Source organism: Nuphar pumila, chromosome 2 (assembly GCF_984573655.1).
Source record: "Nuphar pumila chromosome 2, dmNupPumi1.hap1.1, whole genome shotgun sequence".
NCBI classification, from domain to species: Eukaryota; Viridiplantae; Streptophyta; class Magnoliopsida; order Nymphaeales; family Nymphaeaceae; genus Nuphar; species Nuphar pumila.
The window spans coordinates 125,290,325-125,362,413 of NC_143250.1; the positions used below are offsets into that span (position 1 = coordinate 125,290,325).

At 36.8% G+C, this 72,089-nt stretch overlaps 2 protein-coding genes across 2 annotated transcripts; one reads left to right on the forward strand and one right to left on the reverse strand.

The window, feature by feature from the left end:
• Positions 1 to 1,783: 1,783 nt before the first annotated feature.
• LOC149847020 (transcription factor PRE6-like) lies at positions 1,784 to 2,159 on the forward strand. The gene is made up of 2 exons (XM_089998262.1): positions 1,784 to 1,909; positions 2,010 to 2,159. Exons 1-2 carry the CDS (start codon positions 1,784 to 1,786, stop codon positions 2,157 to 2,159), a joined length of 276 nt encoding a protein of 91 aa, XP_089854388.1.
• Positions 2,160 to 10,049: 7,890 nt separating this feature from the next.
• LOC149847021 (L10-interacting MYB domain-containing protein-like) lies at positions 10,050 to 50,764 on the reverse strand. Its single transcript, XM_089998263.1, has 5 exons — positions 50,612 to 50,764; positions 39,997 to 40,360; positions 39,675 to 39,918; positions 10,937 to 11,283; positions 10,050 to 10,854 (listed from the first exon to the last, which is right to left on the reverse strand). Exons 2-5 carry the CDS (start codon positions 40,354 to 40,356, stop codon positions 10,270 to 10,272), a joined length of 1,536 nt encoding a protein of 511 aa, XP_089854389.1. The 5' UTR covers positions 40,357 to 40,360; positions 50,612 to 50,764; the 3' UTR covers positions 10,050 to 10,269.
• Positions 50,765 to 72,089: the final 21,325 nt, after the last annotated feature.

The window sequence follows — 72,089 nt, forward strand, 5'->3', positions numbered from 1 at the left end:
AGGAGAACAACCTAAGCTTTGATACCAAATTTGATGTAGTGAACAGGAGGATCGCTCCTGAACCCTGCAAGAATCGACACTCTAGTGTAGCTATGAAAACTAAGAAACTAATAAAATATGAAAAATCAAAAAATATCTAAAATCCCTCTTAATTCATTCATCTCTCTTTCGGTCACTCTACATTAAATATTTATAATAAAGAGAGGAAAACCCTAAAAACCCTAATCTTAATTTGGATTTAAGATAGATCCAGTCTTAAACTATGATTCAAACATGACTTAAGAACTAATATTGATTTGAGATAGATCCGATATAAAATAAGATCATATCTTAGATCCAAACTAAATAATTACAAAAACACCAAATAATGAAAATGGATATGAATGGACCCGGTAGTGTCCTGCTCCCACTCCTGCATCAATATCCCAATTCTAGACTCCCAAACAGCAGCAGGGATGGGGGATTCAATAAGTTCCCATTTTCCGTCCCGTCTTCCTCTGAAATCTTGCTCTCAACCCTTCTAGAGAATGTGTCTTTTGAACAACGCCCAAATCAATTCCGACCAAGCTTCAGGCAAGCCCACTTGGTCCTTAATTGATCAGTTTGAACCCTCAATACTTGTTCCAAAACATCACATTCATATGCTATATACGCTTTGATCAATCGAACAAAGGTAAAACATGAAAATTGTCCTTTTTCTCAAATTAATTATAAACATTTTTATCGGCAACCCTAACTATTATTACTCTATTCACGTATATCACAACTACCAAGCAAGGAGGATTTGCCATTTTAATCATTTGGGCACCATCAATTCGGATGTGCAATATTAATTGGGGTGGGCTCCATGGTTATGCTCAATAATGTGACTTGTCAAGAGGGAACAAGAGAGAATGGCATGCTAGAAAAGTTGCTAGCATACACCCTTGAAGAACAGTGAAAAGCAACAACTAAACAAGTAGCAAGTACTAGGGTTTCATCTGCTTGGTCACTTCTCAAAAAGCAGAGATCCGGTGGCTACGCCAATTGTGGCCTTGACAAGGGATAACAAAAGGATCACATGATCTTATTCAATCTGTAGATGGCCAACAGGTCAAGTGAAAAGCAAACGAAATGTTGAGGCCCACAAGAGAAACATGTCACGAGGAAGCAGCAAGACAACATAGGGATGGGGATTGATGGTTATATATATGAAGAGGCCAGAGAAGCCCTAGGCTAGGGCACACCATTTTAGTTGGGGAGGCCCTACAACTTCTGAAGAGAGAGAGGTAGAGAGAGGTGGGGGAAGGGGATGGTGTCTGTTGGTGGGAGTGAGGGGTTAGGACCGGGCAGGGGGAATAGGCGTGTCGTTTGAGGCTTTGACCACCCTCGTGCAGGTGTGTGAAGGGTGTGTGAGCGTGTCCGAGGGTGAGGGGTGTGGTGGTGGTCACCCTCCCCTTTTGTCTTTATTATAAAGGTGGCCTGCGTGTTATGTCTGACACAAAACTCCATAGTCATGGTCTCCCAACAAACCACTCTCTCTCTCTGTAAAATATCGACCAACTTGGGGGCACAGAAAGTTAGGACAGTATGGCGTATCTGTAAAAATTGATTCTCTTTCCACATCCTTATTTAATGCCAACCCCAGGCCATTTCTCCTTCCCATGCACATTGTCTTCCTTGCGTTTCTCTCTCTCTCTCTCATCTTCCCTTTCATCCTCAGTTGCTTGACTTTGGTTACCTTAGAAAGTGAAGAAACGCAATACATTTTCCCCATTGTCCTCTCTCTCTCTAGAGAATAAAGATGTCTAGCAGGAGATCAGGATCACGACAATCTAGTTCACCGAGGATCACTGATGAGCAGATCAACGATCTGATAGCCAAGTTGCAGGCATTCTTACCAGAGATTCGCAACAGGAGCTCAGACAAGGTTGGTGTTGTTCTGCAAGCACTTTGGAAGATGGTGTTCCAAACAATGGTTTGATTTCTAACAAGCTTGTGTGTTTTCTCTCATCTTGATTGATATGCAGGTGTCAGCATCCAAGGTGCTGCAGGAGACGTGCAACTACATCAGGAGCTTGCACAGAGATGTTGATGACCTCAGCGAGCGGCTCTCCGAGCTGTTGGCCTCCACCGACAGTGCCCAAGCAGCAGTCATTAGGAGCCTCCTTACTCAGTAGAGACTTCTTGGCCCTCTCTCTCTCTCTCTCTCTGTACTTTGCCTGCCTCTTCTTTCTTTGTTGACAATAGACTGACCATGGGTTTACATGAGCTCAATTTGGTTGGAGAATCTCCTCTACTTTTGCCATGTCCATGAGGATGTTGTATTATAATAAAATCAGTAGAACTTCACGTAGTACTAGAAAGTTTTGCCGACACTTGTTACTCTCTCTCTCTCTCTCTCTCTCTCTCTCTCTCTCTCTCTCTCTCTCATAAAGTTGCTCTTGTGACATGGTTGCATTGATCTTTCAACTCGAGAGCATGTAATGAATGTCTCTATCCCGTGGATAAGCAATGAAAATATGAAAAGAAGCCTTCTTTATTGTAGGATATCAACCTTGTACCATGGTATTCAAATACCATGTCCTTGTTGCAAGAACTGGGACAATTAGAACCATGAATTTGGGGAATGTTGACCATCCGTTTTGCTCTTACCAATGTTCGACAATAATTTTCCCAAAATTGTATAATTCCCAACTGCCGTTGGAAATGGAGATAAACCCATGAAAAAATTGGGCTCTAAGCATACTTGGTCGCCACTAGATCTTCATCACTCCTACCAGCTGTAGGAACGGAAAAACCCAACTGATTTTTTGTTTTTTTTTATCTTTACCTTCATCCTGTTATTTAATCATTTTACTTGAAACCCAACTGACCATGCATGCCCTCTTCACCCTTATTCTTCATGACACTAAATGGTGGTGAATGGTGACCTAGGTCGTGATAATGACACCCTTGGATTCTCAAGGGAGCCAAAATTTCCATAAAGTGCGCTTGAAATCTCAAAAGACGAAATCCCTCTCAAAATCCAAAATAGGATCCCTAGCCAAGTAGTGTGTAAAGATGTTTCCCTATTAATCTAGAAGCACATGGAAAAAGTTTAGCATGCTAATTAACCATCTTCTATAATTGACAGACAAACTCTTCTTTTCATTCTTGGGAAAGCAGGCGAAGCGTGATAACCAAAGCTAGCTATGGCCTCATTCTCTCTCTAGGAAACTTAGAAAGTCCGTGCAGGATTGGGACATCTTGTTGGTTACTAAGATAACCTAAATTTTTATCCAGTTAGTTGGTTTTCTGCGAGATAACACACGAGGGATTAAGCTTAAGCCTTTGTGTTATCGTTATAAGGTCGAAAAGTAAAAGTATCATGATAGTCGGATGTATGGTGGAACTAAACTCAACTTGCTGTGCACGTATACATCAAATACTTTAATGGATAAATATAAGCTTTTCACTCGAGCTTTTCAATGAGATGTCACTATCTTCAGGTGTGTCAAACCGAATGGGTATGATTGTTTTAGAATATTTATTTATTTATTTATTTATTTATTTAATTATTTATTTATTTATTTATTTACTATAAAAGTGGGATCGGTGTAAAATATTAAATGCTTTATAACTTTTTATTAATTGACATTCTTGTCATGTGAGTTGAGAATATAATTAAAAATTTGTATGGGGATTTGTATAGAGTTTTCATAAAAAAAAAAGTGTTCCTTATATGGCACATTGTAATTTTTACAAAAATTAATTACTATTTATAATTGGCCTCTCTCTCCAAAACATCTTTCACCTCATTAATAGCTATAAAATGAAAATATTTTATATCGTTTTAAATTTATCAATATATTTATGATTCCCACTATATTCCTTTCAATCTTGATAAATGTATATGATATAACTTGTTTTTACCATTTAAATTATCTTATAGGGCCCGGTCATATGGACTGATCGATTATATATATATATATATATATATATATATATATATATATATATATATATATATATATATATATATATATATATATATATATATATATAGCGAGAGAGAGGAACTGACAGCTAGGTGCTAGTAGGGCCATGAACGGGTCAGGTATACCCTGACCTAACCCAGACCAAACCCTATAGGGTCCAGGTATGGTGATAAATAATAAGACCTGATTAAGACCTGGGTCCGGACGCAAAGGTTAGATTAATACATAGATCTGGGTATAGTTTGTGAAATTTTATACCAGACCTAGGTTCGACCCGAGATCTGATTAAGACCCACAATTTTTCAATGTAAAAATGATAAAAATATTATTTTACTAGGTATGGTCCGGGTCTGGTTCATGTATTTCATATCGAGTTTGGGTCTGGTGTCTCTTATAGTAGAACTGATTAGACCCAGGTCCGGACCCAATACCATAGCCAAAAATCGAGCCCAAGTCTGGTTCTACCTGAGTCTGAACCAAACCCAACCCATTGACACCCCTAGGTGCTAGCCAATTTAATCTTTATGCCATTCTAACTAGGGGTGTCAATGGGTCCGTTTACCCAGACCCGACCCGGACCAAACCCTATAGGGTCCGGGTATGGTGACAAATAAGAAGACCTGATTAAGATGTAGGTCCGGACCCGAAGGTCCGATTAATACATGGACCTCGGTATAGTTTGTGAAATTTTATACCAGACCCAGGCCCAACACGAGTTTCAATTGAGACCAGCAATTTTTTAATGTAAAATTGATAAAAAAAAATATTATTTTACCGGGTATGGTCAGTTCTGGGTTATGTAGTTCTTATCGGATCCGGGTATGGTTTCTCTTATAGTAGACCCGATTAGACCCGGGTCCGAACCCAATACCATACCTAAAATCTGGTCCAAGTCTGTTTCCACCTGGGTCCGAACCAAACCCCACTCATTGACACCCCTAATCCTAACCGTCTTCAAAGTATAGTTGTAGCTGTTGGCTTAATCTGAACTTGCAAATGCATTATATATAGCTTACTTAGCCAAAAATATGGACCAGATTAGGTACTTTTCATGCTTAGATGTATTTAAAAAAAATTGCCAGCAGCTCATATTGCACATATACTTTATGAAAAAGTTGATTCTATAAACTAATTTGAATGCATGTTTCCATTAAGTAAACAATGATATGCACACCTACAAATTCATATTAACTAAAAACCAATTGCAACTGTGCTTTTTTGAATTGGTTACAGTAAGAGATTAATGAACTTGTTAGAACCTCTCTCTCTCTCTCTCTCTCTCTCTCTCTCTCTCTCTCTCTCTCTCTTTCTCTCGTAATTTTATTGGAAAGAAAGTCCTTAGCTTTTCTGTTCCTTCATAGAAAACCATATGATAATTCGATTATGGTTAAGCTTCTAGAATAAATATTGGATCATGGGCAGCTCAGCCCAGTGCCCAGACCAACATGTTACGATGCCTTTTCTTTGGGAAAAACAATAGCTACTATCTCTCATTATATTGCAATCTCCAGTAGAAGCCACCTGTTTTTTAACATTTTCTTAATTTTTTATTGATCAATCCCTACAAATCACTACATGATTTATTTAGTAATATAACTTTATTTTTAGTATCTCCTTGTGTTGTAAGCGCATCTTAATGGCTTCAAAACAACAGTCCACAATGTACCCAAATTCCACCATCGAGATACTCTTGCCTTTACATGGAAACAACTTAATCCAATCTCACACCTATGACTTTGTGCTAAGGAGTACGGTACAGTCAAGTGTACCAAGTCTAATCCCATTTTATTCTTCTAAATATATGTAAAACTTTTATCATATAGTTTCATTTTTAAACAAAACTGTATGTCTTTAGTTGCCTCACAAATAAAAATTGGAGAATGGTGGCACTATTTATTTCTTTCAAATGCATGTCGTAATTGTTTCTCTTTATGAATTTAAAAATTTGTGGTTTATATTTGGGTAAATATTTGGCATTAATGAATTTAAAAATTTGTCATTTATATTTGGGTAAATTTTGGCAATAATGAAGGTACGAAACTATTGAGTAGAAATCACCTTTATTTCATATTTTTTATTTTTTTTGCAGATTGGACCTTATTGATATAATCTAGAATGTTTGTTTAGTAGGAAATGGGTTTTGAATTATGTGATTATGATATGTACGCAAGTTTTTAAGGGCTTTAAAAATCAACAGCTCACAATGTACCAAGATTTCATAACTCAAAAAATCATATTTTTATATGGAGAAAACATGATTCAATGTCCAATTCTTAGTGAACAAACCATGTTGAACGCATCTATGTGCCCAGATTGAATCAATACAACATGCATCTATGACTTCAAGCTCAATAGTTCCATACCTTCATTAGAACCAAATATATACCCTTTATATTTTGTCTAGTAGGTTTTCATGATCCATGTGTGAAAACTAAGGCTGCCTACAAGGGCTCCGCTCATCTGGTAGGGGCGACTTGTGAATGTCACAAGTTTAAACCCATGGATAGCGATCCTTGCAGCAAGATCAACGCCGGGTGTACTTTGGCCATCCAATGTGTCGTCGGTGATGGGTTTTTTTTCCTTGAATTATCCAAAAAAAAAAAAATAAGGCTTGGTTCATCATTTCCTGATGACCAAGGTGGGGGGTTAAAAAATGAGGCCCCTTGGTTAAATATGGTACATCCAGCTTTAAAAATGAGAAACCTCTGAATTGGTTGATTTCCATTGAGAAATAACAGATGCCAAAAAGGTTACAACAGAATCGTTCCATGATCTTAGGAACAAAAAAAGGAAAGGATAACAACAAGAAAATTACAGCAAGAACACAATGAACAATGAGCAGGAAAGTAGTCAGGTGCAAAATGTTATCTTCCTTGAATAGAATTAAAAAAAACAACTATCATACTTAAGACGCACCGACTTATCTTTATTTTGAAACGTTACATCCTTAATGTGCCCCCTCATAAGAGCAGCAACTTAACTCTCAGCTTTTGATTGGTCAAGTTGGCAGCAGATATAGGGCCGACCCAGGTTAATCCTTGGACCATCCTAAATGATGGCAGAGAGAGGCCATTTTTTTAATGAGGCCTAGATGAGATAGTTTCCATCTTTCATTTTTTACATCTTGTAAAGTACAATGATTGAAGTATAAGCCAAACCATAATGAATTATTAAAGTCCCTCTATGTTTTTCCATGTTGGATCAACATAGACATTAGGGGTATATCAACAATCTAATGAAAGAATACAACACTAGTTCTAAGCACATAATATCAATCTCAATTCCCTAAGATAAACCGTGATCGTGAACTGTGCACATTGATGATCATTTACACTAGGGCTGGCAACTGGTCAGGTATGACCAGATCCAAACCTGGATTGGATCCAATAGGACCCAGGTTTGGGCTAATGTAATGGGTGCAATTGGCCCACACAAGGTCGACACATCTGGCTGGAGGGCGGTTCGATTTGCCCTGAGATGAAGGGACATCCCAAGTTTGAAACCCAAGGGTCCGTTCATTGAGACCGCACGCTAGCTGGCCTCTGGTTGGCAAAATCCTTGGGTCGACCCACCGAGAAATAGAATCATTTCGACCTTGGATGCCACCTGTGAGTTTCGAACTTGTGACGTCCCGTCAACTTGGTGACATTAATTCCCAAGGGTACATTCCATGTGCAAGCTGATGCATAACAGAAAACTTTCCCAATGAGCAGGGAAAATACTACACCGAATGCACCGGAACAGTGCTTGGTCAATTGTGTACCTCTCACTGGCCCAAAAAATTGGTGGTTTTTCGTATTAAAAAAAAGAGTAATGAGTTTAATTAGTTAATCAACTCAGACCCACAGGATAAGAGTAGCATATTTACCCATTATATCGTTCAAACCAGACTCGAGTCCGACCTAGATTTTGGTTAATATCCATTAATTTTGCAATATAAAGATACAAAATATTAAGATTCGATGGGGCTTGGATTACACTCTCTATCTGGACCTGGTAGATTCTACTTGAGTCATGTTCGTTCAAACCTGAAACAGGGACAACTGCTTCAAAGTTGGACTTGGGGCTGGACTCAGACAGACCGCCCTCAGGTTCATACAGAAATCAAAATGACTGAGCTGTTAGGTTGCATATAATAGTGTCAGCTTACAAATATTTTCACCGAACTAGCCAAGCCACTTGTAAACTTGGCTTAGTTCAGCTGGAACATGGGCTCATTCAGGCTCATAAAAAAGCTGGACTGAAGAAGCTAGAACCAAGCTTGAACAAGCGCTATCATCTTAATTGAACCACGTTAATGGAATGTAAGTAAGACTAAGTCCCTCTTTGTCTATTTTCCAACAAACAATCATGAAGTAAACTTTGCCGAAAAGTATGCCTTCTTTCTGATATGAAGGGTAATAGTCAATAGACGTGTATAAAAACTTTTTTATTTGAGAACCAAACGAATGATTAATGGTGGTAATCCGTCGTAGAATTTTCGGAGTTCAGGTAAAAAGAAAACCATTTTACCTTTTACTAATAGATTAAAAAGCCATATTTTCTCCTAGGGCAGTATGAAAATGAATTTTCAAGTAAATTTATTATAGGAAACTAAAGGTTAAATTTAAAATATGCATGAATAAATGAAGCTATCCTACGTAATTATCCAAAAAATATAAATGCAGTGAGAGTATCAAAGAATAAGATACAAATTTCAAAAATATAATACAAAATAAATTAACAGTATTTAAATAATACTAACATATGAACATTTATGTACCTGTTTCATAATGCCAAATCATTTTCCTCGCATTTTTCTGTTACAGATAATGTTCCAACAAATATGGAAAGTGGTTCTTGTGAATCCTGTTCCTATGAATGATAGGACGAAACCCTTGTCTACAAACAATTTTCCTACGATTGAACACATCCTAAGAGGGGGGGAGACAAGAAAAGGAAAAAAAGATTATAATCAAGAAACTATGCAGATAATTTGCTGCAAACCTTGATCTTTTTTTCTTTTTTTTCAATAAGCAAGCTGGGGTTAAGCATACCCCTACCAGTTGTACAATAAATTATATACCCACAGGTATAGAAGCAACGATGTCCTAGCACTTTGTAATGTTCACAAGCCCCTCCGACTATATGAGCAAGCCCTCATGAGTCTTAATCAAAATCAAGGTTGCCAGACTAGGAAGCAAAAACGGGAAACGATACAGGTAGCCAAAGCGAGAAGCGATGCATTTTAAAATGTATAGAAAGCGGGAAGTGAGGAATAAAAAAAACAATATAAGAATTGAATTGGAATCAAAATGGAACGCAAATAAAAACTAAAATAAAAGTGACTATTCTTAAATTTCATGATTTTTTAGTGTAAGAATTAAACTTTTAGCAAAATCTAAAAATAATGCCTCTCAATTTAGAGAAAGCACATGGTGAGTGAGAAGCATGAGAAGAAACACATAAAAAACATGAAAAATTGAGTGAGAGAACATATAAGAAAAATAGATGAAGTGTGAAAAGCATAAGAGAAGCGTGGGAGAATCAAGATTCTCATAAAGTTTCGAAAGCGAGTATCACGCTTCCAAAGCGAGTTACCAGCAGGCTTCCCACCTATCTAAGAAGCTTCCAGTAACTCTGATCAAAACTATTGGTTACCTTAGTACAGTTAGAATGCACGATCATAAGTTTTCTAGAGAAGCCATAAAATGAAGTGAAAAAAATAGTATCCAAAGCCATATGTACGAGTACTTGCCGTTGCCACAGATCACTCAGAATTGGAGTTAAAAAGCGGCTATTACTAGATCTAAATTTTCATTACACAAATAAACACATACAGGTTTTCATTGCACAAACAAACATATAAAGTGAAGGCGACAGCAATTTTGACTTCTTTTGAACTTACCACTTGCTATTTTCTGCACATCACATGGCTGTGGACCACTATCTCTAAACCATACAACAAGACCAAAAATAAGATGCAACATCATCTCAGAATCAATGTAGCAACACATGATTTTATAACTTACAAGGAGACTTCTAATCGACAAAGTGAGTCAAAAATACCCACGAGATAGTGCATGATACTTTCCTCAAACTAAATTTAGCTTTATAGGAAGGAACATGCAGCTAATATAACCCCAAAAGCATATGGAATTCACATAATTGCACCTCTGCAACATGCAGAAGTGCATCTGTCGATTAATACAACCCATACCATGTGCAGAAGTGGATCAAAGCAATCCAAGACTACTGTAAGATACAGCTATTAGAATTACATGTCGTCCAAGAAAGATAAAAAAAAAAAGATAAGCGATCACGACTATGATTAGAATGGACGAAGCTTTTTCATCAACCATCTCTTCCTTAGCTCCACATTCAGTGCCAGAAAAGTTTTAGCTTTCTTTTCATCCTCCAGAAGATCACAAGCAGCTAAAAAGAGATCAGGATCCATGCCTGGTATGTCACTGAGAGCAGACATGTACTTTTCTACCATTTGAGGGTTCTTGACTTCTCTAAAAGCACTTGCTAAGTTATTAACTGCAGTTGCCATCTGACGAAGAGCTTTTACCACGTCATCTCCAGCAAGTGCTTGGGATTTTCTAGAATGATCGAGGCTGTGTGGTGTCACAGATCGACGTTTCCTTCGCTTGTTCAGTATATCTTTATCCTCACCTGAGTCAGATGAGTCCTGCACACCGTTAGCTTGATGTTCATGGCCAGTAGATATAGGTGAAGATAATGGATCTACTGCAGCTACCATAGCTTCCATTGATGGGGTGATATCTTTATTGCGAAGATTAGCCCCTGCTATGCTGTATCTTCCATCAGCAACTGTGCGAGAAAATACAGCACATAGATCTTCAAAATATGGCAAAGGTTTATCTTTGTATTGACGTGCTTCAGGGTGTTCCTGTATGTATCATGTATCAGCTACTAGTAATCCTATTGTCCTATATCATTACTAATTTATGGAATATGAAGAAACAACACACCTTGGTGTACTCATCCCACAAGCTCTCATCAGTAGCTGTAATCATTTGGGTCTCACGGTTCCAACCAAATCCTCTTTGGTCACACACAGACTTTATGACATTATATTGTTTTCGTAAAGTTTTTAGCCGATTTCTCAAATACTCCCTATGAATGTGAGTGCCAAATCTTTGTTGAAATGCCCTCTCCATTCGGTTCCAACCATGTTTGTTAAATGTGTTGTCAACCTTGGTCCCTTTACGGACTTCTTCTACCATGAGGCTTATGAAATAGTGATCCATAAGGGGTGTCCAGTACATTTTCTTTCGGTCATGACCGATCATGACTGGGCTTTCTGTTCCTTCACTGCCTGAAAACTCAGTTTGCTTGTTCATAAGAAAGTCAAAGTCACAGAAATTGAATTACATTAACAGAATGGATTGGGCCTCATGGCATTAGAACAACAAAGAGATCTTCAAGGAACTACAATGACCTATTGGAGGTTGTCAGAAGAGAATAGCATAATTGGATTGCATTACAAAAGATACTCCTCTACACTAAACACCTACAGGTAAGAGGAAATAGGCAACCTATACCCAATAAAGCACTGGTACTAAAGATGCAAAAATACGATCACAGAATTCAAAGCTGATAAAATGAGACACTAAGGGTAAGTTTGGTTTGCTGGGCCACATGTAACTCCAAATCAAATTTGATATTGGAGTCATGAATCAGAATCACAAGTCCCTTGTGATTCTGATTCTCATGCAAATGAGAAAATGAATCTCATTAGCCTTTGCAAATGAGAGTTGGCTTCTCACCACTCATTTTCTGATGTTGGGTTAGCCAATGTCGATGAGATTCATCTCAAATTCGCATGAGTCTGAATCTCATCAGATGTTATCAAACATGACCTAAGACTGAATATAGCTCACATGGTATTCAAGTAATGCAACTAAATGAGGCATGCAGCATCTAAGATGCATCTTTGACTCATGCCCTTTTATTGTTTCATTAATAGTGGAAATATTGTAATGTTATGTTGTGTATGTGTATTGTTTACATTCAACATAGCCTAGAAATAAAAGGATTCAATAAAGGGTCATTTCCTCTAAGACTGGATGACCTTGTTGTGTTGGCTACCTAGCCTTCTCCTCCAATGCTTTTCTCGTTAGACTTCTGCTATGGTATTAAAGCTGGTCCTTCCTCCAGTAGGTCTAGTCATGTTCTTCCATTTATTGTTCTTATCTCCTTTATTCTATTTCTTATTGCTGCTTTCTTTTTTCTTGGGAAGCAGAAGAAAGAATGGACATAGAAAGCAAAAGCAAGAGAAAAGGCATTTCAAAATTGTGTCCAAGAGTCCAAGTTAGTAATGTCGAGTCATTTGGGAGTATTGAAGGGTCAAAGTTAGTAATGTCGAGTCATGTTTTGAATTGTCCGTGTGACATAGGTTGCGGGTGCGGTGCCCTATTAGAAGAGTCCGTGTGACATAGGTTGCGGCATCTTCTCTAGGATGTGAAGCCAATCACTACCAAATTGATTTGAAATCCTTTCAGCAGGTGAAGCAGCTGGTTAGGCACCACTAGCAACAATAGTGTCCTTGGGCTTGGCACTCTCACCATTTGATGACATAGAAAAAGTTCCACCCTTTTTTCTCAAGAGTAGACACGAAGACTTCATGTGGCGTTATCCCTTACAATAGTGACACTCGATAAAGCTCAAGTCACCTCTACTTCCTGATCTACTACCTCCTCTACCACTCAATCTACCACAAAACTATCTAGGGATTGCCATAACTGTATCACCAGATGGATAGGTTGTAATATCGCGTATTTTTCACACTTAGTTAAATTTGAGATTTTCAAAAATTTGGCCAAGTCTGAGAGAAAAATCGTTTGAGGCTTGATTTTTAGACTGAAGTCTTTGAGTCTGAACTTGACCCAAGTCTCATCGACAAGGTCGAGGCAAGCCAAACGAAGCGTGAGCAAGAGTATTAATTTTTACTTTTAAATTCAAGCGAAATTCAGGTTATTTTTGGGCAAAATTCGGAATTTTATATGTGTGTAATATATCGTTGGATGCGTCTCGAAATTCTATGCGCAACGGTGTTTTACTTTTCTAAATTCGGGCTACGGTTGGCCCAAAAATCGTATTTTTCTAAAAATTAAGCAGTTTGTCGAAACGGATCCAGAGTTGGATCAGATTGGATCCAAGGCCTAAGATCCAAACTAATATGGATTTGGGTCTTATTTAAGTCCTACTTTAATCGGGATTTAATCTAGATCTTGATCCTTTTTCGTTTTGGGTATGGGTTTGGATCTTGGACTCAGATCCAGATCCAAGCCCAACGTTTTTTCAGCTTTAAATTCACTATAAAGCCTTAATTTGAAGTCTAATAAGGTTAAGAAGCCTTTTGGGTTAATTTGGTAACTTTTGGAAGTTTTTAGATAATTTTAATTAATTAATACTAATTTCGAATTTTTATTTTTGGGGCTGAGTAGGACTCTTTAAAAGAGACCTTATTCCAGCTTAAGAGAGGTTAGGAAAGTGTTTTAAAAGAATTGAAAGTTTTTGTTTTGAAAAGTCAACATTTGGTAGTATTTCCAAAAAATTAGGAAACTAGAGGGAGGAGAGAGAGTTTCTATCCCTTTGGAAACCCTCTTAGAGAGGGCTGGAGAAGGAGGGGCGACCTCCCCTATGAGGGCCTATAAAAACACTTCAAAAAGAGAGAGAAAAGAGAAAGAGAAGGAAAAAAGGAGGAGAGAGAAAGTAAGGAAAAGAGAGGTAAAAGGAGGAAGAAGAGGAGGATAGTTGATCTTTTTCAGCCATCCAACCCTTGATCCACCATTATTTTCCTTCGATTCACGCAAAGGTACGGGTTTCTCTCTTGTTTCGGATGAGAAAAAGAACATGGATTGAATTTTCATGTGATGCTTTTGAGAAGAATCCATGGGAAAAGAGTAAATCTAGATATTTACTCTAAAATACATGGATGAGGTTTTGTAAATCCTCTTTCATGGAGGTATTTTCGATTTTATACACGTAGCAACAAAAAAATTCTGTACATGTGTATTTTTTATGCCAAAAACGCATGGGTTTGACGGTACAAATAAATTGTTAAGGGTTGATATTATGGTATGATCGATCTCCATGGATGATCCATGTTTTTGGATCGTTGGATGCACCAAAAACCCATGTTATAATATTTTATCTTCATGCGTGTTCATGAAAAGAAAAAAAATCTGTGTTGGTGGCCTATTGGTTCATGGTGTTATAGAAAAAAAAAGGTTTCTATGTTTTCAAAAAAAAAAATAATAATATAAGTATATTTTTTTTAGACCCTTGGTGGGCTGGCGGTCAGGCCAGCCGACTCTGGCCTGACGTGCCAGGTCCTGCCAGGTGTGGCTGGGTCTGGTCGGGCTGAACCAGACCCATCAGGGTGCTGGCTGGGCACCTGGCAGCCCAGCCGAGTGGCTCGGCTGGGCATGCCAGGCCGTGCCGGGCCTGGAACAGCCTGCGGCTGGACTTGGCAGACCTGGTAGTCCCCTGCCAGATCTGTCCAGATCGGACCCAGCTGGTTGGGTCCAGCTGGGCCTGAGCCGAACCCCAGCCGACTGGATCGGCTGGGTGTAGTTGGTTCTTCTCAGGAAATATATATATATATATATATGCGAAATGTTGAACATAGGAAAGCAAGCATGAAAATATTTAAGGGATGATGGGTAGCTTTCGAAACAAAGCCCAGTATGTTACTTCATCAACAACAAGCAATGATCATGTAAGTGTTGAAAGTTGAAAGTTGAAACATTCTGGTGCACATGATAGCAGGAGTCTGAAATCTTCCATGATTTTATAAGAGAGGAATTTGACTGGTTAATAGCTTCAATATATAAATTTCCTTAAGTGGTACTAGTAGGATATCTGACAAGATATTGATTCTGGATGGAGGAAAGTTCTAGAATTGATAAATGACTATCCAAAACTTACATTTAGTTCTCATCCATGCCAATGGCGAATAGTGTCTGGTGGTTCTCTGCACTTGCATTTGGTGTGATAGTCCAACTCTTTGGTACTCAATGCTTTTAAAAGGATAGAATCAGAATATATGATTCTACAACAACGTAAGAAGCAAGAAAGGCTTGATGTTTTGGAGAAGGTCTATCATATCTGATAGCCACAACTCTGGAACTGATGACTTAGAACTGCGGAGAAGAACTGGAATCTAAATCAATGTCAATGACAACATCTTGATCTGCTAGTCATTACAATCTTGTACATTCTAGTGCTTGGTGGTCATAAATCTGTATGAGATGTTTATAGCCTTCATAGGGTACAAAGGGCTTTTAGGAAAATAATCTGCAGAAGTTTGAACTGAGAACTTTTAGAGGGTTGTATGGATTTGTAATATGGATAACCTTTTTGAGACGTTGAATATCTTAGTAGAGCATTTTACCACCTAGGCTAGCTATTTGTCAAGATCTAAATTTTTGAGTAAAGCAAGGTATGTATTCCTGAAACAGAGAATAATCTGGTAGACAGAAGAAATAAGATATTTAGTCTGGCTTTACAGGCAGTGCAACAGAAAGCATTTCAAAGAATCCACATTTCGTATTGCTTTAACCCAGAATTCATATGGTTAGAACTGGCCAGACAAAAGCCATGTCAGCTTTAAGCATATGCTACTCTTTCTCTTATCTATACCCATCCGTTCTTGGGCATAATGACACAAAACATGCTATAAGCCATTTACATATCTTGTTGTAGGAGATTGCTGGTTTTGCCCACTCCAACAATTGGCTAAGAGACTGCATGTTTTTGTATTATAGCTTATGTAAAAGAAAAATGTGCTGAATATATATAGTTAACCCGGTACATATCTGCTATTTGCATAGGCAGGCATCAATAGTTTTCTCTAAAGAGATTGTTGAAAGAATACCAAAACTTGTAGGGTTTAGAAGATGCTTTTGACATTACTGATTTAAGTTCTCCTATGTATATATACTCATGTTTAATAACCCAATCGATTTTTTTTTTACAGCAGATTTGCTTAATGTTAGGCATCCTGTCATACCTGTTTATAAGGTGATAAAACACATATGGTCATGCAAAGCTTATTAGGTATACCCCTACGTAATTAGTGGAACAGAAACGTTTATGGGTGCTGCCATGATTTAGTTAGTTATGTAACTGTTTTCTGTTGCCATGGTATAAGTTGTTTCCAATGTTTTAACTGAATGTTTCATGTTAAGTTAAAGTTTTAATATAAGATTGGCTTCTTAAGCATGAGTTTGCATGGAATTAATGTGTTTGTATGTATTGCTTTTCTCGTTGTTCCTTGGCTTTGGTGGTACCTTGCACCATCAAAAACTCGTTTTCCATTTTAGGAGTATGAGAAGAGGTAAGAGCACCGGATACGCAAAGAACCAAATCGACCAAGCCGAGGTCCTGTTGGAGTTGATCCCTCACCATTTGGGGAGGAAGGTGATCAACTTGTAGGTCGGATACCCACATGTTTTCATTTGTCTTGTTAAATCTTGTTTATCTCTTCAAACCTATCTGGAGCAATGCAATTTCTGCACCTACATTACCACACCAGAATTTGTTTTTTGGTAAGACTTGGGATGTTATCAACTATCTACTTCCATAATGAAAATCACTTTCTTCCAAGGAATAAACACCAACAGCACATTTTCAAAGCACACGAAATGCCTATACCTTCATTCTATTGTAAACTATAGAATTTCTCAGAAAGAAGTCTAAAAACAATAACAATCATATATATTATAGACCCATACTCCAATGTACAAAAAAACAAGCAATCACTTGCACATCTACAGAATAATACATTCCCCTTAAAAGTTGATCAACTGTAGCCTCAAGAACACTTTATGTTGGTGCAAAGGTTCTTGAGGAAAAAATGTGTTTCCCACGTCTGTAATCTATGATCCACTTCTCTGAGACACCAAATACATGATTGTGTCTACAAAACATAAATTCATAACCTACTTATATAGATGGGTGTCTACAAAACAGTTTTGGTGATTAAGATTTAAGAATAGTTCTGGAGATGTAGGAGAGGAAGAAGAGGTTGAAAGGAAGATACATATAAATAGGGCCACTACAATATGAAAACTGGAAATATGAGAACTAGAGTGTGAACTAAGCATTCTAATACTTTTTTCGCAAATCCTACCCTGCAGATGTGTAATGCAATATTTGAGTTTTTTTGTTTTTTTATGTTTAGAGCTTGTTTGTATTTTTATTTAAACTATTATATTTTTTGTGGGTCTCTAGGCATGTCTAGCACTTGTTGGGGGGAGGGGGGTTGTTGACTATTAAGTTAATGACAAGACTACCTTACATCCACATCCTATCTCCTATTGTCTCCCTCTCCCCCCTACCCCCAACCCGCCAAAAGAAAAGGACAAAAAAAAGCCCACATACACCACCAGATCCTGCATGACAAGCCTAATGGAACCATCCTATTTTAGGTTGACACTAGGCCATGTTCTTATCCGCTTGCAAATTTGCTGGTCTCGACCTAACCTCATGCCTATAGTTGGGATAAGGCTTGATGATGAAGATGATTTATATTTATGCCTATTTACAATTTGAAGTTCACTCAGAATGAAGCTATGATAAATCTTAGCTCCTGTAAAAGCTATTCTTAGGGTCAGTGTGACCACAACCCATGACAAACTGTAATCCACAAGCTATGTCACACGGACTCGGCTAGGGAGGCGACGCACCCACGTTGACACGCCCCGACACGGGTGCGGCTTCGGACACGGGGCGGACTCGGTCAACAGGTGTCGAACTCGGTCAACAGGTGTCGGACTCGGTCAACGCACCTGGGCCGAGTCCGTCCACTTTATAGACTCGATCAACTTTGACCGAGTCTATAAAGGTCCATTTTCAAACTCGGTTTGGATCTGGCTCGGGTTCGGATCCGGACCCTGTTAAAATATGTAATCTCATATAATATCTCATATGTAATCTCATAGACATGTAATGTTTTATCTCCTTTCTAGTTAGGATTTTTTGTTTAATTAATTCTAGTTAAAATACAACTAGAATTAGCCAAACCAGTCCATCATTGGACTGATTTGGCCTTTACCTTTTTGACTAGTCAAAAAGGTACCTTTTTGACCAAGTCAAAAAGGTAAATCCAAAAAGAGCTGTTGGACTCCCCAACAGCTCTATTAGAGCCGTTGGAGAGTCCAACAGCTCTCTTAAGGCTTCTCTCTACCTCTCTATAAATATGGGGTTATTCCCCTTGTAAAGACTTACTCTTGTTTTGGGTTTTTATCTCAAATCAATAAAATTGTTTATTTTTCATTTTTATACCCGTTTCGGGTTGTGTGTATTCTTAAGTTCTCTTTATGAACCTTTGTGGTTCTTATGATGTATTTGTGAGAACTTGTTGAGAGACATTTGTTGTAGCGTATTTTTCACTTTCTTACATGGTATCAGAGCAAGGTCGGTGGACGTGTATTGGGAAGCGTGCCATGCAACTACTCTTCAAGAAAGTGAAGTCTCTTTGAAGGAGTGCTCGTGTGTAGCCTTGAAGGGCGTGGAAGGCTACTTATTTTCGATCTTTGTGGTTAAAATATTCCTCTTCCCACTTGCTTTTCTTCTTCCCCTCTCATTCCAAAGCTTGTAAAATGGATGACAATGATAATGTCACCATTAAGTCCATAAAACTCAACGATTCAAACTATGTAACATGGGCTTCAATCATGAAGCATCTTATTTGGGGAAAGGGTCTATGGGGCTTAGTTGATGGAACCGATAAGGAACCTAAACTAACGCTCACTAAAGAAGAAGGTGGAAGAGAAGTACCTCTTTTGGAGGTGGAAAAAACTAAGGCCATCTCCACATATGAAAAGGAATGGAAAGAATGGAGAATGGGTCACGCCAAGATCATGTCTTTGCTAATTTCTAGTGTAGACATAAAGAAGTGTTCAAGTCTCGCAAAATTTGAACATGCTAATGATGCGTGGGAATATCTTAAGAGAATGTATTCTCTTAAAGATATTGCTCATATATGTAACTTACAAGAAAAGGTTCGGAATATGGTTCAAGGAGAGAGAAGTATTAGAGAATACTACAATAGCTTATCTGAATTATGGGAATAGTTGGCTCTTCTTGAACCAAAGTGGCATTGTCCACAAGACATTGAGCTTCGCCAAAATCAAGTAAATGCGGAGCATTTTTTTCAATTTATAAATGGGTTGAGACCCGAATTTGAATCAACCAAGTCCGCTCTTCTACATCGGAGAAATGTTCCCTCTATTGAAGATACCATTGAAGAGCTAAGTATGGAAGAAAATAGACTCAAGAAACGAGTCGACAAAAGCGATGATGATACAGTTTTAGCTGTATCTAGACCAGGTAATTACATTCGCACATACAAACCTCCACATATTGGGAGAATAAACAATGAAAGGCAAGGAGGCGATTTTGAAAGGAGAAAAGTTATTTGTTATTACTGTCATGTACCCGGACATGTTAAAACTTACTGTCCAAAGTTGAAAAAATCTTATAAGAAGAAGGTAGCTGTTGTTGAATCAAAAGAATCCAATGAGACATCCATTGGAAACATGTCCCTGTCTCAGCTGGTGGAGGCTCTACAACCTCTTCTTAAAGGAACTTCTCCCTCAGCTGGAGTTGCGATCTCTTCTGTTGGCACCTCCGATCCAGGTAAACCCCTATGGCTTCTTGACTCTGGCGCTTCTTTTTACATGACACCAAATTTAAAATTACTGTCGCATTGTTATGACTTAAGTGGATCGAGTGTTTTTACTGCGGATGGAACATCCCTTGAGATAAAAGGAATAGGAAATTTCGAAAATAACTCTCAAAACTCAAAAGGATTTTGTGTTCCAAAGATTAAATATATCCCCAAACTTAATCTAAATCTCTTATCTGTTTCTCAATTAACTGATCATGGGTGTAATGTTTCCTTCTCTTCTCATGATTGTCAAGTACAGGATCACCAGTCAGGGAAGCTGATTGGGGAAGGCCATAGAGAAGGAGGCTTATATTACATGGATTTTTTGGAATTACCCAAGAAAACATTATGCTGCAATGTTCAAAAAGTAGGCTTAGATCTTTTACACCAAAGATTTGGTTACCCTTGTATATCCAAGCTTCAGTACTTTCCAAACATGGAAAAAAATTGTAATTTTGAAACTTTCACTTGTGAAAAATGTATTCTTGGAAAAATGAAACGACTAGCATTTCAAGAAAGAACTTTTGTCTCCACTCGACCACTTGAATTAATTCACTCTGATGTTTGGGGTCCTGCACCAGTTACATCAGAAGGTGGGTTTTTATACTATGTAATTTTCGTGGATGACTTTACACGATATACCTGGATTTACTTTCTCAAACACAAATTTGAAGTGTTCTCTTTTTTTCAAATATTTCATAATATGGTCAAAAATCAATTTAAGAATGATATTTCAATATTTCGCACTGATTCAGGGGGAGAATTTTTATCAACTGAATTTAAAGAATATTTGAACTCACATGGAATTTCACACCAAAAATCTTGTCCCTATACCCCTCAACAAAATGGGTTAGCTGAGAGAAAACACAGACACATTATAGAAACAACTAGAACACTACTTATCACACATCAAGTTCCTAAAGTTTTTTGGGCCGAAGCTATTTTAATTGTTGTGTATCTTATTAATAGGATGCCCTCATCCTCAATAAAAAATATTTCTCCTACTAAAAAGCTTTATAAACAAAAACCTGATTATTCTAGACTAAGGGTGTTTGGGTGCAAGTGCTTTGTTTTTACAGATAAGAATGATAAATTCTCTCCCCGTGCTATACCCTGTACTTTTTTAGGATATGCAAATAATCAAAAAGGATACAGATGTTTTGACCCTAAAAACAACAAGTTATACGTTTCAAGGAATGTATCCTTTTTAGAAAATGAAAGTTTTTTTGAAAACAAAAATTCTACTGAAATAGATGAGTATTCCTTCTTGTTGGATCTAGTTCCAAAGGATAGTGAAAGAGAAATTGATCTAGATGATCAGATGGATGTGATTGATTCTGATCCTCATAGAAATAGTCAAGATTGTATTTGTAGAAGATGAACCGAACCCTAGAGAGAGAGAGAGACGGCTGAACTTGAAAACAGAAAAACTTAATTCATCATTAGGGCTTCTCTATATATTAAATAGAGAGAGGCAAAACAAAGAAATTACATCTAAGTCCTTATGAAAATAATATTTCAGAAAACCTCTAATAAAGAACAACTTAACCTAAAAACCTCCTATTCTCAACACTCCCCCTCAAGCTGGAGCATAGATATCTATCATGCTCAGCTTGTCACAGCATCTGGAGAAATTTGGCCTAGCAAGAGGCTTTGTAAACATATCTGCAACTTGGTCTTCAGACTTTAGGTATTTTGTAGTGATATGACCAGCTTGAATCATATCTCTTACATAGTGGCAATCAACCTCAATGTGCTTTGTTCTCTCATGCAAGACAGGATTGTTTGCTATATATGTTGCCGCTTTGTTATCACACATCATGGTCATTGGAGAGGAAACCTTCACCTGGAGATCATTAAGAACAGTACGAACCCATATCAATTCAGCAGCTGTTTGGGCCATAGCCCGATATTCTGATTCTGCACTCGACCTGGAAACCACATTTTGTTTCTTACTTCTCCATGAAATCAAGTTGTCTCCTAGAAACACACAGAATCCTGTGGTAGACTTTCTATCTACTGCAGATCCAGCATAGTCAGCATCAGAATAGGCTACTATCTCCAGAGTTCCACCTTTCTTGAACAGTAACCCCTTTCCAGGAGAGGATTTTAGATATCTGAGAATCATTATGGCTGCATTCCAGTGTACCTCAGTTGGTTTGTCCATGAACTGGCTAACTTTGCTTACTGCTAAAGCAATATCTGGTCTGGTCACAGTTACATATAGTAACTTCCCTACTAGGGAGCGATAGCGTTTGCTATCAATAGGTTTTGACCCTTCTTCAACCAACTGAACTTTATGGTCCATGGGAATATTTGCTGGTTTAGCTTCCAACATGCCTGTTTCCTTTAATAAGTCAAGAACATACTTCCGTTGAGACAAAACCATCCCTTCACGGCTTCTAGCAACTTCTATACCCAGAAAATACCTGAGTGAACCAAGGTCTTTTGTAACAAAGTGTTTGTGAAGATGAGCCTTTGTGGCTTCAATAGCTTTCACATCATCTCCTGTAAGAATGATGTCATCCACATATACTACCATAACAACTATGCCAGAGCTAGTTTTCTTTATAAAAAGTGTATGATCTGCTGCTGATCTGTTAAAACCAAAGCTTGACATCACTTCAAACAACTTTTGAAACCATGCACGAGGACTTTGTTTCAAGCCATAAATCGTCTTTCTCAATTTCCACACCTTCTGACACTCCCCCTCAACCTCAAAACCTGGAGGTTGTTGCATGTAAACGGTCTCAGAGAGATCCCTATAAAGAAATACATTTTTCACATCTAATTGACACAAGTTTCAGCCATGCTGAACAGCTACTGAGAGAACAAGACGGATGGTACCCATCCGTGCAACAGGAGAAAAAGTTTCAAAGAAGTCAATTCCATATGTCTGGGTATACCCTTTCGCGACTAATCTGGCCTTGTACCTTTCAATAGAACCATCAGATTTGTACTTTATTGTATATACCCATTTGCAACCAACAATGTCAGCATCTGTTGGGGAATCAACTAGATCCCAGGTATGTTGAGATACCAAAGCTGTCATTTCTTCTTGCATAGTCATTTTCCAGCGATTATCAAGTGTTGTCTGCTGATAGTTCAGAGGAATGGTTTCAGCAGACAAGGCTGAAATAAAAGACTTCATCTGATGTCCAACTCTGGCATGGGAGACAAAATGAGATATGGGATATAAGGTGCATTGTCTTGTCCCTTTTCGTAGAGCAATAGGCCTGTTATCATCATCCTGAAGATCACTATTGTCAGTAGAACTTACCTCAGGAGAAGAAGAAGATGAAGGCTCTTGCGGAAGTGGACCTCTACGCACATATACCAATGGAGGATTATTAAATCTGGAAGAGGATGAAGTTTGGTTCGGTAAGGAGGGCACAGATTCCAAAGGAAAAGGAGGTATAGGCAATGGAAAAGACTCAGCTGGATCAACCTACAGCGGAGAACCGGAACTGGAGTAATATGGAGAGGATTCCAGGAAAGATACGTCCGCACTGACATACTCTGGGCGAGAAATAGGATCATAACATCGATAGCCCTTTTGATTTTTTGGATAACCAATAAATATGCATTTTGTAGCTTGGGCAGCTAATTTATCACGATCAGGGCCAAGTTTGTGGACAAAACAAACACATCCAAATATTTTTGGTGAGAAAGAAAAAAGTGGGGCATTAGGTTTTAGGATATGTAATGGAATTTGATCACCCACAGAAGACGAAGGCATGCGGTTGATCAGATAGCAAGCAGTGGTAATCGCATCACCCCAGTATAACGCAGGAACATTGGATTGAATCATAATGGTCCTGGCAACATCAAGGAGGTGCCGATGTTTTCGCTCAGCCACCCCATTTTGTTGAGATGAATAGGCACAGGAAGTTTGGGGTTGAATGCCATGATCTTGGTAAAATTGTAACAGACTTTTTGATTTAAACTCGAGAGCATTATCAGTGCGAACAATCTTGACAATAGATTCAAACTGAGTTTTTATTTCAAGAATTAGGGATTTGATAAGACTTGGAACTTCAGATCGTTCTTTTATTAAAAATACCCATGATAACTTAGAGAAATCATCAACAATAACAAGATAATACCGACACTGAGTCCTAGTAGGAATCTTACTAGGACCCCATACATCTGCATGAAGAAGTTCAAAAACTTTATTACTAGACTGACTCTGACTCAAAGGAAACGAACTTCGATGATGCTTGCCCAACTGACATGCTTCACACTGAAATGATGTGGTGGACGGAATCTGAGGAAAGACTGACCGAAGCTTTGACAATGAAGGATGACCAAGACGACGATGCCACTGAACAGGACTGAATGAATGTTCCACTGCAGCATGAACAGAACCCATTGGATGATGTAGGTAGTAAATTCCATTTTCTTCATAGCCTCCACCAATCTTCTTCCCCGTCAGCAAATCCTGAAAATGACAACCCATTGGATCAAATATTACTCTACAATTTTGTTCTTTTATAAGGCAACTAACAGAAAGTAAACTTTAAGGAAAGTTTGGAGCATGAAGAGCATTTTTCAACTGTAATGAGGAGGATATAGAAATATTTCCCTGACCAACTACCGGGGAGGAGCTCCCATCGGCTAATGAGACTCCAAGTTGAGCCTTAATGACCTTTAGATCTGAAAAAACACGTGAATTTCCACACAAATGTCTGGATGCACCAAAGTCAATAACCCACTTACTATCATTCGGATGGAGATGATTCCTGGTTGAATAGGCAATACCAGCTACAGGAGAAGTGGAACTCAAAGGTCGAAGAGCAATCAACTCATCATATTCCGCACGACTAAGGGTGATACTACTTTCATTTGCAGTGATATTCTCTTGTGCATTTGTTGTCTCAATAGTAGTGACATGAGCTTTAGGGTTATATGACTTTGATGCAGAAGAGATTGGCCGACCATGCTTATCCCAACAACGATCTTCTAAATGTCCAGATTTTCCACAGAATGTACATTGAAGCTTTCCTCTGCCTCCCATACCACGTCCACGTCCTCGTCCTCTGATATTCTGAATATTTCCACGGCCATAACTAGATGGGACAACAAGAGCAGATGTCTGAGTCACAGGTTGAGATTGTGGCAGAGATATCGCAAGTCTACTCAGACGATTGTAAGCGTCAGCAAGAGTGAGAACATCTGAACCAGTCAACATTTGAACTTTTGCAACAGAAAAATCTGAAGAGAGACCTGTAAGAAAACGAGCAACCATGGTTTGTTCTTGATGGTCCTTTTGCTTCGAGCAACACAGAGGCCGGTGAGCATTAAGTCTTTCAAACGCAGCTTTGACAGAGGCATAGTACTGGGCCAATGTCTGATCTCCCTGTTGTAAGTTATATATTTCCTGTTCGACTTGTAGGATACGACTCACATTCGTTTCTTGTGAGTATGTATCACGAAGATTGTCCCACATTAGTTTGGCTGTATTATAGTAGATCAATCCATCTGCAATATGGGGTTCGACACTGTTCATGATCCATGACATAACTATATCATTATCTTCATCCCAAGTAACATATTTTCCCAATTTCTCAATGGGTTCGCCTTCCAACAAAATATGTTTTCGACGATGTCCAGATACCGACATCATAAAAGTTCTGGACCACCTGGCGTAGTTGGTTTCATTCAACCTAACAGAAGAGCCATACGAGAAGGGGTTGGCAAACGCCTTATACTCCCCAATATGTTCCATTTTGGAATCACCTTTCGACGTTTCAGCCATACAAAAAAAAACTCACTTGAACAACAAGTGTTCAAGAAGAAAAAATTTTCTTCAACTCAGCAGGAAACCACACCTGCTGTTCCACAAAATAAAGTTCAATCCAGCAGGAAATCACACCTGCTATTTTCCATGACAGAGGAGTACCTTCAGCTTCCGTGCTTCCTTAAAAACAACACTCGACACAACAGGGAGTCACCAAAAAAAAACACATTCTGAAATAAACCAACTAAATTTCAGTTGCTGTAGATACCACAAAAAACCCGAACATTGCTGCACCCAAACACATCACCACACATGATAGAATGCAGTTGCAAAATACAATGTTCACTAAACCTGTTGTTCTCCAACATATAAGGCATGTCATCCAGTAAATATCACACGCAATCAGCTTCTGCAAGAACTCAACACTTACGGCCACACAGAAAAAAAAATTTCTGTTGCTCCCAAACAGCAGGAACACACCTCGACAAGAATTCAGCACTCACGACAACAGAAAAAAAATTATGTTACTTCCAACCATCAGGAATACCCTTCGACAACTCATGAACCAAAAACAAAACTCGTCATAGCAGCAACAAGACTCGGCACCACCAGGTCGCAACAGGAAATCCAGATGAGGAGAACTGATTTAGATTTTCTCCTAAGATCTGAACCGCAATCAAACTCCCAACAGCGTAGGTAGTCACGAGGAGAGAAAACAAAAAGAAAGACGAGGAGATACGACACCCACAGCAGGCATCCACGACCAGCAAATGATACGACACCCACAGCAGGCATCCACGACCAGCAGCATGCCCAGAAAAAAAATTTAAATAGTTGTCCTGATTAGAAACATTACTCAGCGTGATCGAAGTTTGATCATGAAAGCCTCCACGATCGACTATGTTCTGGTAAAACACGATCACGCTCCCACGTCACAGTCGATATCTCGATCACGCTCCCACGTCACAGTCGATCACGTTCCCACGATCGGCTGAGCTTTGATACCATGTAGAAGATGAACCGAACCCTAGAGAGAGAGAGAGAGAGAGAGACGGCTGAACTTGAAAACAGAAAAACTTAATTCATCATTAGGGCTTCTCTCTATATTAAATAGAGAGAGGCAAAACAAAGAAATTACATCTAAGTCCTTATGAAAATAATATTTCAGAAAACCTCTAATAAAGAACAACTTAACCTAAAAACCTCCTATTCTCAACAGTATTCAATACTCTAGACAAGGAAATTTAGAAAGACAGTGTGCCCTGGATAAATACACAAGGGAACATGAATCTGCCTCTTTATCTAGAAAATCCACTAGGATCTCGAGGGTTCCTGCAAAGTTTGTGTCATATCAGTCTTTTTCACCAAAACATCAAGCCTTTATTGCTCTAATTCATTCCTATGAAAAACCTCCCAGTTATGATATAGCCAAGGATCAACCAGAATGGGTCAAGGCTATGAAAGTCGAATTAGAAGCCTTAGAAAAAGCAAATACTTGGACCATTCAAGACCGTCCTCCAAACAACAAGAAACCTATTGGTTGTCGTTGGGTGTACAAGGTGAAAACCAAGAGTGATGGCACTCTTGAAAGATTCAAGGCCCGGTTGGTGGCAAAAGGCTATTCTCAAGAATATGGAATAGACTATGAAGAGACCTTTGCCCCAGTAGCTAGAATGACCACTGTTAGAATCCTAATAGCTCTTGCATCAATAAAGGGATGGCATATCTTTCAAATGGATGTTAAAAATGTTTTTCTAAATGGATCTTTAGCTGAAGAAGTATACATGGACCCACCACCAGGAATGAATATACCTAAAGGGAAAACACTTCGCCTAAACAAGGCTTTATATGGTCTCAAGCAAGCTCCAAAAGCTTGGTATGATAAGTTTAGTAAGGTTATGCTTGATTTTGGTTTTCGATTTTGTCTTACTGACACAGCTTTGTTTGTTAAGAATTCTGATGCAGGTATTATCATCCTTCTACTCTATGTTGACGACATGATCATCACTGGAAGTGATAAACAGGGAGTTTATGATATTAAAAAATTTCTCAAAACACATTTTGAAATGAGTGATTTGGGTTTTTTGAAATATTTTCTTGGTATAGAAGTTGCCTACTCACCTAGAGGTTACTTGTTAACTCAATCTAAGTTTGCATTAGATATTGTTGCCAGGTCAGGTATTTCAGATGAAAGACATGTTGATACTCCTGAGATTGTGAATGTCAAAATGAAGATTGATGATGGAGAGCCACTCAAGAATTCGACTCCGTATAGGCAACTTGTTGGGGCTCTATCGTATCTATCTATCACAAGACCTGACATTACACATGCGGTCCATACAGCCAGTCAATTTCAACATGCTCCAACTTCTATTCATATGGGAGCAGTTTTGCGTATTATTAGATATATCAAAAATTCTATTTTTCGAGGATTATTTTTATCCGCTTCCTCTAACTTAGAATTGCTTGCTTATACTGATGCAGATTGGGGTGGTGATCCAAATGACCGTCACTCAACTACAAGTTTTTGTGTCTTTTTAGGAGAATCCTTGGTGTCTTGGCGATGTAAGAAGCAACAAAAAGTCTCTCTCTCATCAACTGAAGCTGAATATAGGGCAATGGCTACAACTACTATGGAATTAGTCTGGCTTCGACGTCTACTTTCCGATATGGGAGTTGAAAGTCCAAAAGCATCAAATCTGTGTTGTGACAACAAGAGCTCTATCTATATTGCAAGCAATCGGACATTTCATGAACGCACCAAGCATATAGAAATGGATTGCCATTATGTTCGAGAGGAATTTTTGCGTGGCACCATCAATCTTCCCTATGTTGCTTCAGAATATCAGCTGGCCGATTTCTTCACCAAGCCTCTCACTGCTCCTAGGTTTCACTTTCTCTTAGGCAAACTTTCGGTTATCCAACCGTAAGTTTGAGGGAGAGTGTTAAAATATGTAATCTCATATAATATCTCATATGTAATCTCATAGACATGTAATGTTTTATCTCCTTTCTAGTTAGGATTTTTTGTTTAATTAATTCTAATTAAAATACAACTAGAATTAGCCAAACCAGTCCATCATTGGACTGATTTGGCCTTTACCTTTTTGACTAGTCAAAAAGGTACCTTTTTGACCAAGTCAAAAAGGTAAATCCAAAAAGAGCTGTTGGACTCCCCAACAGCTCTATTAGAGCCGTTGGAGAGTCCAACAGCTCTCTTAAGGCTTCTCTCTACCTCTCTATAAATATGGGGTTATTCCCCTTGTAAAGACTTACTCTTGTTTTGGGTTTTTATCTCAAATCAATAAAATTGTTTATTTTTCATTTTTATACCCGTTTCGGGTTGTGTGTATTCTTAAGTTCTCTTTGTGAACCTTTGTGGTTCTTATGATGTATTTGTGAGAACTTGTTGAGATACATTTGTTGTAGCGTATTTTTCACTTTCTTACAGACCCGACCCAGATCCAAAATGTTACATGCGTCGAGGTTGAACCCTAAAGAGGGGTTTACAACAAGGGGAGGGGCTTACCCTGTCGATCTTTGCCTCCCCACCAGCCGTCCGATCTTCATCCCCTGCAGTCACGTCGGCGACCCAGACCCCGACGACCATAGCTGCATGCGACGCCAGCCACCCTCTTCCCGAGTCACCGGTCTCAGGTATGCCTCCTCCCTCTTCTGTTCTTCTTCCTCTTCGTCTGACAGGGGGCTCCCCCTTCCCCCTTGTTTTTCGGCAGGGGGATGCCCCTTGCCGAGTTCTTATTTTTCAGCAGGGGGCTCCGCCCCCTTCCTCGTTCTTTTTTTCGGCAGAGGGCGGATGTAATGAAATGGTAGGCTCCACGAATGCACTTGAATCTACTTAAAAGGAAGTATCTAAAGGATACTTTAGACAAGACCCATAAAAGGGTATAAATGAAAATGCATAAAAATAAATAGCACTTTATTTATGAGAGCAAAATGCTTAAAAAGCATTTAGAGGAATAATTTACACAAGGGGATGCACCCCTATTTATACAAGAGTATTAAGGAGAGTTCATAAGGAGCTCTCCCTTTCTAGCTGTTGGAACTTCCAACAACTAGAATTCTAGCCGTTGGACTAGTTCCAACAGCTAGAAAGTTGGTCAAGTTCCAACCGGAACTTGACCGAACTAGATGTATCTAATTCTAATGGAACTAGATACCAAAAACAAAAAAGAAAATTACAAAAAAATAAAAAAGAATAAATACAAAAATATATAATAATATTATTATATTATTATTATTATATATGTGCTATTTACATTTTAACACTTCCCCTCAAACTTACGGTACAATGAGCGAAAGTTTGTCTAAGAGGAAGTGAAATCTAGGAACCGCGAGAGGCTTGGTGAAGAAGTATGTTAATTGGTATTCTGACGTCACATATGGCAGATCAATGGTTCCATGCAAGTGTTTGGTGCGCTCATAGAAAGTCTTGTTGCTTGCGATGTAGATTGCACTCTTGTTGTCACAACACATTCATAAGGCCTGTGTTGCTTCAGCTCCCATATCAGTGAGCAGTCGCATGAGCCAAACAACTTTCATTGTGGTGGTTGTCATGGCTCTATATTCAGCTTCAGTGGAGGAAAGAGAAACCTTCTGCTGCTTCTTGCACCTATATGATATTAGAGATTCGCCTAAAAATACACATAAACCATTAGTTGAGTGCCTATTATTAGGATCACCTCCCCAGTCAGCATCAGTATAAGCAATTAAATCTAATGGTGACGATGCAGACAAGAAGAGTCCTCGTGAGAGAGAACTCTTTAAATATCTAATAATACCTAAAATCGCTCCCATGTAAACAGAAGTAGGAGCATGTTGAAATTGGCTAGCTGTGTGTACAGCATGTACTATGTCTGGCCGAGTGATGGAGAGATAGAAAAGTGCTCCAACAAGTTGACTGAACGGAGTGAGATCATCACGACGCTCTCCATCATCAAATTTCATTTTAACATTGACCACTTCTGGAGTGTCCACCTTCTTATCATCTGTAATGTCAGACCTAGAAACAATATCAAAAGCAAATTTAGATTGAGATATCAAATACCCACGAGGAGAATAAGCAACTTCTATTCATACTCAATAATCTTAAATCAGACATTTCAAAATGAGTTTTAAGAAGAGTTTTGATATTGGGAACTCCCTGTTTGTCGCCTCTAGTGATGATCATATCATCCACATAAAGAAGAAGGATGATGATACCTGTATCAGATTGTTTAATAAACAAGACAGTGTCAGTCAAACAAGAATGAAATCCAATATCAGTCATAACATGACTAAATCTGTCATACCAGGCTTTTGGTGTTTGTTTGAGGTCATAAAGGGCCTTCTCAAGACGAAGTGTTTTACCCTTGGGAATAGTAATACCAGGCGGAGCTTTCATGTAGACTTTTTCAACAAGACTCCCATTTAAGAAAGCATTTTTAACATCCATTTGAAATATAGGCCATTTTTTTATAGAAGCCAAAGGAATTAAAGTTCTAACAGTGGTCATACGGGCCACAGGTGCAAAGGTTTCTTTATAGTCAATGTCATACTCTTTAGCATAACCTTTGGCTACAAGTTGTGTCTTATATCTTTCTAGGGTCCCATCACTTTTGGTTTTGACTTTATAGACCCATCTACAACCTATAGGTTTCTTTCCCAAATGAAGGTCTTGAATGGACCAAGTGTTGGCCTTCTCTAATGCATCCAATTCTGTTTTCATAGCTTCAACCCATTCTTTATGGTTTTTTGCTTCAGAATATGAAGAAGGTTCAACATAGAATTGGATTAATGCACGAGCTGCCCTATACATGGGTGAAAAAGATTCGTAAGAGACAAAATTTTTGGGAGGTCGAGAAATTCTAGAAGTCCTACGAGGGGGAACTTTAGAAAACCTTTCTAATGCACATGGTGGGTGTTGCTCTCCAACTCTTCGTCTTGAATATTGCAGACCAACATCTATATTGGTTTGGTCTTCGCTATCATTTTCAAAAATAATAGGACTTTGATCATTGTCAAAGTTATATTCAAAATCTTTTTTATTGAATTTTGAAGTTAAATCGATTAAAAAGGAATATTCAGTAATAGCTTTGGATTTTTCACTTTTAAAAGAACTTTCTTTTTCTAAAAAATACACATTTCTTGATACATATAATTTATCATTTTGAATATCATAGCACCTGTAGCCTTTTTTATTTTCAGCACATCTTAAAAGGGCACATGAGGTTGCACGAGGGGAGAATTTATCATTTTTGTTTGTAAATACAAAACATTTGCAACCAAAAACTCTTAATCTAGAGTAGTCTAGAGCTAAATCATAAAGTTTTTCAATTGGAGATATATTTTTTAACGAAGAAAATGGCATTCTATTGATGAGATAGGTGGCAGTTAGAGCGGCTTCAGCCCAAAAACCTTTTGGAACTTGACTTACAATTAGCAAAGTCTGAGTGGTTTCCATAATGTGGCGATGCTTGCGTTCCGCAAGACCATTTTGTTGAAGGGTGTGTGGGCATGATCGTTGATGAGTAATGCCATATAGATTAAGATAGTTTTTAAATTCTCCAAGCATAAATTCTCCCCCTGAATCGGTGCGAAAAATGGAAATATTACTTTGAAATTTGTTTGTGACCATTTTATGAAATATTTGAAAGTGAGCAAAAACTTCGGATTTATGTTTAAGAAAACAAATTCAAGTGTTTCTAGAAAAGTCATCAACAAAGATGACATAATATGCATAACCACCTTTAGAGATAACTGGTGCAGGTCCCCAAACATCCGAATGTATTAACTCAAGAGGTTTTGTAGAGACAAAGGTTCTACTAGAAAAAGATAATCTTTTCATTTTACCAAGAATGCAGTCTTTATAAGCAAAATTTTCATATTTACAAAATTTTCCCAAACTTGGGAAGTATTGGATTTTTGACATATGAGGATGGCCAAGTCTTTTGTGCCATAATTCTGTTTCTAATTTCTGAACATTTAAACAAAATACATTCTTTGGTAGCTCCAAAAAGTCCATATAATATAGTCCTTCTTCTCTATGGCCTTCCCCAATCAGCTTCCTTGACTGGCGATCCTGTATCCAGCAACCATCAGAAGAGAAGGATATATTACATCCATAATCAGAAATTTGTAAAACAGATAAAAGATTCAAATTTAATTTTGGGATATATCTAACTTCTGGAATACAAAAGGTTTTGGATTTTTAAAAACTTTCAAAACATCCTATTCTTTTTATTTCAAGAGGTATTCCATCTGCTGTAAAGACTTTTGATATACTTGAGTTATTTTTAAGACATTTGGATAAACATTTAGCATTTGGGGTCACATGAAATAAAGCACAAGAATCTAAGAGCCAAGGGAAGTTACCTGAACCGGATACAAATGCAACTGCCGCTCCAGTTGAGGCTTCAGTCGAAGATGATACCCCTTTGAGAATAGCTTGAAGAATCTTCATCAGTTGAGCCATGGAAACAGATGCATCTTGATCTTTTGGCTCGGTTTCAACAGATGCAACCCTCTTTTCGTCTCTCCTTTTTAGCTTCGAACATTGAGGCCTATAGTGCCCCGGTTCATGACAGTGGTGACAAATAACGTTTCTTTTGTCAAACTCACCATTCTGTCTCCCAAAATGAGGCAGCCTATAAGTGCGAGTATGATTCCCTGGTCTAGACACAGCTAGAACTGAATCATCATAAACTTTTGGAGTACTCTTTCTAAGACGATTTTTCTCCATAGTTAGTTCTTCAATAGTATCCACAATAGTAGGTATTTTACCAGGATTAAGTAGAGCCAATTTGGTGGATTCAAATTCCGGCCTTAATCCATTCACAAATTGGTAAAAGTGTTTCATATTGAGTTATTTTTTACGAAGCTCAATATCTTTGGCGCAATGCCATTTTGGCTCTAAAATAGCCAACTCTTCCCAAAGTTCGGACAACTCATTATAATATTCACGAATAGTTTTGTCATTTTGAATTAATGTCCGAACTTTATTTTGAAGATTACACACATGGGCAATATCTTTAAGGGAATACATATTTTTGAGGTATTCCCATGCCTTATCGACATGTTCAAATTTAGCGAGGCTAGAACATTTTTTAATGTTTACGCTATTAATAAGCCATGACGTTATCTTTGCATGCCTCATCCTCCACTCTTTCCATTTCTTTTCATAAGAGGCTAGAGCCTTGGTCTTCTCCTCTTCCGTTAGAGCGACTTCCTTATCACCCTCTTTTTTGGTGAGAGATAGTTTAGGTTTCGAATCGGAACTATCCACTATTTCCCATATGTGGTGCTTCATAATTGAAGCCCACATCACATAATTAGTATCATTCAACTTCATGGGTATGATGGTGACCTTATCATGGTCATCCATCATTTACAAGGGTGTGAAGAAGATAGTAAACAACAACAAACAACAACAACTACGCCTTCATCCCAAAACAATTGGGGTCAGCGATATGAACCAAAAAAGAAATTCATTTTGGGTCAGAAGATAGTAAGGAGAAGAAAAAAAATAGAGAAAAATGGAGAAAGGGATACAATACAATGTTGTTGCTCAAGTCCTTTTCTCCAAATGGATCTTCTTGTAGTCGATAGAAGAGTGATAAAACACTCTTTTGGCAAGTGATGAAACACTCCTTTGCAAGTGACGAAACACTTTTTGTAAGAACAAGGTAATAACACACATTTACACAAGAGGCATGGAAATCGAGGCGAAAGTTTTTCAAGATCTAAGAGTTTCGTAGCTCTGATACCATGTAATGAAATGGTAGGCTCCAAGAATGCACTTGAATCTACTCAAAAGGAAGTATCTAAAAGATACTTTAGACAAGACCCATAAAAGGGTATAAATGGAAAAGCATAAAAATAAATAACACTTTATTTATGAGAGCAAAATGCTTAAAAAGCATTTAGAGGAATAATTTACACAAGGGGATGCACCCCTATTTATAAGAGTATTAAGGAGAGCTCATAAGGAGCTCTCCCTTTCTAGCTGTTGGAACTTCCAACAGCTAGAATTCTAGCCGTTGGACTAGTTCCAACAGCTAGAAAGTTGGTCAAGTTCCAACCGGAACTTGACCAAACTAGATGTATCTAGTTCTAATAGAACTAGATACCAAAAACAAAAAGGAAAACTACAAAAAAATAAAAAGTATAAATACAAAAATATATAATAATAATATTATTATTATACATGTGCAATTTACATTTTAACAGTGAAGGCCCCTACCATACTTTATTTTTCGACAGGGGGCTCTCCTGCCTCAGATGTATTTTTCGGCAGAGGGCTGCCCCCTGCCTCGGATATGTGTTCAGGTAGCAGGGGGCGGAGCCCCATGCCTCGTTCTTGTCAGGTTGGTGCTTTTTGGGGTCTTTGTGTTTGCTTTCTCTTTATGTGTTAGATTTTGGTATGTTTGTATTGTTAAGAATTCTTTTTTTATTTTTGCTTTAAAATTTACAATCTTATTATTAATTTATTGTTATATATATAATTATATATATTTTTTTTTAAAAATTATATATATATAGCTGAGTCCCCATGTCCAAAATTTTTTAAATTGCGCCGCACCCGCACCCATGTGACATAGTCCACAAGCCACAATCCCAGTAAACATGGCCAAATGATATTTGATCAACTTAAATTCAGAATCTACTAGGGACCAATTCCAACCAAAAAAGAATGAAAGGTTCTAAAAAGAGTTGTTGGGCTCAAGTCTGAGGTCCAAATCTGATATGTTGTATTTTGCACTGGCTAGATCAAGGAGCACTAGACTAAAGGTAATATTAAAGGTTCAAGGTTATAAGGTAGTAGCACACTGATGAGAGAGAGAGAGAGAGGTCACAACATAAGTCTATCAGTGACTCCTCTCACAACCTTCTATTAATCATGTTAAGGAACAGTGAATTACATTTTGACCGTTCTTTTGTTATAACAATCACAAAACCTTATAATTATTACACAAAACACCAGAATACATAATAATTTATAGCAATACCAGCACCAATCCTTGTGCATACTCCCCTCCCCTGCAGATAAAATTATTCAAATGTCATGACTATAACTTTATCTCTCTGTAGATCGGGGTCCCAACTAGCTGTATCTGTAAAACCCGATCGTTCCTTAAAAAAAATTAATTCGGATCCAGGTTGAATCTGACCCAGATCTGGATCTAAACCGAATCCCCCCCCCCGCGCTTTTTCTCTCTCCCCGATACCCCGCTCTCTCCCTCTCCTCCCGCCTTCCCCTGGGTTCCCCAACGCTCGCCGAGACCTCCAACCCCCCGTCGGAGCCGCACGACCTCAAGTACGCCTCTCTCTCTCTCTCTCTCTCTCTCTCTCTCTCTCTCTCTCTCTCTCTCTCTCTCTCTCTCTCTCTCTCTCTCTCTCTCTCTCTCAGAGGTTTCGCAAGCAGGAGGGCATTGCCCCTCCTGCCATCACCTGTTGTTTCCAGCCAACTGGCAGGGGTGTCGCCCCTACCTTCCCGTATTTTCCGGCCAATAGAGGAGGGGGGGCAACGCTCGTGCCCTTTTTCTTTTCGGCCAGCAGGCAGGGGCAACGCCCCTGCCTCCCCCTTTTTTCTTTTTTCGAACAGCAGGCAGAGGCGATGCCCCTGCCTCCTTTTCCCTTTTCCAGTCGGCAGGCAGGGGCGTCGCCCCCTGCCTCCTCCTCTCTTTTTCGATCAACAGGCAAGGCGATGCCCCCTGCCTCCTACAGTCAAAGGACCGAGCCTAGGCTCGATCCCATTCAATGGTAGGGCAGAGCTCAGCAGCCAGACCGAGCCTAGGTTCGATCCCATTTAATGGCAGGGCAGGGCTCAGCAGCCAGACCGAGCTCATCCCAGTCCGGAGTCCCATGAGGACCGAGCCCAAGCTCGATCCCGTCCTAGGATGGGGCCAGGCTCGGCCTAGCAGCTGAACCCACCCCTTTCCCCTTTGTTTTCTGTTTCGATCGGAACCGAGCCAAGCTCGATTAGGGGTCCAACTGAGTCTGACTCGGCTGGGACCTACCCAACCCATTCAAGCAGCCAGTCGGGCTCAGCCGAGCTCGGCTAACCTCGGATCACAACTTGGCTCACCCCGATTCGAGGGTTGGCTCAGCCAAGCGACCTAAACCAGGGTCGGGTTCGGCCCCTGCGACACGAACATGGCACCAACGCGTGATTTTAAAAGAGGAATTCTATTATATTTATTTCAGTAGTACGACGATTACTTTAGCACACCCCATCGATGCAGCGGACTCTACGCGCACACCGAGGCACGAACCACTTATCACTTACACCCAGAATCATCAACGAAACCGACATTCTCCGAGGTAGGGAAAGTTGCACACAAGACAGTAGAAAGACAATCCTAAAACATGTGTATAAGCATATATTTTAAATATATATACATATGTATATATATACATATTCGCTTTTAACTCAAGAACGCAGTTTTGCGATCCTTGTCATTTTCTCTTATGTCATTTACTTTGCCGCCGTGCTATCATATGCACAGGCTACTGCTTACGCATTTATTTAGTCGAGGTACGGTTTTGTACCTCGTGCATTGCTTACGCATTTATTTAACTCGATGTGTGGTTTCGCATATCGATTCTTGATTTATGTCATTTACTTTGTCGTCACACTGTTACGTGCACAGGATACTGCTTACACATTTATTTAGCTGAGGTATGGTTTCGTACCTCGTGTACTGCTTACACATTTATTTATCTCGATGTGTGGTTTCGTACATCGAGTCTTGTTTTATGTTATTTACTCTGCCATCGCATTGTTACGTGCACAGGCTACTGCTTCCGCATTTATTTAGCTGAAGTACAATTTCGTACCTCGTGCATTGCTTACGTATTTATTTAACTCGATGTGTGGTTTCGCACATCGAGTCTTACTCTATGTCATTTACTTTGACGTCGTGTTGTTACGTGCACAGGATACTATTTATACATTTATTTGGTTGAGGTACGGTTTCATACTTCGTGCACTGCTTACACATTTATTTAATCGAAGTACAGTTTTGTACCATGTGCATTGCTTACGCATTTATTTAGCCAAGGTACAGTTTCGTACCTCATGCATTGCTTACGCAATTTATTTAACTCGATATGTGGTTTCGTACATCGAGTCTTGCTCTATACTTTGTCGCCGCACTGTCATGTGCACATGCTTGCGCTTTATGACATATGTATTATATATACATATATACAACCTTGCAAGGTACACAGTTTTATGTACCCTACCCTACCCTGTATTACGCTTGTTCTTTTTAAAGATGTGGATTCGTGCATGTCCGCCAAAGCTTTAAAGAAAAAAAGGATTTCTTGTGAAATTTCAGTATTTGAATATGCATGGTTTTTGAAAAGCAAAAATGAATACCTGACGGTTGCTTATTCGCAACCAAGTCTTTTCCTTAAACCTATGTAGCCCTAAGAGGTACGTACGGTCTTTTGTTTGATATCCGAAAATGACTCGGATCTCCTTGGCCGAGGGCACGGGGAGTTGGGGTTTCTTTTTGAGAAACCGATACCCTTTTTTATCGTAACGGTACTATCAGACATGTGCGGCATGTTAGTACTACGATGATCAGATGAGAGGTTTATGGCGACCTCGTAGCGTGCAATTGCATAGTGATAAAAATGAAAATCACAATAATGGTAATGATCGTCTTTATAGGCACGATGCTCGAGCTGGTTTGAAAGACCCGAATATGTAGAATGGGTCGTCAGTTAAAATAGAACCTGACGTAGTCACCTTGGTTCTGTCAAGGGAGAGGATGGGATGGTACAAAAACTCTGATAGACAGGTTGTTAACAACTATGCTCCTCGAGTAGCAATTGACTTGATGTCCCCGGTCATCGGAGTTAGGGGTCGGGGCTATCAAATATTATCCTAGGTGATAGATCCAATGGACTTCTACAAATGTTGGATGCATCCTTTGCCACGAATGCCATTAGGGAATCTTGTCTCGGTCATTGGCCGTCCCCTTAGGAGCGGACTCAACTAGTTACCCGGGCCATCAAAATACAAAGAATAACATACTCCCGGGCAAATCTCAGTTGTTTCTATGTTTTTCTTATGCGTACCCTCAGAAAAGTTAATATTGAAACAAAGTTATCTTTTTCACTTTACTTATGATGAATTGCATATCATGTATAAAATAAAGCATGTGTTAGTTTTATTTTAAATTGTTATACTTGTGCACCTACCAGTTTTTTATGAAACTGACCAGTCTTATGGGTACAGGTGACATTTAGGGCTGAGCGACAGGCGATGGTGCGATTGCAAGATGGTATCAAGATCCCACTGTTTCTTCTGGCATTCTGCATCCTGGATACATCCTTTTGGTTTAAATTTTGTATAAGGGTTTCCTTGAAAAATTCCACTTTTGTATAAACTTAAAATTATCAAAACCTTCTTTTAATGTATATGATTTAAAACGTTGTTACGAAGATGCAAATCCATTGTGAAACGGAAAGTACACAGTAATGCACCCAAGGTTTGTCAACTTGTCATTTCAAAAATCATTTTTCTGCTGATCCGCTAAATCAAAAACTCTGAAAAATACGGATTTCCAGTCTCTTTCAAGTTCTTCTAAAATTTTACAAGTTCGAAATTTTGGGGCGTTACAGTATTAGTTTGATTCAAAATATACCCTGCTCATGTATGCCCAATATTCATGTCAACCAAGCTGGATAATACTTCCAAACCTGGCAATATAAACCTGAGACAAGGCCAACTTATACCTAAGACAAATTGGTTAACATCAACTGTGTGTTGTAGGTAAGTTAAGCTAAGCCACAGCTGGAAGGAAATATCAAGGCCAACACTTAGCAATACAGCAAATACAGCTACAACATGGCGCGTGGACTTAACATGGGGCATGTGCTTGTGTGTGTGTTTGTGTGTGTATGTTTTCAAGGATAAAATCTTAACATTATTCTAATAGTAAATTTAAGTGGCAAAATAATCAGTCCCACCTGAATGCCAACCACTAAAAATAATTGTAATTTTTTTCCTTCATAAGTTTTGCTTTAGAAGTTGATTGGTTAAGTTGTACCCTTCATAAGCACATTTCCCAGTAACCATCTGGCTAAGCTGAACCTTTCATAAGTAATTTTTCCAGTAATGATTTAGTAAATATTAAGGTGAAAGGAGAAGTTATCAGCAATAATAATTGTAGTCGAAGACAGCTTCAATGATATCTTTCAACATATTCTTGAACTACCAATATTGACCAATATCAAAAATTAATGCTCATTAAGCCAGTGCAATATGTGTTATCACCTGATTTTGATGAGGGTGAGCCCTGTGCATCATCATGTAGGTATTCATGATCATCAGATATGGGTGAAGCTTGCAGATCTGTGGCAACTTCAACAGCCTCCTCCTCAGAGGTGATGGCTTTAGTCCCAGAAGAAGTTCCCACATTATTGACCTTCCCATCAGCAGGGATACGTGAAAATGCAACACATAAATCTTCATAATATGACACTTGCCTATGCCTATACTTCTGTGCTTCAGGATGATCCTGCAGTGCTTAATGTCAGCTGCTAGCCATACTATACTAGATCACATGCATTTTGTTAGATATGACAAAGCAACATACCTTGATATAAGCTTCCCATGCAGCCTCATCATTAACCGTTATCATTTGAGACTCATGGTTCCAAACAATCCCACTTTGCTCGCATAGGGTTTTTATAATGCTGTATTGCTTCTTTAAAGTTTTTAGGCGATTTCTCATGCAGTCTTTGTTGTAGATGATTCCAAATTTTTGTTGAAATAACTTCTCCATGCGTCTCCACCCATTTTTGACAAATGCATTGTCTACCTTTGCACCTCTTTGGACCTCCTTTATCATGAGGTTGATGAAGTAGCGGTCCATAAGTGGTGTCCAACTTATATTCTTTTTGTTACGACCTACAGCTGTGATGTCCATTGCTTCTTTTCCTATAAATTCATGCATGCACCTGTATGAAACATAAAACAGAACTTAAACATGTAAAAGCAATCATATAGTGCACTAGATCCTTGCAGTAACTACAGTTTAACAAGAAGCTTTAACCCTAATAAGAAGTACAACCCAATGAATGATGATTGAACAAAAGCAAAATACATCTTTGACTGCAAGTCTTTATTAGTAGCTGCATGAGGAAAGATCAATATATGTTGTATGTAGAAAACTGACGAGAGACCTTTCTAACTTCTTCAATTTTCTTTGTAATCAAGCAGTGGTGCCTTCCATACAAACCAAGAATGGAACTTAGGCAGCTGTTTTAGCCAGACCACCTACCATTTTTTGATGATTAAAAATCATGACTTAATAAAGGTGAAAGAGCAAAACAAAAGAAATAACAGAATTTTACATTACAGTATCCAAAGAAAGAGAAACAAGAAACAACAATATTTTATACATGATATATAGCAGAAAATTGATAAGCATCAGCATGTCTATGTGTCTGTCTATCTATCTATCTACATACATAAATAGGTGTGTGTATAGATATGGGTATAGATTTGGTACCCTCATGGGTAAGGAACTCCCTTGTTGGAACTCATAGTGGGAGGTTGTTTTGACCAAATCTAACCCCAAAATTTGTTCAACATGGTCAACATAGTAGGAATCAACTCTTGTATCATATTTTTTTTACCTAAAATATGATTTTATGAGGGTTTCCACGATTTTTCCACTCAAGAAAATGGTTTAAGTTAAAAAATCTTTATTATGAGTAAAATTACAAAGCTAAACTACTCTCATAATATTTTTGTTTATGTAATATGAAGTACGCGTTGTGTGGCATGTTCTTAATTGCAAGATATTTAATATTTTGCATTGTTCTTGTGAGATAGTTGATGTTTGATGTTGTCTTATGCAGCTCATAGAGACAATAAATGCTTCGTATGTGATTTTATGGTTGTATTTTGTGCAATTCATCATTGTTTCATGTGATATGATTTTTTTTAGAATTTTTGCTGATTTTTCTTTTTGGATTTTTTGAAAAAAAAGTTATTACAAATTTACGATATTTTACCATACGATATGGTCTTAATTTGAGCCCAACCGATACCAGTAATGATAGGATACTTACAACCTTGTTTTAGGCATTTCAATCAGTTGTGTGTTGCTAAAGTAATATAATGCTTCCAACTCTCCCAGTTCTGAATTTCAGCAAGCTTGTTCTCACTTTCCAATCTAGCCCAATCCAGAATGCATTTCCTTAGGTTCATGAGCCTGCGCCAGATACAGTAAGAAGACTAAATACCTACTGTAAGCTTAACTCTACCATTCCTCAAACTTTTCCTGATTCTTGTGCTCACATCCATCATTTTTGGGAACAAAATGGAAAGCACGGCTTCTAGCCAAGGTCCAATTTCAAAAGAATCACACCATGCCCCGTTATTGCACGAAGGAAAGTGCAACCATACAAATCATGGAAAGGGTCCATGAACACTTTTAACAGAATAAACTCATCAATTTTCCTTAGGCAAGGATTCTTTATGTAATTTGACTTAGTGGTCGCCAGACAAAGAGATGGTGACTAGGTCATCAGAGACAGGTTTTCTCTAAACCACAGCATTGTCGGAGGGCTTCTTACTAGTTTATTATTGTCTTTTAGGTAAGATAACATGTGCAATACCGCTGCAATACGCTAGAGTTGGGTGCAGTGAAAATTCCTCCACCCCAGGGCTTATCCTAAAAGAGAGCCTTCCATTATGCCAAAAAGACCCAGAATTGGATTTTAGTTGAAGCCGTATTAGAATTGGAACATGGCCAAAAAATCACCAATTCTTCAGCAGGTCCACCATGACTCATAGAAGCCTTTACTTTACCACAGAATCACAGCCCGTCTATGTATTGTTTTTCAACTTGTGATCAACCACTTTTAACTTAGTTTTTGTAATCATTATTATGTCTAATTTCTTCTCTTTTATCCAGATCCATAGGAAGAGAGGATGCTCCCTACTACAAAATCCAGGGATATTACAGCCCGTAAGCCTCATGTCTGCCCCTTAACCATCTTTGCAATGAAGATGTCTCATGTAAAGGCGAGTCGAAAACTCCCAGAGCCCACAGCTCTCTAATCAAGCAGCCTAGTAGGTCTTGAATGATGTCTGCTTATTGACCAATACCATCCTCTCTAATGGGCTTTTGGCATTCGACAGTGGCAAAGAGAGTGGCTCCCTAGGCAGCCCCTCAAAGACTCACATTGTTTGTTGTTCTTCCTAAGCAATGGATCTGAAGCCATAAGATCTTCACTCATAAAAAACAACTTGTTGCCATACTTTGTGCCATTGTTGTGTCCCTCTTTGTCATCCTCACTTCGGCACTGTTAAACTCCATGCAAGCATCTTGACGAAAGAGGAGTAAGCTAGGTGAGATGAGATTAGCTTACACTATTGACATACAAGAGGTATAACTGACTGCCAAAAGCAGCCAAGAAGGGGGTGGAGATAGTGCTACAGGCTTATCCGTAATCCCTAATATGGGAAGCCCCTCTCCGATCTCCTTGATATCATAAAGGGGAGGGCCTAAAAGGTAAAAGAAAATGCAAATCCCCCACCCAACCCCCATGTCTAGAATTATGAGGTTGCCACAGCTTACTGTTAAAGGGCATACAAGATATAATGAGTGGATATGGGTCTGGGTCTAAGGCCAGTGGGCTTCCCAAACCAAATGTTTAAGGATCTCAAGTTAGGCTCCCCAAGTTCTAACTGAGAAGAATGATAGCATAAAATGAATTATCTCACACATTAATAATCGCAATGATGGCAACTCATCTCAGAAGGTCCTGAAACTCCCAACATGCCTTTATTGTTGCGATAATTTAGGGGTTGACCAGCAAACATGGTGGGTTTCAGCAACCTCTGGGCCCTTGGTAGTCCTTGGGCTTCTGGTGACCCTTAGGCTTCCAACAACTCTTGAGCTCTCAATGGTCGAATGATAAAAAAACCCACGGGAAAGGTAAATGATTCCAGCCATCAAAGGTAACAGACTTTGCCAAATACCTTGGGAGCACATTGATGTTAAGATGTGCTTCTAATATATATATAAATTGAAATACCCATAAGGGGTATTTCAATCATTTACCTTGTAATAGAAGTCAACCCATTAGGGGCTGACTGTATAATTGTTGTTTTTTGTATTTTTGTTTGTTGGTACAATTGATTGGGACAGCTCCAACTAGCTGTTGGAACTGCTCCCCAGCCCAACTCCCTATCTCTCTCGCTTGTTATAAATAGGGTTTTAAGCCCTAATAAATTCTAATGCTTTCTTAAGCATTTGTGTAATAAAAAAACATTTATTTTATTCTTGACCCTTGTGTGGGTGGTATGGATTGATCAATTAATGTTCTTCTTGGATTGGTTGTATTCTTGTAAGCCCATAAGAGTCACGTGTTTGCTTTTGTTCTTATTTCATTACATGGTTTCAGAGCTTTTGTGCTCTTGGGTTGTTATTCTTTCAGAAATGCCAAGAGGAAGATTGTGAGATTGGTAGAGGATCGGTTCGTGGGATCGTTGCATAAGAAAATACACCATCAAATATCTCCTCAACAAAATTTTTGCTATCTTTCTCTCTCATTATTGTAAAAATAGAGGATGAAAGAAAAGTGATTGTCTCCATTCCCGTGAGACTCAATGATACTAACTATGTAATGTAAGCCTCCATAGTGAAACATAAAATATGGAAAAAAGGTCTATGGGGTTTGGTTGATGGCACCGAAAGACAGCTTAAACTTATATTCACCAAGATTGAAAATGGAAAAGTGGCTCTTCAAAGAAAAGAGATGTCTCAGGCCGTCACCGAATATGAGAAAAAATGAAAAGAATGAATGGGTCATTCCAAGATAATGTGCAAAATAAGGTGAAAACTGTGACCTAAGGAGAGATGAGCATTAAGGAATATTACAATGTCATCTCTCTTCTTTGGGATGAATTGGCTCTTCTAGAGCCAAAATGGCATTGCCCCCAAGATATAGAACTCCATAAAAAAATAGAATTGAACATTTCTATCAATTTGTTAATGGGATTAAACCCGAATTTGAAATGACCAAGTTAGCCCTTCTTCGTAGAAGTGTACCTACCATAGTTGAAACTCTTGAAGAGTTAACTACGGAGAAAAATAGGTTGAAAAAATCATCTGCTTCAAAGGATGAAGAATCCGTGTTTGCTATGTCAAAACCCAAAAATCACACTAAGAGTTATAAACCCCCTCATTTTGTAAAAAATAATGAGAATGAAAAAAGTCAAAATAATAAAAGAAGTGTTCATGAATACAAGAAGGGTAGCAAAATAATATGTTATCATTGCTATAAATTGGGACACGTCAAGCCTTTTTGCCCTAAAAAAAGGAAAAAAGATCAAAAAGATGATAAAAGGGTGGCTTAAGTGGAACCATCTTTTGAAAGAAATTGTGCAGACGACTAAAAATGCATTGACACAATATTTTTTGTACAACTCATGGAGACAGTACAACCAATGTTCAAAAATCAAGCTTCTTCCTTATCGAGTGCGGCCATATCCAAAAGCATGGACCCCAAGAAGTACAACTCCATGAAAAACAAATTAAAACGAAGCATTTTTATCAATTTGTTAATGGGCATAGACCTGAATTTGAAGGGACCAAATCGGCCCTTCTTCGTAGAGGAGGTGTACCTACCATAGTTGAAACTTTTGAAGAATTAAATATAGAGGAAAATAGGTTGAAAAAACCATCCTCTTCAAAAGATGAAGAATCCGTGTTTGCTATGTCAAAGCCCGAAAATCACAGAAGCAGTTATAAGCATCTTCACTTTGGAAGAAATAATGAGAATGAAAGAAATTTCAATGACTATAGAAGAAGTCAAAATGATAAAAAAAGGTGATACAACAACAACAACAACAACTACTACGCCTTCATCCCAAAACAATTGGGGTCAGCGATATGAACCAAAAAAGAAATTCATTTTGGGTCTTCCATATGAATCCTTTTCCTCCAATCATTTCTATCCAATGCCATGTCCTCGGTGAGGTTCAAAGCATTCATATCCTTTCCTATCATCTCCATCCAAGTCTTCCTAGGCCTACCCCGACCTCTTTTAACTAATATAGTTTCCCATTTCTCCAACCTTCTAACTGGAGCATCATTAGGCCTTCGCCGAATATGTCCAAACCACCGTAAACGATTCTCTCGCATCTTATTTTCAATGGGTGCAACACCTACCTTCTTACGTATCTCCTCGTTCCGAATCTTATCTTTTATTGTATTTCCACACATCCATCTAAGCATCCGCATCTCAGCTACACTCATTTTTTGAATATGATGTCTCTTGGCAGCCCAACATTCCGTACCATATAGTAAAGCGGGTCTAATAGTCGTCCTATAAAACTTTCCCTTCAACCGCAATGGCATTCTACGATCGCACAACACTCCAGTTGTACTTTTCCATTTCATCCACCCAACCTTTATCCTATGATTTACATCTCCATCAATTTCTCCATACTTTTGAATAATGGATCCCAAATATTTGAAATAATCATTCACCGGTATTTCTTGCTCACCAAGCTTCACTACACTCCCATCACTACTTCGTTGCTTACTAAACTGACATTCCATATATTCAGTCTTACTCTTACTCAACTTAAAACCTCTAGCTTCCAATGTCTGTCTCCATAATTCTAACTTAGCATTAACCCTAGCTCTAGACTCATCAATCAAAACAATATCATCAGCAAACAACATACACCACGGTACATTTTCTTGAATTGATCTCGTAAGCTCATCCATCACTATCGCAAATAGGAAAGGACTTAAAGCAGATCCTTGATGTAACCCAACTGTTATCGGAAAATTGGTTGTCACCCCTCCACAAGTGCGGACATTGGTTACTACTCCTTCATACATATCTTTAATTATACTAATGTACTTGAGAGAAACACCTTTCTTCATCATTGTCCACCAGAGAATGTCCCTAGGTACTCTATCGTATGCCTTCTCTAAATCAATAAAAACCATATGCAAATCTTTGTTCCTCTCTCTATATCTTTCAATAAGTTGTCTAAGAAGATGTATAGCTTCCATAGTTGATCTTCCAGGCATAAAACCAAATTGATTCTCCGATATCATGACAACCTTCCTCAACCTAGACTCAATCACCCTCTCCCAAAGTTTCATAGGTGATCACGAATACAAAAACAGTGGCAAACTAATATGTTACCATTGTTATGAGTCGGGTCACATCAAGCCTTTTTGCCCCAAAAGAAGGAAGAAGATCAAAGAGATGATAAGAAAGTGGCTTCAGTGGGACCATCTTTTGAAAAAAATGTAGACGACTCCAAATTATTGGTTTTTCAAAATTAATTGCATTGTTAAAAATGTGGCGGGCCAAAGCCCGAAATTGGTTTTACATGTTGATTTGCAAAACAATTATTGTATAAAAAACTTAAAATTATTTGAAAAAGTAAAACAAACCAAACAGTGTAATTAATCTCTTCCTTGATATCCCTTCCACAGTTTAGGAATCTTGGATGGCAGTTTTGGAGAACCATGAGGATACTAAAACTCCGTATGCGATTGTGCCTCTAAACCAAATATGGTGGTTCGCCTCCTAGCCACAGTTTTAGGGAGAATCAACCACTCTTCCTGATGGTGGTGGTGTTGACTCAACTGTAGTTATTGATATATCAAGAAAGTTGTGTCAATGAATGTTGATTTCCTTGATATCCTGGCATTAGATGCTGATTTTTAATGTTCTGATGGATGGTGTTGATTACTGATATCGGTTGAGGAATAAGTATGAAACCCAGTAATAAAATACAAATTGTGTATTAAGCTACAACTGAAAACCTAACTTGGACTTCGAAAATTTGTGCCCATTTTGAGTATCTGTGAGTTTAAGAAAAAAGAAAAACAAAAATTGTGTGCATTTAATAGGGACATGCATGCAAAAGCAACTCTGATATATAACTTAATAAGTTATTCATGCGTGTGCATTGAATCATGCATCTTTAATGTTCTGTATTAATTCATGCATTCATGCTTATTCTGTTTTGCGTGATAATTGTTATTGCATGATACATGTTTAAATGCTAAATGGTAAGTTGATTATGGTGAATTGTTAATGTGATGTTCCTCTGAAATTTATGCAAGAATTTGGTTTATGTTATTTCTTTACTGTTTGAATTTTTAGAAGAATTCGTACAAAAGACTTTGGTTCTTACCCATTTTCATAAAATTGTTTTATAAGTCTGAATGCTCAGTGATGGTTTGACTTGCTAGCTGGAGATTGCGAGCCTTGCGTGACTAGTTCTGGGTTCTCTGACAAAGTGGCTCCTTTGTGATAGACGATTTTACTATCTTGGTTTATCTGACATTGTTCATTGATTAATAAAGTTTGATTTATTCTTCGTTAATTCAATGCTAAGTCTCTTTGTGGTTTGGTATATTAAATATGTGAGACCCTGGATCCTTGAGTTTGTTTATGCAATTATTTTAAAAAAAAATCCACTATTTTTACAACGATTAGTTGGGGTCGTTATAGGCACACCCCAATAAGATAGCCCATTTTTCTATAGGCCAAGCTCCATTTGTCACCTTCCTCCCTCTTCTTAGCCACTCAAATACTTTGCTACAAAGCATCAGCTTGATCTTGAGAAATACTCCAGTGAACTGTAAACCAAACATCCACACCTCGCACCAATGATGTTATTATAACTTAAACAATATGGCAAAAGTTCCTCATCCAAGCAAGAATGAATTGCAATAGGACAACATGGCCCATGATCTACCTTGATGTAAAAGATCAGCAACATATTTTCTTGAGATATGACCAGCAACCCAAAAGATACATAATGGACCAAATCTTTCACATGACAATGAGAATGAAAAAACACTTAATGGAATCAAATATAATCAAAGATCTGAGACATTAAGTCAATGTAGTCAGTATGACTGACATCATTGGAGTTTAGGAAAAAATATGGCCTTATGACATTCGGCACACCAAGAGGCTGATTAAAAGCCATGTGTAAGCTGGAGACTGGAGAGATGGCAAGCAAGAGCATGTGGATAAGAAGAGTGCTAACCAATAGTTCCACATAAGCTTTCTCTCTATGACCTTATTGTTCAATCTATGTAACAGGGACTCTTTTAACAGGGCACCGCACATGCGTCGCACCCCCACCCATGCGGGTGTGACACTTGGACACAGTTTCTTTTGTGTCAGGTGAAGTCAACCACACTGAGGTTCATTTATGTCCAAAAGTAGATTCAGTTAACCCTAACCAAGTCCAGTTTTATCTACATTATATATATATATATATATATGCACACACATACACGTAGTGTTAACTTAAAACTGTTAAAAATTATATATATATATACCCTTCCCGCACCCAAATTATTTTAAGGTGCCACATCGCCGCACCTATGTGACATAGTGTTCAATCTAGGTGTAATAAGCCAGAACACTAGAGAGCACTTAGAAAAATAGACCATTCCAAAATTTTGAACGATAGAATGAAAGGTCACATTATATCCTAATCCATTTTCTTGGTAATAATTCATTATTCAGTGTTTCCATTTGAAATAAGTTAGGTTTTGAAGTATTAAATATATCCTAAGTAGCAATTTCACTCATATCCATAAGTCTAAGCAATAGGCAATATACTGTATAGACAGCAAAGCAAGCAAACGAGTTAGGGAGCAAAGCGACCAAGGTTAGAAGATTAAAGTTCAGCCGATAATACAGAAAAGAGCAATGGAGTGTATGGGGGGGGGGGGTTAGAGTTGGGGCTATGAGCATGTCCAGTTTGAGATGTGTCAACCCCGAAGGACATGAGTGGTCAAGTAGGCATTTTGAGACTGATTATAGGTTAGAAATAGGCTTGGTTTGTGCCTCTTCTAACCCATATATGAATCTATCTTGAAGTTTGCCACTACACACACACAGAATCAACATGCAATAACTGAATGATCTTGCAATAGAAAGAAAAAAAACTAGCCGAAATTGTACCCAGTAAGTATGTAAGTGAACCACCTTCAGAAAAATAAATAATGTACATGAATCAAACTGAAAAAATCTAGTAAACCCTTAAAGATAGCAATCAAAGGCCTTCTAGGGATGTGAACATCTCTTCTCAATGGTGTCTACACCCAGCCTGGCAATCCTAGAAATTCCTACAAGGGGCAGGACATCATTCCTCAACCAGTCTTCCTCAATCTGAACCTATTCAACCAGCACTCCCCCTGCTTATTACCAGAGGATTCAGAACATTACTACAAAATCCTATTCTGTTAAGAGCATGGATTAGTCATTAAGAAACAACTAGAAAATCAACCCTGCCAGTAACAATTAGACTACAAAATTTTTCAAATATAAGAACTTATCCTAGTGCATTTCCAGCTCATGTTCTACATCCTAAAGATACACAGCAGCGCCTTCGAGAATCCCATTTTCCATGAAAGTTCTTTTTCAATAGCTTTCTCAAATTGGTGTTTTTCTATGTCTATAATATTGACTGTTGCAGAAATCTGAAAACAAAGAAAAGAACCCCAAGAAATGAGAAACAAAAGAGAACTCTACTCTCAAGACAAGTAAACAAAGCAAGGGCGCATGCAAGTACTCAAATTGAAGCATTGTAAAGTATAAAAACAGATATAGAGGGCTCTTTCCCGATGAAAATACCACTAACCATTTATTTCCTTTTATCTTTTTCATGTGCTCACAAACGATTATATTTACGCATTTTCAACCGTAGTAAGAACCACAGCTCCCAAGTCGTTACTTTTGGACCAAATTAACCAGAACGTCACTCACGAAAAAAAAAAGGACAATGTATAGTTCATCCTGATGTAAAATACAGAATTGAGAAGAGAAATTAAGGGCTTCAAATATGGTATTTGCGGAAAATCCAAATCGATCGAATCCTCGATACCCTGGTGCCAAAACCCACTTTTTCTTTTTTTTCCAGTTTTATAAATGATGGTCCAAAACCAAGAAGGGCCTCGGACCACAGGGATCACAATCAAGAGAAACCGAACAAATGAAATAAGAAACCAAAACCCTAATCCGACCTGGGGTTTAACGATACACAAGAAAAGCCAAAAAAAGGAACTTGTTCGAAACCCCCGACAAATTTTCTACCCAGAAAAAAAGAAAAATAACAACAAAACACAAGAAAAATCACAAAAGAGGAAATCAAAACCCCCGACACGAACTAGGGTTTAGAGAGAGAGAGATTACCAGAAGGCTTTGGGCTTGTCGCCTCTGAGAGAGAGAGAGAGAGAGAGAGAGCTCGGGAGGGATTAGGGTTAGGGTTTCGCGTTTGCGGGGGCGGAAAATGTTGCAGTTTTACGCGGAAAAGTGACGGAAAATGACGACTTTTCCCCCTTCGTTATTTTTAATGGAGGAAAATATTTCCCTGCGTTTTTTACATTAGAGCCTCGAAGGGAATCGTTTCCCGAGATTCCGTGCCTCGCCTTTTTCTCGTGTCGTCCTGCCTGCGACTCACGCGACGCGTCGCGGGCCATGAGGCTTCCCCATCTCGGCCTGTTTTATTGGACGAGCTTGATAAGTGTCTCAAGTTACATCACTGATTCAGACCTGCCAGTCTTTGACCTGGAGGACGGGTTTGTACGCTGTAGCACCATATGGTAACAAACACTTGACGATATTTTGAAAAATATCGTGATATTTTCAAAGCATCACAGATTTCAAAAATATCATGGTATTATTATGTCATTAATGCAATGTTAACATTTTTATATATCGTTACTTTTGTTTGTATACATTTTGTTCTATATTTTTAAATTTAAGTATAGTGTTATTTCTTTAGATTTTCTTAAGAGAAACCATTTTTATTATTCCTTCCTGAGAAAAATACCGAGGCCAAGATTGGTGACGATGAGTTTATATTAAAGCCCAAGCAGTGGTAGGCATGGATCCAAGCGGGCTGTTTGGACAAAGCAAGGTTCACGCCTTTTTCGAGCCCAGCTCAACCGATCCTGCTAGGCAGAAGCAAAGCGAGCCCCATGGACTGGCCCTTCTTGATCGGCCTTGGTTCCGGGTTTTGGCCTTCAACTGAGTCCATTAAAGAGGAAAAAGAAAAAACTGAACTGGACTGTGTCAGCCGGTTGTCCAGTGTCCCCAGCCCTAATTGCTCAAGCACAGCCCCCGTGGCTTCTCTTCAATATCACGATATTTCAAAAACAGATAAATCCTTAAAAATTTTATGTTTTTAAAATACTTATTTTAAATTATCACCATTTTATAGGTACATTAAAAAATTTCAGGTTTTTTATGTGCTTATATTATTGCAGAATTTTGTTATATTTAGAGTTACCTACATTATGATAGTTTCTCTCTTGATGTAGACCAAAAAATAATGTTTTTCCTCATCAAAAAAATCACAATACCAATATTAGTGACAGCTCAATCTAAGCTCAAGAAAACTTTTTTCTTTCTCATCAAGAAAATCTCAATACCAATATTAGTGACAGCTCAATCTAAGCTCAAGAAAACTTTTTTTTTTCTCATCAAGAAAATCGCAATACCAATATTAGTGATAGCTCAAGCAAACTACCTTGCAGATGTGCTGGGCATGGTTTATTTGCTAAGAATTGACGTTTAGATCAAGCTTTTAACAAAACATTGACCTTACGATAAATATTTATAAAAAAAAATTAGGTCTCTTATTTTCAAGCCCAAAAAAACTGAAAGTTTGATTTTTAGAAAAATCTTGATATTATAGAATCAGGGTTTTTGATCTTGTGGAACTTGATAATTGATCTCTTTCCAAACTTGCTTTTTCTCTTGATACACAAGCTGACTGTTTTAGCATTTTGATGTAAAATAATGCTCAGTCATAACTCTTTCCTATTTTGACACTGGAGACAAGGTTCGTTCATATTGTCAACAAATTGGTTGTTGTGTCTTCTAACATGTGAGAATTCATACAATTTAAATCCTTTTACCAACTTTGAGACGGTATCAACATAGGCAGTCAATTTGTCATGCTTTGTTTTTCATACTTTTGTGATTTGTCGAATTACCAACATTGAATCACCACGAATATGGACCTTTTTTGCTCCTAATTCAATCAAACATTGCAATCATTTGATCAAGGCTTCATATTCCGTCATATTATTAGTACATACAAAATCCAATTTGAAGGCACATGGGATCTTCTCATCATCAGGAGTGACGATAACAAATCCAATTTCTAATCCATTGACATTTTAAGATCTATCAATGTATAATTACCAAATTAGTTATTTTTTCTTTCATTTTTAAGATAGTTTCATCAAAGAAATTGTCATTTACTCCAGCTTTCTCATCTATAGGTAGATTTGCTAGGTGATCACCTTATAGCTTGCCTTATGAACGATTTTTGAGCAACATATTTTAGATCAAATTTCATTAATAAAACCTGCCATTTGGCAATCATTCCGGTCAATATTGGTTTCTCAAAGCCGTATTTAATCGAATCAAGTCAAGAAAAGATTCTAACCTCACATGCTAGCATATAATGTCTCAACTTTTGAGTCGCCCAAAAAAGAGTTAGGCATGTTTTTTTTAATTAATTGTATTTATTTTCATATTCTACAAAGGTTTTGCTGATATAATATATGGCATACTATATTTTTTCATCATCCTCATATTAGGCAAGTAGGCATCCCAGTGCTATGTCATTGTCAGTGAAGTATAGGAGCAAAGGTTTTTCTAAGATAGGAGGTTTCAAAGCAGGTGGATTGAGAGGTACTCCTTGAGTTTATCAAAATATTTTTGGCATTCTTCGTCTCAAACAAATTCAACACATTTTCTCAATAGCCTATTGAAAGGTGTGCACCTAGTGGCAAGATTGGATATGAATATTCCAATTGCCTGGTTTTTTCCTTGAAAGCCTCTCAATTGCTTGATATTGGTAGGTAGAGGCATGTAACGCCCAAAAAATCTAACCCAAAAATATAGTTAATTTTTTTAAGTGAAATATGCAAGGCCTTATCAAATAGCAATGCTCCAACCAAACTCAACACTAAGGGGGCTCACCTGAGCACAAGTGCGGCCATATATTAGCCCACCAGAACTAACTTCGCAAATGAGACAAGCAAGAATAAGAACCCTTTATCAAGAATAATATAAATACAGTGAAAACATTTATTGTGGTTTTTGTTAAATCAGGTGGGTTACAAGTATTTCATCTCAGCATGGGACTAAAACCACTCCTTGTATAGGACTTGGGTTCTTGTCCAAATCGTGAATCAGTTCCAACTTAAGAATCTGAATATAAGATATAAAAGAGAATACAATTCATTAACCAAAGTAAATAATTCATCAATTAAATAAATTATTTGTAAACAATTGTCAAAACAAATTAACAAGACTTTTTGTTAAAGACTAATCTTGGATCAAAAAACATTCTGACATCACTTCAGCTCCCTACTAATTACTTGAATGTTTGTGATATAGGGGTTTAGACTCATCGAGTCTTAGTAGAAACACACATGTATATACATAAACAAGCATACATGAAACATAATCTTTTAAAAACATATTCAACACAACATCATACTATAATGAATTTCACTGAAAAAATATAGCAATTAAATTCATGCATTCAAGTGGGTAATTATAGTCAATTCATGCAGCATGTTACAAAACATAAACACATTCATGATTAAGCATTTTTGTTACTAGGACGTGTTTTCAATATAAGTTTAGCATAAAAAATATGTTAAACTGTAAGGCTTATATTTTTTATTTTATTTTCTTGCAGGTACTCATTGTATAATTGTCAAATCAAAGAAGTCCACTTAGACGTTTGTTATGCCATGTATTTTAATTCTCCGAGTGACTTACTAAAATAAATTCACTAAAGGCGGTTCGTAACCAAGAGAAAACCTACCATTGGCCATTGATTCTGATGATGCATCCTAAACTTCTGTAAAAAATATTGGCATACCACTTAAGACACATTGGCAGTCTGACCCCCTGACTTTGAAGACTGGTGACCAAATGAGATGCCTAGCTCTCATAAAGAATTTAATGGTCCATCCGAATTTTGTACCATATACCCTCTCTAAAGTAAGCCTGGATTAAATAGGCTATTTGGTATTTTTATTAGCTTTCTACATTGCCTTTCATAGCATGAACATTATACCCCTGCATCCGCTATGAGGTAGTTACACAATTTAATTGCTCATTTATATTGATATCCCATTTAGTATGTTTTGGTACCTTTAAATCAATCAAGCATTTATACCCCCACATCCACTCTGAGGTAACCTTATGTTATAAGTGCATGTATATTATTTTCATAACTTTGTGCACTTTTAACATCTCATTGGTTCTTTTCAACTATTCGCACTTTCATAAGTGTTTCCATGTGCATGCATATTTTTTATGACTTATAACGCATCATCATCACATGACACGCAACATATTTGTGCACTTATGACACCACATTGGTTATTTTAAACCACGCGTTCATTCATGAATATTCACATGCGCATGTATGCTTTCATGTCTTATAATACATCATAATCACATGACATATATCATAACATCATGTTGGATATCATAACATCATGACAAAAATTTACAGCATTGCATTTAAAAGATATTCACAAGTGATGACATAATCGTATTGCCTCAATAGACTCACATATTGTTCATCATTATATCATGTTCATCTTGTTTGCTTTTCGAACCATGTCATATTCATCTGGTTCACTTCTGGAACCATGTCATACATTCAAGCATAATCCTCCAATTAAAGATTGTTAACACAAAATTTATCTCCCATTGTAAATTTTATCATAAATCACCTATAATGATTTAGGCTATGAGATTTTCATAGAAGATTCTTATGCAAAAATCCAGACATTAACTCATTACAGATCAGGAATTAAAAATTTATTAAGCACAAACTATTTTTTATTCACACAATAGTCTTATCGAATTCTGTCTTTCTAATGAAAAAACAATTATAAATCATACTGAACGAATTAAATATTGTGGTTTTTAAAATAGGTGGCTTGATATGTTTGATTTAGGTCCACACAAATTTAGAATTAAATTTGTTTCCAACAAATAATTAAAAATCATGTAATATATGTTGTTTTTGTTATTTAACACATGTTCCATAAATTGTAATTTTTTTACTGAACTTATGTTAATTTTTATTTCCAAACCATAAAGAATCAACCTTCAAGATTTTAACAGTGTGTTCTACCATATCCAAACTAATACACCTTAAAATCTCAATCTCATATCTTTTGTATTTTGGGAGATGGTTTTTACAAAATTCGTCTATCTCCACAGAATCACAATGACAACATGATTCTTGTGCCGACTTTCATAGGGTATATCTCTCAAACCATGACTCATCTTAGTATAAAATTTGAATTGGGATCACTTTTATATGTATGAAACATCCCTATAATTTTTTATGATTTATGAGTTCATGATTTGGGATAATTGAATTTATCATTAAGACTGGTTGTATCAAAATACATATGACAGAACATAGCAAATAAAAACTTCATGTTTTGCAACAAAAACATCAATAAAACACTTTTGACAATTTTAATCCATCAAGAACACATCATATTCATGCATACAAACATTTAATCATGTTGTAAATACAAAAATATAAATATTATGAATCTATGAAATCAACTATTTTATTAAAGAGTTTTAGAAAAATGATTTTGGGTTTTTAAAACCTTCATGATCAAAACCATATAAGTGCCTATGTGATTTTAGGCGGATATGTGTGCAAATACGTATCCGGAGATCATCCCATAACATGTTCATGTATCTTAGCACTATATACACATACAAAATCAAGGTGTACCTACCTAAAAAATGTTGAATCTTATATAAGTTTTTCTTGAATTCGACTCCACTGATCAGCTATATACTCAATGGAGATGCAACCACTATACACGAGCTTCAATGGTATTCTCCTCTTCAGAGAGAGGGCATGTGAGAGGGAGAGAGAGAGAGATAAGGAAAAAGAAAGAGAGAATAAAGGGGCATGTGATAGGAAGAAGGAAGAGGTTTCACATAATATAACCATCTCAAAAGTCTTTGAATCAAATAATGAAACTTTCCTCTAAGCAATCTTAGCTAAATGGAAATTCCAATTAGATGAAGGAACTTTTAATAATCCTAGCTAATAAGACTTTATAATTGATCCTGCATAAGTTTTATGCATAATTTCATACATTTTCATGCATGATCATGTGTGATCAATGCTTCAAAATGTTTGTTTGCGAAGGTTTTCATAGTTTTTCATCAAAGTATAATTTGATCCTCTTTAGAGTATTTTGGGAAAACTAATTAAGTTTTTAGAAAATATTTTTAGAAAAAGAGGTCTTTTGAAATATTGAAAATTTTACAAACTCTTTTTGAAAGAACTTTTAAAAACCTAATTAGAGATTATAAATAGTTATGTTTGAGAAGAGAGGGACATTTTTTCCCCTCTTGGAATATGCGCCCATCTCTCTCTCTCTCTCTCTCTCTCTCTCTCTCTCTCTCTCTCCTCTCTACCTCTTCTTTTTTCTCTTCTTTCCCTCGATCTCTTCTCAACTGGTTGCCTACCCTATTCTTTCTTCTTTTTCTTATTCACTCTTTCCTCTAAACCTCGCCATCGCCGGTTTTTCTTGCCCCCATCATCGGAGAGAGAGTGAAGTTCGCTCGATTGCAATGGAGAAGTCACCTCCTTTTTCTCAACCCTTTCATCAGAGGTAAAACACATGGTTTACTTCTTCTCTCTCGTTTCGTTGTAGTTCGTAGTCTTAAGCTTTGGCATAGCATATATCATATCATTGCATGTAGTTTCGTTTGATCATTGCATATTCATCGCACTTAGATTAGTTTAGTTTTATTTTCATTATTTGAAAATATAAAAAGAAAAAATATATATATGTGTAAAATAGTGTAGTTTAATCAATTATCTCGATTTGCATGCCAGTAGGTAAGTGTATTCTTTTATTAGTTCTTTAGTTTGATTCATGTTAGTTATTGTTTTTCTTAGATGTAATTAGTTTACTTTCATAAATTAGTTCAACTAGATTTAGTTTAGATTCAATAATATTAACAGATTAGGGTTTTGCTTTGCTTTTAGTTAATTTATAATTTGCGATAATTAGATTTAATCGTTCCTGTGTGTTTTCATTTACAAGTTTGTTTATTTATGTATTTAATCATGTTTTTTATTGCTTTCAGAACGTTAGATTAGTTAGTTTAGTTTTAATTAATTTGAATTAGTTATTTCATTATAGTAGAAATCGGTAGATAGAAATTGTTAATTAGTTTATTTATATTTTTTTTATTCAGCTGAGTAGTTAGAATTATTTATTGTTTTCAACAATCAGTTAAGTAAATTTCTAATTCCAGAATTTTTATTTTTTGTACTTAGATTACACTTTAGTTGTTAATTAATTACGTATCGTTTTTAGGTAGAAATCGTTTTAGCCGATTTAGGTACTGGTAATTTTCTTTTAATTAGTTAATTTTAGTTTAACATTAAATATTTTTTTTAGTAATTAAATTAGTATAGGTTCAGATTTATGTTATTAGAATCGTTAGAAATTAATTAGTTAATGTAATTAGTTAAGTCACATTAACCGATTGTTATTATTTATGTTTATGTCAATTATCAACTTTTGTTAGAAAGAAGTAGTTTGTTCTTTGCTTCATTATTCAGTTAATTAAAATTCTTGTGTAAATTCAGTTAGTATAGTACTTTGTGTTAGTTGATGTCATTCTTGTTAGTTAGTTGACTTCATTTGTCATTTAATGCTTTAAGTAGTTATTCAGTTCATGAATTAGTTCTTGTTTGTTAATAGTTAGTTTTACTATTTTGTCTTTTAGTGTAATGGTTAGTTGCATGGTATGAGTATTTCATATTAGTTTAACTCATGTTTTTGTGATTTTTGGCTGAAACTAACAATGAATTTATGTGAGTTTCTGTGTTTTGTTTTGTGTTTTATCTTTTTATTCTTGTAGAAAAGCATTCAAGCATGTGGTGAGCCCTCAAAAGTACCCTCGAAGAACCCTCTGAGCTCCCCAAAAGGTCCCCTCAAAAGGCCCTTCAGGCTCTTTAGGAAGCTCTTCCACAAAAGGACTAAAAACCAATGATGAAGAAACAAAGAAGGGAAGCAGTAAAGATAAAAATGGACTAAAAGCTCAAAGCATCGAAGACCTTTTCTTTTATTTTTAGCTTAGGATTTATTTTGTTTTCTTTTTTTTTAATTCATTGGGTCTGTAATAAAACCATTAATTATTCTATGTAAGTCCTCTGCAGAGGGCAACATTCATTTTTTATTTAGTTAATTATTTTTTATTTTCAAGGCAACAAAAGTAGTTATGTGTGGGGTACAAAAGTACTTATCTCGTTCCCTGAGTTCGACCCGGACTTCACCACTAGTGTGAGCCAATTTTTATTATTTAATGCACGGTTTAAACAAATATTTTTATTGAAAATATATCTCAAAAATACTTTATTGAAAAAGATTCATCAAATTTTTGGCATCGTTGCTAAGGAATGGTGAATTAAGAACTGAGTACCCATTTTGTTGCCTAGTTCGTGTATATGGGGTTGTTAGTTTCTTTCCTGCAGTTATTTAGGATTGTCAGTTTATTTTCCTATTGATTAATTAGGACTGTTAGTTTGCTTTCTATATTTAGGATTATAGAACCGCGTACTTTTGAACCTAGAGACCATCTTACTTTTCCTGCACGGCCCACCTATTAGGCTACCCCTAGGAGGTGACTGCACACAATTGGTATCATGCTCATAGTTTGCTTTTTGCAAAAATATATGTTGGTTGCAAGTGTGTGGTTGTTTATTTCTTTTTTTCATGCTTTCTTTATTTTATTTTTGCCTGCTTTAGTGGTGTAGTTTGATCACGTTAGTGTGCTAATTTTGTAGAAAACCAACCATTAGGACGGTTGCTACACCGGTCTCTACCTGCGGTGTATGCATGGATGACGCTTGCTTGACATCGAGCTTGTGGACATTTTAGAGGACCCCGAGTCCCTCATTAGGAAAGCCCATAGACCCGGTCCCATGCCTGAGGATCAACAATTGACCCGTCCTCTCAGGGAGTACTTCATTTTGAATGATTACAATCTCGCCTCCTGCATCACGAGACCTGATGTAGGAGCAAACCAATTTGAGATAAACGCCAATATCATTCAAATGTTATCATCATTTTATGGCCTTAGCAACAAAGATCCCTACCATTATCTCGATGAGTTCCTCGAGATCTGTTCTACGGTATAGATCAATAATTTTAGGGATGATGCATTGAGGCTGACATTGTTTTCGTTTTTCCTCAAGGACAAAGCCAAGCACTGGTTGAAGGCCTTAGATACAATTCAAATTACCACTTGAGAACGCATACAGAGAGAGTTTCTTAAGAAATATTTTCTGATTGGTAAGATGAACCAGTATCGAAAAGTCATCACTAGATTTTCATAGATCAAGAAGAAACAGTTTCATGAGACTTGGGAGAGGATAAAAGATATTTCTCAAAAGTGTCCCCACTACCAGGTGCCCCGTTGGCAACTGGTGCAGTACTTTTACGATGACCTGACTGAGAAAGATAGGCAGATGGTTGATTCTTTATGTGGGGGCACGTTCATGCTAAAGAGCGAGGACGAGGCATGGGCACTATTCAAAATGTTGTGTGAAAATTCTATGCACCATGCCCTGTGCTCGAGGCTTGATAGAACTATATTTGTTCTTGGTGGTCCTAAAAAGGGAAATATTTTTGAAGTTGAATCTGAACATGAACTACAAATCAAAGTGAACCAGTTGTCTAGGAAAGTTGATCAATTACTGGCCAACCCAACTTCATTACATCATATAGGAAAAGTGTGTGAGTTATGCGCTAGCCCTGCATACTATGTTTTGGATTGTCCGACAATGCCACTCTATCCTAAATTTGTTCAGGAGCAAGTGAGTGCTGCCCACGGTTTCGCCAAACTGATGCACGATCCATATGCACCCACCTATAACTCGGGATGGCGAAACCACCCCAACTTTGCATAAAGCAATTCACAAGCCACACCCCATCTGCCTTCTCAGACACAACACAGACCGGGTAACTTCTCACAAGGTTACCCACATCCCATATTCCCTCAGACTCCTCCCCAACTTAGCTTGCCTTCTCCTCAAGAGCCCTTAGTCAATCCTTTTAGGAGAAGATTCTCGAGGTCTTCTCTAATATCAAGGCTAACCTCAGTTCTCATACGCAGTCGATAGCAATACTAGAGACCCAGATGGAACAGTTGGCTGAGGCCTTGAGCAGGCGAGACTAGGAAAGTCTTCCTAGTTAGTCTGTTGTCAACCCGAGGGGTAAGGAACCCATGCGCCATGACCTGCATCTAACAGAGTCTCATCAAAAGTAGGTCAACTCTATTATGACCCTTCGAAGTGGGAAAGAGCTTCACCCTACTTAGGAGAAAACTGGAGAGCCCAGTGACATACCTATTGACCAGTCAATCTCTTCCACCAGGTCCAAGGAAAGCGGGCAGGGCTCACGGCTTGTGCCTTCTCCTTCGTATATTCCTAGAGCCTCATTTCCTCAGACCTTAGTAAAACCGAATGATTTTGGCAAGCAGAGGGCAAAATGCATGAAATGCTTGACATATTCAAGCATGTTCGCATAAACATCTTCTTGCTTGATGTCATACAACAAGTGCCCGCCTATGCAAAGTTTCTTAAGGAACTTTGCACCCAGAAAAAAAAATCAAGGTCGTTGTCCAAGATCTTCCTGACTGAGCAGGTAGGCTTTGTGTTTCGACTCCAAACCCTACCTAAACTGAAGGATCCTGGGGCATCGATCATCTCTTGTGTCATAGAGAATATGATGATTGAGCATGCATTGCTCGATCTTGGGGCAAGCATGAATATACTGTCAGGTTTCCTTTATGACACTTTTAGAATTGGGGATTTAAAGCCCACGACGACCATTTTACAGTTGGTTGACAGGTCTACCAAGCTCCCCCGAGGAATCTTGGAATACGTGTTAATTAAGGTTGAGGACTTTTATTTTTTTGTTGATTTTCTCATTCTGGACATGGAGGGCACTTATGTCGTTCACCAGACCCCATCATTCTTGGCAGACCATTCTTGGCCACTGTCAATGCTTGTATTGATTATCGTACTAGGGAGATGGATGTTTCTTTTGGCAACAAACGATTGCAGATAAAAAAATTTGATGTTGCCACAAGAGAGATAGGAAATGACAAATGCTTTCATATGACAGACCTTTAATGGAAGCAATCCAATCTGTAGTTGGATGATTATATAGGTAGATATTCGGTTTATGGCTCATCTTCTTGTGAGAATAGTCTTCATGTGGAGACTAAGCTCGTTCTTTGCATGCTTGAGAGACATTGTAGGGTCCAGAGGGGTAGAGTTGGAGAAAATATTATGGACATGGTCATAGATGAAACTATTTTCCTCAGACCTCCCGAATGAGCATGACTTCGCGTCTATTGATCTCATGGATGATGAAGGGTCAACAGAGATCCGTCTGGCTGAAGACATAAAATTTAGCATTTTATGAGAGGCAACTCGTATTAGTGTTGTGCCATTAGTAGTTTTGTTGTTTTTATGTCATTTTCTTTGTTCCTGAGCATGAATGTTAGAGCATGTATGCATTTATGAGTTATAAGCATTGAGACAAGTGAAATCTCTGCAGAGCCTGTACAGAACAACATCAGGTAAGATTCCACAGTACAGATTAGGTGTCTTCTACCACTTTTCTCCTATTTCTCATGTGTATTCATATAGTTTCATGCAAGCATGGGGGAGTGCCACTGAGGACAGTGTCATTCAAGCATGGGGGAGGCTGTAGTTTATACACCCAAATCTTTTTGTCTTTGTACTTGCACATGGATGAAAACTCTTAAAAATTCAGCTTTTAAGGAATGAGTTTGATCTTATATGAATGCTTTACATAATCTAATATTTTTAGAGATTTTTTAAGCCTCACAGAAAAAAAATTTTACACTAATCTAAAAAAGCATGATTATTTATGTGAATTTCAAAGAAATGGTGATAGATACATGTTAGAGTTTTATTTTGAATCGCAAGTATGAATATGCACAATTTTATTTTTGAAAATTAAGCAAATAAATAATATTAAAAATAAGAGCTCAAAAAGTGAAAAAGAGCATATGTTTAGTAATGTGATGTCTTCGTATTCCCTATTAGCTAGGCGCAGACACAAGTTGAAGTATTTGATTCACATGCCGAAAAGGATAACAAAGAAAATCACTTCTTTGTCTAAGTTAATATTTGTGGCCTATTTTGTTCGTGCGAGTAGAGTCTGAGGGGTGTTTACACCTGGTGCCAAAAAGTCATCTGGTTTGGGAGCCACCGGCCCGAAAGCCCATTACATGGACTTTAAAGAGAGCCTAATAGATGTTAGCATTATACATGATAAGAAGCGAGCTATACATAAAACTATTAAAATGGAAGGTCTTGTGACTCGAGCAATTAAGTCTGAGGGATACTTTGTATTTGGTGCCCTAAGGTCGTCTGGCCTGGGAGTCACTGACCCAAAGCTCGTTACATGGGTCACGAAAACTGAAAATTTGATATAGTGCTCAACAAAAAAAAAAGAAAAAGTATGAAAAAATTAAAAAACTGAAAAAAAGAAAGAAAATTAAGAGCATGAAAGAAAAAGTTCACTGCTTAGGAATAAATATTGAGAAAATCTCTGCAAAAAAATATATGAGTGAGGATAAGTAAATAATGATATATATATATATATATATATATATATGTATATATATTTAATTTTCTGAGAATAAAGTATAAATGATTACGTTTTTTCTTAGAAAAGTAAAAGAAAAGGTTTTACTTTGTGATGGCATGTAAAAGACTCTAATTATGTTTTGAAAGTGTAATGGCATGAAATATTTGTGAAAACAAACTCCTTAACTGCCTAATACTTTTTTAAGTTGATTTTTTATGTATACATGACAAAGATGTTTGTGGGTAGCATCATTGCAAACCCTCACGAGACCTTACTCGTCCACTGGGGTAACCGAGGGGTTTCAAGGGCTTGTTACATACACTAAATGCAACCGTGATTTCTATGAAAGTGAGTTAGGTTTTTATTCTTTTTAGTTTGTTTGTTTTTGTTAAGCCAGTTTGCTCGAGGACTAGCGAACGATAAGCACGGGAGAATTTGATCATGCATAAGTTTTATGCATAATTTCATACATTTTCATGCATGATCATGTGCAATAAATGCTTCAAAATGCTTGTTTGTGAATGTTTTCATAGTTTTTCATCAAAGTATAATTTGAGCAAATTGAGCCTCTTTGGAGTATTTTGGGAAAAGTAATTAAGTTTTTAAAAAATATTTTTAAAAAGAGGTCTTTTGAAATATTAAAAATTTTACAGACTCTTTTTGAAAGAATTTCTAAAAACCTAATTAGAGATTATAAATAGTTATGTTTGAAAAGAGAGGGACATTTTTTCCCCCTTGGAATCTATGCCCCTCTCTCTCTCTCCTCTCTACCACTTCTTCTTTCACTGCTTTCCCTTGTTCTCTTTTCAATCGGTTGCCTACCCTATTCTTCCTTCTTCTTCTTCTTATTATTTACTCTTTCCTCTAAACCTCCTCGTCGTCGGTTTTTCTTGTCCCTATCGTCAGAGAGAGTAGAGTTCGTTTGATTGCAATGGCGAAGTCATCTTCTTTTTCTCAACCCTTTCATCGGAGGTAAATCACACAGTTTGCTTCTTCTCCTCCGTTTCGCAGTAGTTCATAGTGTTAAGCTTTGGTATAGCATATATCATATCATTGCAAGTAGTTTCGTTTGATCATTGCATATTCATTGCATCTAGATTAGTTTAGTTTTATTTTCATTATCTGAAAATATAAAAAGAAAAAAATATATATATATATATATATATAATAGTGTAGTTTAATCAGTTATCACGATTTGTGTGCCAGTAGGTAAGCATATTTTTTTATTAGTTCTTTAGTTTGATTCATGTTAGTTGATGTTTTTCTTAGATGTAATTAGTTTACTTTCATAAATTAGTTCAACTAGATTTAGTTTGGATTTAATAATATTAACCGGTTAGGGTTTTGCTTTGCTTTTAGTTAATTTATGATTTGCGATAATTAGATTTAATCGTTCCTGCGTATTTTCATTTATAAGTTTTTTTATTTATGTATTTAATCATGTTTTTCATTGCTTTCAGCATGTTAGATTAGTTAGTTTAGTTTTAATCAATTTTAATTAGTTATTTCATTATAGTAGAAATCGATAGATAGAAATAGTTAATTAGTTTATTTATATTTTTTTTATTCAGCTGAGTAGTTATAATTATTTACTGTTTTCAACAATCAGTTAAGTATATTTCCAATTCCAGATTTTTTATTTTATGCACTTAGATTACACTTTAGTTGTTAATTAATTAAGTATCATTTTTAGGTAGAAATCATTTTAGCTGATTTAGGTATTGGTAATTTTCTTTTAATTAGTTAATTTTAGTTTAACATTAAATAAATTTTTTTGTAATTAAATTAGTATAGGTTCAGTTTTATGTTATTAAAATCATTAGAAATTAATTAGTTAATGTAATTTAGTTAAGTCACATTAGCTTATTGTTATTATTTGCGTTTATGTCAATTATCGACTTTTGTTAGAAAGAAGTAGTTTGTCATTTGCTTTATTATTCAGTTAATTAAAATTTCCGTGTAAATTTGGTTAGTATAGTTCTTTATGTCAGTTGATTTCATTCTTTTTAGTTAGTTGACTTCATTTGTCATTTAGTGTTTTAAGTTGTTATTCAGTTCATGAATTAGCTCTTGTTTGTTAATAGTTAGTTTTACTATTTTGTCTTTTAGTGTATTGGTTAGTTACATGTTATGAGTATTTCATGTTAGTTTATCTCATATTTTTATGATTTTTGGCTGAAACTAACATTGAATTTTTGTGAGTTTTTGTGCTTTGTTTTGTGTTTTGTCATTTTATTCTTGTAGGAAAGCGTTCGGATGTGCTGTGAGCTCTCAAAAGTACCCTCGAAGAGCCCTCTGAGGTCTCCAAAAGGTTCTCTCAAAAGACCCTTCAAGCCCTTCATGCCCCCTCAGGAAGCCCTTCCACAAAAAGGCTAAAAATCAATAATGAAGAAACAAAGAAGGGAAGCAATGAAGATAAAAATGAACTAAAAGCTCAAAGCACCGAAGACCTTTTCTTTTATTTTTAGCTTAGAATTTATTTTATTTTATTTATTTAATTCATTGGGTCTGTAATAAAATCATTAACTATTTTTTGTAAGTTCTCCGCAGAGGGCAACACTCATTCTTTTATTTAGTTAATTAATTTTTATTTTTAAGACAACAAAAATAGTTTTGTGTAGGGTACAAAAGTACTTATCCCGTTTCCTGAGTTCGACCCAGAGTTCACCACTAGTGTGAACCGGTTTTTATTATTTAATGCACGGTTTAAACAAACATTTTTATTGAAAATATATCTCAAATATACTTTATTGAAAAAGGTGCATCAATAATAAATGTAGGCAACTTAGTTAATTAAATTTCTTAATTAATTATGGAAATTAATTAACTAAATTGATTAAGCTAGGAAATTGGAAAAAATCTACAAGGTGGGGATGTCCCACCCTGTTGACTTTGCCTTGAGTCTATGTCATGTTGGACTCCATGATCTAAGAGGGCCTCGTCTAAGGGGCGTCCCACTCTATTGATCAATTTTTTAAATTCAGTTTCAAATTGAAATTCAAATCCAAATTGTAATTCAAAACCGAATTGAAATCCAAATCCAAATTAAAATTCAAACCCAAATTGGAATTCAGTCATAAATTGAAATTCAAACTCAAACTCAAACACAAATTGAAATTCAAACCAAAATTGAGACATGAATTTGATCTTTATTTCTAAAAAATTATCAAAAATTCTCAGGTGTTACGAGGCATGTCTACAAAGGCTTTGATCTTAACAAGACCTACATCGATACCACACTTGCTCATAATAAAACTAAGGAATTTACTTGATTTAACACCGAAGACACACTTTTGAGGTTTTATCTTGAGTTTGTATTTTTTTAGATAGTCGAAGTCTCTTCTTAGTGAATCAAGGTTATCACTAGCCCTAGATTTAACCAAGATCATCTACATAATCCTGTTTACAATCATGGATTTGGTCATGAAGGATAACGACCATGGCTCTTTGGTAGGTTGCCCCTGCATTTTTTAGACCGAATGACACGACAATATAGCATAAGGTGCCCAGGTTATGGTGAATGAGGTTTTGGGTTGGTCAGTTACGACTATCTTGATCCAGTTATACCCTGAGAAACCATCCATAAATAAGAATATTTGATGCCCAGTTGTGATATCTACGATGAGGTCAATATTCGGTAGATGGAAGTCATCTTTAGGTGTAACCTTGATGTAGTCCCTAAAGTTTGTGCAAACTTTAACTTTGCCATTGAATTTTAGGATAACAACAATGTTGGCTAAACACTCGAGGTAATTTATGACATGGATGAACCCTAATTTGAGCATGTCTTCTAAACTAACTTTGACTTTGAGTTTTATCTTCTGGTCGATTTTTTTTTAAGTTTTTGCTTGACAAACTTGAATTTTGGATGCAAAATAAGGCAACATTCGACAAGCTCTAGATCAATACCTGACATGTTTTAGTATGACCATGCAAACACGTCCATGTATTGGATTAGGAACTCGACTGAGTATTTGTACTCTTATGGGCTCAACGAGGCTCCTATCCTAACAACTTGAGAGTTTTCTGAGGTACCCAGATTGATTTATAGGTTTTCTTCCCTCGCTAGTGGAGAAGGGTTCTCTTGCCTTTCGAAAATTATTTTGAAATAAAAAAGCCCAGTGATGTCTTGAGTAGACTCTTCCACTTCTATGCAATGTTGCTTAGACTAACCTCGTGCTTGTAAAACCAGCAAAATTTTGATATTTTTATGATAAATAATGGTGAATTTAAAGCTAAAATATTATTTGAAATTAAGATGAGAACTAAATTATAATTTGAGCATTAATTAGGATTTAGAATAAATTTCAAGTTGAGAATTTATTCTGAATCAGGTTTTTGATTTTTAATCAGATTTAATCTAGATTTAAGTTGAACTTAATTGAAATTTAATTTGAGTTTCAATATTATTTAGGAATCAAATTGAGTATGCATTTGAATTTGGAGTCTTATTGGATTTCAATTTCAATTTCAGGAGTTTTATCGAATTTGGATTTCGATTTGGGAATTTGAATTCGGATTGGACTTGGATTTGAATTTAAATTTAATAACTATATCTTGAATATTATAATTAGATTTGGGTTTGATTCAAATCTAAATTTAAGATTTAGTTGAATGTCAATTAAGTTTGAATTATAGAGTAATTTGAATCTTTGTCAAAATTTAATTGAATACAGATATAATATCTATGATTCTTCAGAGTATTTTTAATGAATAAAATAATATTAATAATAAATTTTATGAAAAAGTGTAAAAATGCAAATTACCCTAAGATAAATTATATGAAATATCTTATAAAAAATTAAAGTTGATTCAAGTTGATTTTAGTGAAATTTGCATTCGGAATCAAATTTATAAAAAAGATGGAATTTAATAAAATAATTGGTAAATTTCATTGAAATAAAGTCGAATATGATTTAAACGAATTTCTGATAATTTGATATGTATGTAATGTAATTTCAATAAATTTGAATTTAGTTTCATGAGTTTGAAATCCAATTTAGAAAAAAAAAATACTCAAAACGCCAATGGGTCCTATCGACCCTAGTGGAAATCGTCTTCGAAATGCATTTTTGAGAAAATAACATTTTTTAAAAAAGAATAACTTAGATAAATCAATGTTTAAAGAATTTTATATGCATTTGAAAATAATTTGGTTTATATTTAGAGTCATTTAATTTAAACTTAAATTATAGTTTTGAAAGAATTGAAATCCAAAATAATAAATAAAGTTAATTAGAAAATTAATTAAAATAAAATAAAAATTTATTTTAACTAAGTTGTATTAAATGGTAGAGATCCATAGGTGGGGTGCCATCCTATGTGGCACCTCTTTGATTGACTTAAGAAAAAGGATTTGTCTATGGTAGATTAGTTTAAATTAACGTGGTAATATTTTTTTAAAATTTTATTCAATATGTTCATGCAAAAAAATTTAGAAACATAAATTCGGGTGGCCTGCTTTGGCTCACTCAAATGCATATTTCCCGTCAATACGCATTTTTAACCTAATACCCAATCAGTAAATCATTCGTATCTTCCTCGTTCGGAGGAGTTTTTATGAACGGTTTATTGTATTGTAAAGCTAACAAAATTTTATAGCTTTTGTGAAATTTTGAGCCCTGTTCATGGACTGAGCATGAAACCGTGACAGTCAGAACAAAAAAGTATAGGCGTGCACTAAATCATTCGTATCTCCCTCGTCTGAAGGAATTTTTATGAACGATTTATGACATCGAAAAGCTGACGAAATTATCTTCAAACTATAAAATTTTTAGCTCTATCCGATAACTGTAAAATTTCTTGTAACCTCTATAACAGTCAGACATAATTGAATTTTCGCAAGTTTGAAACCGGTTCAAGACCTAGTTAGCGTATGCTTGCGAATTCTAAGTGTTTTGTGTGTTTCTTTATAAATGAATGATGTACTATTTATAAACTGTTAAAAATAAGTTTTCTGCAGTGAATTAAGTGCCCATTTATGAGGCGTGAATTGAATAATGTGCTAATGTACACGCATGCTTTCATGGCCTCTCGCTAATGAATGGACCGAAGTGTCCGCCTTACAAATTAAATGTGAATGTTAATAGACTGTGCATGCTATTTTCTTTATATACGATTGACATGTACATGATGATGATGGTGTGAATAATTGAATGCATTTAGTTGTAAAAGAGATTCATTGCTGTAATTATGTATATGTGCTTAAATTTGTAATGAAAGAAGCATGTGCAATGACACTGAATGCAATGTTTTAAAATGTACATTCATAGGCCTTAAAGTGGCCCAATTCCTTAAGTGGGACTATTATGTGAGTGTTGCATGTAAAACAAATAACTTAGAAGTTTAAACATGTAACACTAAAAGATCGATACTTGTAAAAAGAAGGTAAATGGTATTAGTCTGGCATCGTGGGTATCAAAATTGAGTACGGAAGGTTGCTTCTCTCTAGCCACGAAAATAGAAAAACCATTCACGTTAGACTACAGCGTGGAAGCACAAAATCTCATGAATAAAGTCTGATGCATCGGGATGGTAGTGTGGGAGCTTCTCTCGCTTTTAGCGTCCCTCACCTGACACTGATAAATGGTGTCTGGCCAGGCTAAAGCCAACCTTGTTTGAAAATACCATCTATGCCATGGCACTGACCCAGGACTACTACCTGTGTTTGTATCCACAATGATAAGAATTGCAACCTAATATGATTGTGCATTTAAATAGGCATGACATGTATAATGTAAGAAAAAAATCTAATTAAAGATAATAAATGACTCATGCATACAATCTATTTCTGCAATAGTAAGTGCATACTTTTTTAACTGTTCATGCATCTTTAATTATTTATATTTAAGTAGATGATTGATTGAAAGTAATTTTGTAAATGGATACTTGAATGACAAGTTAAATATTCATACATGTAATTTTGGTGTATTTAATCTTGTTTAAATGTGGGAAAAATTGAATCAATTCCTATCTGCTTATTTTAATTTATGTGTTTTGATACTAAGACTTAATTATTTGACCATATTGAAATTAAATATTTTCAGGTAGCGAATTAATTCACAAGCGATGACGAGAGGTTGTGATGGGGCCGAGCCAAGCCTTTTCCATCCCTTCGATTGTTTTGGATTGCAGACATTTTATAATGTTGTCTGTTATTATTTTAAATTTGAAAGACTATCATTATTTAAATTTAAAGTGAAATAAATAATTTATTTAATTATGGATGAATGATTTTAAATTCAATGTGTATTTAAAAAAGATATAATCGTGAAGTAATACGCCAAAGTTTTTATCCAGTTTGAACTTTACACTGTAATTTTATAAGACCATTTACAAAGAATGTTACACGATTTTTTAGATAAAAAATTTGAGGTGTTCAGTGCTCGTGCTCAATGTGTTTGGAAAGAACTTCAGTGTTAAATTTTTCAATTTTTTTAATTTTTTAACAAGGGATAGAAACATTGACAAACAAAAAAAAGATTGACAATGACTTCCTGGATATCATCCATAGACACCTGAAAATTTTGGAACGAGGGGAAAGTAATGTCATCTCCAAATAAAAACAAAGACAAAGACGTATTTTTGGTTTTTTCAATTTTTTTTTGAATTTTTGAAGGACGTGTTACAAGATCAGGTTTAGGATTACCTTTTTGTAGATTGGGTATTGCTACCGAGTTCTTGATCGGACTCATGATCATCCTCCCTAGTAGAATCTCCTGTTACAAAAGTGAACCTGCATCAAAAGATAGTCCAGTCAAAGGATAACCTATTTCTAAGGTTTCAATATATGAGTTCAGGATTCGATCATCGTCTAGATTTTTCTAATTTTTTTATGGGAGGCACTAGGGGGTTAAGATCTATATTTCAAAGTGCTTCAGAGAAAATGTGAGTAAATTCTATCTGCTGGGGGAATCCTCTGAAACCTTTTGGGTGGAATCTGAATTAGATATTTGTTCACTTGGAAGAGGTACTGTAGTATGAAATCTGCCCACTCTGAGTTGAATGATCTATAATGTCTTTTGTTTGCTTTTGGGTGAACAAATCTACCAAATAAAGGCTCTTCAAATGACATTTTTTCAGTGAATGACTTTTGTATTTTTTATTCAAGGTTCATACCCATTCAGATCATTTGTTCCTAGGATCTCCATAAGACAGAACCATGGGTTGAGGAGGTTTTTCTCCTGAGTTGCACTACAAGAAATAACAGATTTACCGGCGCACCAGTAGAAGACTGGCGCTATTTTGCTTAGAGCAATTGAAAAAGTGAAATTATGCTAGTAAAATTCACTGAATACTCAAATTTTCTTACTTGGGCACTGCAAAAGTAAGTGCGCCAGTGACGTCCACGCTACCCTTTTTTGTTTTTTTTTTTCCCGTGAAATGTTTTCGCGGGAGGGCTCCTCCTCCTTTTCATTCCCTCCGGAAAACCCCAAACCCCCAAAACGAAGACACCCTCCTCCTCCTCCTCCTGCACCACCTTCCCGCAGGACGCCCTTCTCCTCCTTCTGCCCTACCTTCCCGCAGCCCCACCTTCCTCCGTACCCAATCAGGGATTCAAGAATGGTTATTTACTCAATTTCACATGTCATGGCCTAATTTCAGTTATATGAAATCGTTATTCAAGGAATCCTTTTTCTTTTCTTTTCAGGCATTCCTCCAGATCAGCAGCGACTTATTTTTGCTGGGAAGCAGCTTGAGGATGGCCGAACCCTAGCCGACTACAATATTCAGAAAGGTGGGGTTGTTGCTTTTTTGTCTAAAACATGCATTTCTACCTATTCTTTTGTGGGTATTTTTTTTATTCTTGTGTTTGCAGAGTCGACGCTGCATCTTGTGTAAGTGTTCCTTTTCATGTTGCATGATTCAAAGTATGGGGCATGAGGTTTTTTACCTAAATGAGGAGTCTGATCAGAATCCAGATATAGGACATAATC

Excerpts from the sequence above, each read along its gene's own strand:
- LOC149847020 (XM_089998262.1), top strand. The coding sequence starts at position 1,784 with ATGTCTAGCAGGAGATCAGGATCACGACAATCTAGTTCACCGAGGATC. Across the intron at positions 1,910-2,009 it reads GCAACAGGAGCTCAGACAAG|GTGTCAGCATCCAAGGTGCT; the intron begins GTTGGTGTTGTT and ends ATTGATATGCAG.
- LOC149847021 (XM_089998263.1), bottom strand. The coding sequence starts at position 40,356 with ATGCATGAATTTATAGGAAAAGAAGCAATGGACATCACAGCTGTAGGT. Across the intron at positions 39,919-39,996 it reads CATGGGAAGCTTATATCAAG|GATCATCCTGAAGCACAGAA; the intron begins GTATGTTGCTTT and ends TAAGCACTGCAG. Across the intron at positions 10,855-10,936 it reads TGTGGGATGAGTACACCAAG|GAACACCCTGAAGCACGTCA; the intron begins GTGTGTTGTTTC and ends TGATACATACAG.